This window comes from Dermacentor andersoni, chromosome 2, assembly GCF_023375885.2.
Source record: "Dermacentor andersoni chromosome 2, qqDerAnde1_hic_scaffold, whole genome shotgun sequence".
Classification (NCBI taxonomy): domain Eukaryota; kingdom Metazoa; phylum Arthropoda; class Arachnida; order Ixodida; family Ixodidae; genus Dermacentor; species Dermacentor andersoni.
This window is the reverse complement of record NC_092815.1, coordinates 146,760,755-146,832,843: the sequence shown is the minus strand read 5'-3', so window position 1 is coordinate 146,832,843 and position 72,089 is coordinate 146,760,755. Positions and strand designations below refer to the sequence as shown.

General features: G+C 46.6%; 1 protein-coding gene and 1 non-coding gene across 5 annotated transcripts; one reads left to right on the top strand and one right to left on the bottom strand.

Annotated features, from left to right (window-relative positions):
* The first annotated feature begins 4,078 nt into the window (after positions 1-4,078).
* Positions 4,079-4,219, top strand: LOC126541025 (U4 spliceosomal RNA). Its single transcript, XR_007601608.1, has one exon. It is a non-coding gene; the product is annotated as a U4 spliceosomal RNA (small nuclear RNA).
* A 10,674-nt stretch (positions 4,220-14,893) lies between these two features.
* LOC126540614 (proline-rich protein 5-like) lies at positions 14,894-62,055 on the bottom strand. 4 transcript variants are annotated; one of them, XM_050187451.3, is made up of 10 exons: positions 61,542-62,055; positions 46,329-46,723; positions 31,671-31,757; positions 29,305-29,353; positions 29,180-29,234; positions 27,442-27,533; positions 23,913-23,991; positions 21,063-21,130; positions 18,176-18,341; positions 14,894-15,092 (listed from the first exon to the last, which is right to left on the bottom strand). In XM_050187451.3, exons 2-10 carry the CDS (start codon positions 46,625-46,627, stop codon positions 14,980-14,982), a joined length of 1,008 nt encoding a protein of 335 aa, XP_050043408.1. In that variant the 5' UTR covers positions 46,628-46,723; positions 61,542-62,055; the 3' UTR covers positions 14,894-14,979. The 4 variants fall into 4 exon arrangements, with proteins under 4 accessions (XP_050043408.1, XP_054932128.1, XP_054932129.1 ...); XM_055076153.1 differs by lacking the exon at positions 61,542-62,055 and adding an exon at positions 59,166-59,184; XM_055076154.1 differs by lacking the exons at positions 46,329-46,723; positions 61,542-62,055 and adding an exon at positions 45,414-45,442.
* Positions 62,056-72,089: the final 10,034 nt, after the last annotated feature.

Genomic DNA, 72,089 nt, shown 5'->3' with positions numbered 1-72,089 from the left:
AAAAGGTGATAGAATAAACAAACAACACGTGAGAAAATTTCACTCAATCACTCGATGCTACGCGCTACAACTTTCCATGTCGGTCGCACAATTCACAAACCCTTAAGAACTTGAGAAAAAGCACTTAAGGCCTTGAGTGCCGAAACCCGTCTGTACCCGTGTCCGAGAACGTTTTCCTCTGTCAAGGGGCGATGCTGTGTATTTAACATCATGGAAAGAATGGTCTTGAGACAGGCACGTACCCAGAGAGAGAGAGAGAGAAAATAATGCAGGGAAAGGCAGGGAGGTTAACCAGAGGTAGTTCCGGTTGGCTACCCTGCGCAGGGGGAAGGGTTAAGAGGGATAAAAAGAGAAACAGAGTGGAAGGGGGAGATAGAAAGAAAGGGAGACAAGCACGAACAAAGCGCGTACACTACGGAGCGGTAGGGGGCGGCATTCTTAGAGTCTGTCGTGAAGCCCCGTAGACCGCAAGAACCTTAATAGTGCGAGTAAGGCCTTCAACGCGGATGTTCTTTCTGAGCATTGGCCTAAAACTTTCAGTTCTGAAAGTGGGCGATTGTCCCAGGATTTGTTTTTCCAGAGGGGCACAACCCAAGGTAACTTCTATGGAAATTAGGGGGGGGGGGGGGGTACCTCTACTAGTACAAATGTGAATAACGCCCACCATTAGCCATAAAAACGCTTAAACCCGCAAAAGTGAAATTAAATAAGGTGTATTTTACAGATACGCCTGTGCGATACACTTCTCCTTTACTTGGCAAACAAGGAACTACGCCAAATGGACTTGCGCAGGAAAGAAACACAATGAGAACACTGCCAAGAACAAGTAAAAAATTATGGAGTTTTACGTGCCAAAACCACTTGCTGATTATAAGGCACGCCGTAGTAGAGGACTCCGGAAATTTCGACCACCTGGGGTTCTTTAATGTGCACCTAAATGTAAGTACACGGGTGTTTTCGCATTTCGCCCCCATCGAAATGAGGCCGCCGTGGCCGGGATTCGATCCCGAAACCTCGTGCTCAGCAGCCCAACACCATAGCCACTGAGCAACCGCGGCGGGTGAAAGAACAAGTAAAGAAGCCCAAAGTGTAAAATAAGGATTACGTAAGTAAAATACAACTTAAAGAAAAATTGGCAGTAGCTTAGCTCGGCTATGCCAGGATATACGTAGCGAAAGCAAATGCATAGCATGGTTAGCCTTGGTTAATCTTGATTGCAAGTCCAGGTTAGTCTGGTTGTCTAGCTATGTTGCGGCGTTTAGCCAGTTGTTCGGCGCCCTGTTCGTCTGTTTCCTGGGTGATTCGTTTCCTCTTCATCTCGTTCCGATGTTGATTCCAGGCCTCCTCCTGCTTATCAGAATTGTCGTCGTCCATACTGCCGCCTCAACTGTGGTTGCGGCGCATGCAAACTCGCTTTTTCAATCCTCCGACATGTTATCAAGCATGCGACGCAGCTGGCGAAGCGAGCGGAGGCAGGCTCAACGACGAGGAACGTGACATAAAAATTGTAACAGCGCAAACACATGCAACCACAAAGTGTCAAGGACGAGACACAAGCGCTGACTGTCAACTAAATTTTATTGACGGAAGACGGGTACCTTATGTGAGGGGAGAGGCAGAAGTGAAGGGGGAAGGGAGTGATACAATCGGGGGTAAAGACATTGCGCATCGATGAACGAACGTGTCAGCAGTCAACGGAATCAGGCGCAGAAAAACAAGAAAACGAGAAAAAACGAGAAAAAAACTAGAAAAAGGCGAGGGATACTAACATACAATCAAATCAGCAGTTGCTTCCAAAAATTGAAGCTCTGCAGCAAAAAGCGATACAGAAGGCGTGCTTACGCACTTGCTGCCATATTTCTGTATGTGGAAAGCTTCCAAACTGATGCGTACCGTCGCGTCGGCACTCTAGCCGAGAATCTTTGTCTCTCCCAATCGGGCCTCGCAAACCTGTGCATTGAATTACGTGCGCGACCAAATGTTTTTGTATTACCTCTGGAATAAGTATGCAGAAATATACAACTGGGAAACAATCGCAGTTCTTTTGGATCCCTCGTTTATGCTCTACCAAGTGCCACAACCGACTGGTATTGTTATTTGGGAAGTTACGTAACGATGCGTGGCTGCCAGTCCCGTACAATCGCGTAAGGCGCAGGACGCTGCGATTTTATAGACGTACTACGCCCACCGCGGAAGGTTAGAAAAACACCTACATAAGCAAAGCAGAGAAGTGACTACGTTAGGCGGCTCGAATTATAACCATAGAAGGGTCATTCAGAACGCACGGAACAGTTCTCCACTTCCTTTTCCTGTTTTACTTCTTCTTTAAATAAACAGATGTTGATCCATAAATATTTTCATAAACCGGTTAAATTTGATAGTTTTCGCTTTCCCTTTTTGTTTGGTTGTTGGCTCTCTCCCTTAGTAGATCGCCTAATTTCTCAACTCCTCGCTACTCTAGTTTCCAGTTGGCAATTTTGCACGACAATAGCTATAGAATTAGGGAAAAACCAGACGAGTTAAGGGATGACAGTCAATTTTTCCAATGAGTTTAAGGGTTATTGCAGGGTTCGATGATGGACGCTGTTGCGCATTATAATTTTTCACTTTATCTAACCCATATCCCGGGTATATGGTGCCGAGGATCTGTCAGCGTCGCGGTAAGCCGTTACTCGAGGAAATAATGAAGCAAAAGAAAACGTTCAACGCAATCGGCGTTTTCTCTGGCCACGACTCGTTCCACGTGCATACAGACCAGCTGACCACGAACCGAATCCATTTCCTGGTCCCTGGGTCAAACAGGGTTGAACTAGCGAAGCAACAGCGATGCGCATGACCGTCGAAAACACGGTGACAACTGAATCCATCTCGAGTTAATCGCGCGGGCACCGAATCAATGAGAAAACTGGCCTTCACATCCCAAGAAATGCCGATATAACTACCACCATCTAAAAGGAGTCCAAAAGGCAGCAAAATGTTGACCGCCGAATAGCCCTAAATTATGCGGCTTTACGTGCCAAAACCACTTTCTGATTATGAGCCATGCCGTAGTGGGGGACTCCGGAAATTTCGACCACCTGGGGCTCTTTAACGTGCACCTAAATCTAAGCACACGGGTGTTTTCGCCCCCATCAAAATGCGGCCGCTGTGGCCGGGATTCGATCCCGCGACCTTGTGCTTAGCAGCCCAACACCATAGCCACTAAGCAACCACAGCGGTATCCCGCCGAATAGCTGCCAAGTTTCAACATTGATTTGGCGGCGCTTTAGGAATGTGTGTGAGAAGTGGTGGGCGAGGGCGGGAATGGGGGGGGGAGCCCGGGCCCCCCCCCCCCCCTCTTTGCGTACGTGCCTGTCTTGAGATTAGCATGCTTTCTCCAGAAGTGCGTCCTCTACCCAGACATGCTAACGGACTTTCGCAAATAAATATCCTCCATTGGCAACGGGATTAACTTGGTTACCACCGTCGAACAGGAAAAGAAGCGTAGGCTCAGGAGTGCTTTTTGTGGACGTCAAAAGTGCATATGACGATGAGCCATTATGACGACGCCATTCTCGGTGCACTAAATGAGCTAGGCATTGGAGGCAGAATGTTTCAATGGATCACGACCTACCACCTTACAGGCCGTACCATCTTTATGACAACGATGCATGGGGAGACCGGTGAGCAGCTCAAGTAACCAGCTCCTAAGCATGCAGGGTGCCCCAATGTGCACTTCCCTCCCGCTCCTATGGCGCGGCGTGCGTGGAGGACATCGAGGCACCCTAAAAGCATGCTAAACGCCACGAAAGTGGGGCTTAACAATGGTGGCTTAGCCAAAACATCACGGTGTTTCATAGCATTTTTGTAAGCAACGTAATATTCATGAATAATATAATAAACTTACACTAATGTCATCGCGTAAATAATTTCTTTTAGATAAAAGAAGTAGTTGCACTGACCATACCATCCAGAAAAACACTTCACTCTTTCAGTTGTGCTAGTATTTGCTGAGAAACAGGCAAATATTTTAAACAAGCCCCTCGCCAATGTAACACCGTGTGTTGAAATGGCTTCATGTAGAACCTTTCTTCTAGTCAGCTTTGCGCAGAGGCGGTGTCGTACCCAGTGAAGTGCTGCTGAGGGGCGACTATTGCTAGTTGAAAACTTTTCCCAATACCCCGCCAGGGCGACGTGAAATACCGTCATCCATGGCAATTTTTGGCTGGCCCTACGGGGCTTCTATATGCAATTCGAAAAATAGCTTACTCGAAGTGGATTCATGATGACGCTCTCTAGAGCACGCTACTCTTACCTTCTAACAATAACGTCGCGAGGCCCAACAACGCACACACAAAAAAAAAGCTCCTAGCCTTCCAGTTCGTGAACTAGTGGAAAAGCGAGGCTGTGTTGCGCTGCCGTTGAGCTTCGGCTTCTCGGGCGCGCAGATCGGGGTAGGCCCTGCCGTTTAAGCTTCGCATCTCTGACGTGTAGCTAGGAGTCAGCCTTACGTCGACGAGCCCGTTCACGAGCCAACTTTCGCTGACGCTCGCGATAGCCAGCTTCTTCCTCAGGGGTACGCACTACTCGTGCACTTCCCATAGTTGCAGCTAGCATAGAATGTGCGGAACCATTAATCCAAGGCCCGTGTGTTTGTCGCAAGGCCCACCACTGGAGATGCGGGCGCTCCAATCGTTTTTACGATTGCTTGGGTTGATTTGACGTTTGACATTTTGTGTTTCTTAATGAGATTACCCACACGTTCGGCTGCGACAGAGCGGAGGACGTCAGTGAAGCTATGAAGCTTAGAATGACAGAAAGCTGAGCTAGTTGGTAAGGATTCAGTATGCAAGAAAAGGTGAGGCGTTCGTGTTGTCCACTCCTCTTCCCTTGTGTCCTGTCTGCACGCCTCACCTTTTCTTGCAGTTGATGTCTCGAGTGTGCTCGGTGCCCTAGTTAGCAGCATCCACCCGCCATTGCCACTTCCGATTCTTCTAAATTGCTTCAAAATTCAATATGTCCCTCGCGCAAGACAATGAGTGGCTCATACCACTTAAACAATGGCTCATATCCCCGTAAACGTGGCGTCCCCATTACGACGACAGCCATCAACGAGAGAGAGAGAGAGAAAACTTTATTTGGTCCATTAAGGGTTTAGCGTTCGGTCTTCGTCTTCATCGCTGCAGACGCTTGACCTTCTTAGCAGGGTTGGACCCCTAGTCTAGGGCTCCACTGTACCGCGCTGCTTCGCTTGCGTGCTGCACCATTGCCCTTTGGGCGGCGAGCTCGCAGCTGGTAAACCGGCTCTCCCACTGCTCCGGACTCGGTGTTTTGTGTTGGTGGAATGTGTAGTTACGTTTACACTCCCAGGTTATATGGTAAAGCGTGGGGGTTGCCCCGCACCACGGGCATGCGTTCGTAAATTGTGTAGGATACATCTTGCTTAGTATATGTAAGTTCGAGAAGGTTCCCGTTTGCAGCCTCCGCCAACTAGCTGCTTCTTGCTGTGTTAAGGCTTTGTGTGGCGGGGAGTATCTAATTCTCTTGCCTCTGTGGTAGTTCAGTAACTCTGAATAGCCAATCTCCACGGTGAAGTGCTGTTCCAGGGCGTGTGGCCGCTCGACTCGGTACGTGGTCTCGCGAGCCAAGCTGTCTGCCCTTTCATTTCCTTCTATGCCCGTGTGTGCCGGAATCCAGATTAGTTTTTGGGTTGCGGTGTGTCTGAGGTGTTCTACCTTGCGGAGGATAGCTAAGGCAGCCCTGCAGATTCTACCCTTTGTGTAGTTCCTGCATGTCTCTTTTGAATCCGTTAACATGACCATTGATTTGTCTTTTCGATAGCCCTCAGCCGCTGCCAGCGCAACAGCGACCTCCTCCGCATCCACTATCCTGGCGCTACGTGTAGTTGCGCAGGTGATTAGCTTGCCTGCGTTGTCAACCACTACTGAAGCTGCCTTAATGTAGTTTATGTGTCTATTCCATGGATACAGTGTTGCATCAGTGAAAACCGTGTTTTCTAGTTTGGCTAAATGCCTTTCCGCATAATCTGCCCGCGCCTGCCTTCTGGCCGCGTGGAGATTTGGATTCATGTTTTTCGGAATGGGATTGACCTGCAGGGTCTTACGGATCTCGTCGGGTACATCGGCGGATCGATCGAGATGCCTCCTTGGGTCGCGACCTAACCTTGTCAGGAGCGCTCTTCTCGTAGCCGTGTCTTTGAGTCGGTGAAACTGTGCTCCAAGCTGTGCTTCTGCCAGTTCGGCGAAGGTGTTGCGAATCCCTAGCTGTAGCAGCTTGTCGTTCGGTATCTTTCTTGGTAGGTGGAGTGCCGTCTTGTAGGCGTTCCGTAGGATTGTCTCTGCTTGTTCCGTTTCGCTCTTGATCATGGGGCGGTATGGCAGCGAGTAGATTACCCAACAGCAGCGCCGCGTCGCTGCTGTTGGCGACGTCCCACTGTAACCTAGGCCACCATAGGCCCTTGCGTGCTGGCGCCTCGGCGAACGCTCGGCCCGTCGGCGCGTCCACCGGTTTTCCCGGCAGCGGGATAGACGAAACATCAGACGTTGGCAGTAGTCACTTGGTTTCGCATCTGCCATTTCCTCCTCCGAGAGCGAGTCGCACGTTCGGCTTGCGCGCTTGTCACCTACCTCTGAGCTAGGGGAACTCCGGATCTGCCCGACTCTGCTTCGGGGGATGGAGGCGACCAGTCGAAGATACCATTAAGACAGACTTCAAGCGGCAGCTGGAAAACGGTATCACGTTAAAAGGGGTTTGTGTTTGAGTTTCCGCGTAACATAATTATATTTCCTGGTATATTCAAATTATAATCTGACGCTATCATGACTGTAGGTTGTGCTTAAGTCGTACTGTACGTTTTTTTCTACTTTGTTTACCTTGAGAAATTGAATTAGTTCAGTAATTTCCTTGCGCCACATGGAGCGCCTGCGGGGTTGGGTATGCATGGTTCGAAATTCCTTTGACCAAGCGACGTTCGACGCTGGATGCCATGTTGGGGACGTCCACCTCTCACGCCATGGCACCTACAGCGTTGTGGACTCGCTGGAAGGCCCACGTCTTCGATGTTGTTGTCCCTACGGGGAATGGACCCGAGAGCGTCGTCGACGCGACGGCCTGAATAGTTGGCCTCTCTGAGGTCTACTGCGCTCAGCACATGGCAGGCCTCAACCTCCATGTCACCGTCAAGAGCACGGCTTCCATGAATCGTTGATGCTGGCTGCCTCGTCATCGGTGGCGAGCGTTGTCTTGTCGTTCCCGTCGCCCCGCAGGTCACCAACGTAACCTTCCTCTTTTTGCCGTCCTTCATTCCGAACGAAGTCCTCGTCCAAGCACTATCACCATATGGCAAGGTTCTATATATCAACGCTGGTCTTATGAGCGAACGACCTGGCGTGCTCACGGCACACGCTTCGTTTGAATGGAAATGAGTACCACAGCCCCCGTCCCCATTTATCTGCGATTCTCTGGTCATCGTGTGGCGTTTGACTACCGCGGCTTGCAACGCGTGTGCCTTCGGTGCGGCTCCAGCGACTACTACCGTGCACAGTGCACCGCAGCGTTCTGTGCCCGTTGTTGTATCCATAGAGTTTCCTACAAAAATTACTAGAGGGAACTCTGGCGCTGCAGTCATTGTCCTACCATGGGAATGATGGGAAGTACGTGGATTTGTCTGATCTTCGTGCTTGTGGCTTTGTATATTACGCTATACAAATCTTATCATCGTATATTTCAGCGCAATCTATATTCTTCGAAGTGCAGAAGACGCCGGGAACGCGTACAATTGCTATTAATTGCAACGATTGAGCTTGTCCAGGTGGCCAAATTGAAACGCGCCAAGCGTCTCATGGCACTGGCATGCCCGCGATAAATTCATATTCGCTTCGTGGCTTAATGTTTTCAATATCAGGCTTCTGTGCTAGAGTCCCTGTGTTGGAATCCTCCCGTCGGGCTATTTTAATTATGTTTATTTATTTATTTATTGCGCAATATACTATAGAAAATGACGAGTTTACAAAGTCACAAAGCCGGTTCGAAGCCAAAAGGACGAAGTTTAGGCAAATCCATGTACTTCCCATTATTCCCATGCTAGGACAACCGCTCCCATTGCAGCTCCCGTAGACACTAGCACCAGAGTTCCCTCTAGTAATTCTTGTAGGAAACTCTATGGTTGTATCCATGGCCACGAAAGCGATGGATGTGACTGTCCTTGTCGGCGTTGTGGGGATGGTCGCCCTACGGTCGCGTGCCCTGTGCGGCGTTCATACTCGGACGCTGCTGCTGGAGCCTTTCCCCTCTTACCACCGCCGTCACTGCGGTCGCGACTGCGCGTGACGCCGTAACCAAAGAAATTGAACTGACACTGCGTCAACCAGCGTCGACAAATGAAAGAGAACACGCATGCACCTCGGGAAGTCACAACGCGCATTGTTCGCCGGCCTCCTATACTGAAAAAGAACACCGTGACATGGCGGATCGCAACACGCCATGTTCGCTGACCTTCGAAGCATCGAAGGGCACGCATGCTGTGGCCGAAAGCGCCTCCACTTGGGCTGCTACCATCAGTCCTCCTGACCGCAACAAGGATTTAAACACAGAAAAAACACCTGACCCTGCGATTACTACAGTCGATACACCCACAAAATCTGCTGTGGCTTCATCCGCCTCAATTGCATCGACTACAACGACGCACCCGTTAAATCTCAATGAGCCCCAGGCTGCCAAAGTTGTCGGCGGCGATAAAATCAGTCCCGCCGCCCTACCGCTACTGACATCATCCTCATGAGAAAGCAGCTTCAGCCTCGGAGTTGATAGCAGCATTGGACTCTCGCCAAGCCTGGATGAACTCGACATAGAAATGGCGCCCCATGTGACGTAAAGCGTGCTCATGCGTCAGCCTCTGGCTCGGACCTCTGGCTCGGCCGCTGTAATTCGCCGTGGCGAATTACAGCGGCCCAAAAACCTCGGCCTTCTTCGAGAGCGTCGAAGAACTGATGTGTGTACTGCATAACCCCTAGACTTGTTCCCGGGGCGCCGACTTGAACAACATGACCAGGTCAGGTTGGTGATACTTTTAATTAAATATGGCTGACACCCTAAAAATTATTTTACTTAGCGCACAAGGGCTCCCAAGTCCTGTAAGCAAGCCGAAATTATCAGCGTGGCCCGCGCAAAAAATTGTTGCAAGAAACAGATTTTTTCACCACTGGACATGTTTTTACTTTCAAACGCACTTCTAACCTAGGCTGTTTCTTCTTCTTCGAGGCATCACGCTCTAGTGAAGTTGGTATTATTTTCAACAGAGCTTTCTTGCGAGATCATCATGTCTTTTATTATGGGACAGGGCGGATATTGGCATTTGATAGTATACTGTCTTCATTTAGGTTACGCATTTTGTGCATATAAGGACCCGCGCAGGCCATTAAGTCCAATGATCTTTTCGTGACCTGGACGTGTATTTCCTGGACGGTCGTCCCGTGGAGCTTGTTGGGGATTTTAACTGCGTCTTAGACACGCGAGCAGATGTGCAACGCCTTGGCTAGAATCGCCCTCACTGGAACGCATGGGAGTTGTTTCGCCTTGTCCAGCACTTTTCCTTGCTGGATATAGACTTTTTCACGGTTCTGTATTTGCCTGGACGTGGCGACGCGGCGCGTCGTCAAGCAGGTTAGACCGTGCCTATGTGCTAAGCAATTTAGCTCGGTATGTCACCCGATCTGATGTGATAAGTTTACCTTCATCTCCTGTTTATATTTCCGATCACAGACCAGTTATACTTAAAGTTCGCTTCCCGGCTTCCTCATCAGTAAAAGCTTGGAGTCTAGACATCCGCGTTCTACACGACGCGCGCTCGCGCTCTTGTTTGTCAAGTCCTGCGTGCCGCTGTTTCTGGATCTGACTCGGAGTCAAGGGACGCGCTCAAGGTGCAGTGGCGTTTGCATTGTTCAGTTGAAGGACATGCACTCAGACGACGTTTGTCAAAAGAACTGGCGGATACTGCCACGAAGCTCCGTATTGCCCTGCGGGTCAGCCTACCGACTCCGTTGATTCGGTCTGCTGCTTCGCGATTAAGATGTAATCCGTGTACACACCCTGAAGTCCTGCGCTTTGCAAGAAACTCGCTTTTTAGACAGCCGGATGCATTCGATTCTGCAGCTCCAAGAGCACTTCCTGTTACGTCGCCTCCCACGCGTGATTATTCGCTCTTTGTAACGCATTTTGAAAACATTTCGCGTATGACTACGCAAACAGATCATGGCTCTCGAGGATCTCGTACAATGCTTAGTGGGCTGCCTCAGGTTCCACCTGAGGTAGCTGACGGTCTTTGTGCACGACCATCAGCTGATGAGGTGAAGGCAGCATTATCTTCCATGAAACGTGGCTCGGCCCTAGGGCCGGATGGGTTACCCGTTGAGTTTTATCTAACGTTCTGGGAAGCTATTGGTGCGATTTTCGTATCTGTTATCAGCCGCTGCTTCGACAACTTCGAATTCTCGTCTAGTTTTCGTGACGCCATATTGTGCTGATACCTAAGCACGATCGATCAACAGCTCTTCTAGAGGAATGGAGGCCAATCACGCTTCTCAGAGTTGTCTACAAGATCTTCACAGTTGTTGTCACTCGACCTTTGGCAAGCCTGATGCCTTCATTAATAGGACACCATCAGGCGCGCTAGGTCCCTGGCAGAGAGATACAAAGTCTCTCGTTCGTTACGCATGACATAATCACGTATGCGCTCACAAGGTCAGCAGGAGGTCGGTTGGTTTCACTAATCAAGGAAAGGCATTCGATCGCCTTGAACATAGCTACACGTTCAATGTACTGACCTGGTTCGGCTTTTCATCAAGTTTTATTGAAGTTATTAGGAATGCCTATTCAAATATCCGAAGTACATTATTTCTTGATGGCTGTGAAAGGGGGTTCACCCTTTCCCGTCACTCGTGGTGTTCGTCAGGGTTGCCCTCTGTCACCTGTACTCTTTGTGCTCAGCCTGGAGCCATTTCTGTGCACGGTACCGATATAGCCTTACGTTCGCGGTCTCCCAATGCCTGGTAGCAGTGTTGATGGTGACAGCCTTCGCCGATGACATCAAATTGTACTTTAAGAATGAACATAGCTTATCCCGTAGCCTTCAAATTTTCACTGAGTGCGGAAATATTTAAGGTGCTGCGCCAAATTGTTCAAAATGTCATTATTTGTTCATTGGTTCCCCACATACACGCCTAAGCCCCTTTTCCGTCTTCAAGAGAGCGATTCTATTCGTATTTTAGGCCTTGATTACACCAATGATGGCATATCAGACTGTGTGGCTCTCTATTCTTGGAGAAGTAAGGCGAAATATTCAGGATGTTCAATGGTGTGATTTAACCTTATTAGAAAGAAAGTACTTAGCACAGTCTGTATTTTGTGGACGTGTGTGGTAAGTTTTTCATGTTCTACAGCCATCTTTACGGGTTACTAGGTCATTGCAGTGCCTTCTTGGTGCCTTCTTCTGGTCGGGATGTACAGAACTGGCCTGTCGCGCGGCGCTTGGGCAACCACGCTCTCGCGGTGGGTTCGCGTTCCCATCCGTGTCTATCTACTGCCGGCTGCTTGCTCTGCGATTTCGGCTCCGTCTGTTACAGTATGATCAGTGTCCTGTGCGTGTACCCGCCTGCTATTTCCTTGGCACAAAAATTCGTTACATGCCACCGTGCGAACACTTAAATCGTGGACCACAAGTGTTAAACGCACCTGCATTTTACTGTACGGCCGTGACATTTTATTGCCACGTATAATAGGTATGTCCTGATATAGACGTTGTCGAAAACCGCATTGGGGATACAATGTCAGCTTTTCTGCTTTCTCTAGTTCCACCTAGCGCGCCGCGCACGCTACAATAATGTGTAGTGGGTGCGATAACTGCGTCATTTCTGCCTGGCCACTAGCGCGACTTCACGTGGAGTCTAAGGTCGCAAGTGCTACCAACGCGTGACAGAGTAGAGCGGTCGGGCATAGTGCCATCTTCGCTGTGTCCCAATTGTCCCCTTCAAGAATCGAAGAATCATGTGCAATGCGTCGTTGCTAAGCTATTTTGGAGGACCGTGCATGCTGGTTTCAGTGGCCTTGGAGTTGACCGCTTTATTACAACTGGTCTCCTCTCCAGTGGCCCCTTCGCGCGACCTTTAATTGAAGCGGGGGCCTTTTGTCTGTGGCGCAACCGGTGCGAGGCAGTTGCCGCGGATCATCGTCGCCGTGCTCTGTTTCCACTTGTGGAGAGGCTCTGCATTTAGCAAATGTCATGTCTGTCAGAGGAGTTGTTCGTTCTTGGGGAAGAGGAGTTCATTCGACAGTTGTTATGGCATTTCCTGTCAGTGGCTGATGACGTGTATGGCTTAATTTTCGACCCGCCTGGTTCTTCTAGCGGGACCATCAAAAATATTCACTGAATATGCATGAATGTAGGTGCCCGTGATTTCTGTGTGCTGTCGTACGCATGATCATCTTTGTATATACACATTTAGTAGCATGGCTGCAAAACTATGTATAGTCACATCATCATTACACGTAACCATTGTGCACACTGTATGTATTGAACGTCATTTTATGTAATGTGATAGTTAGTTTATGTGTAACTGTGCGTTTCCGTTTGTCAATGTGGTTATATGTTAGTGAGTGTGCACTCGGACACTTCTTTCAAAACGTGCCATGTATGCAATGCTTCGTACTTTGTATATGTTATCGACCTCTTGGAATTGTGCCGTCATTGTGACTCAGTGTTCGTACCGTCTTTTGTGGAAATAAACTTTTTTCTAAAATTCCGGACGCCGACGGCGGATTTTCGGCGACACAAGGTTATCAATGCTACACGTTGAAAACACGCCAAGCGACTCGACGCGCTCCTTGGCTGCGAGGAGTTCATAACTCGAAGGAACGCTCAGCAGCATTCACTTGGGCACTAATGGTTTTTTTTATTTTATACAGTCATTGTAAACACTCATGGCGTGGCACCACTTCCTACCTATTGGCTGCGCCCTCTCGTGCGGAACTGCGCAAGCTCTAGGCCACACGTTTAGTCAGCCAGATGGCTGTGACGTGACGTGCGCTATGACGCACAAACCAGGCACGTATTTAGTCAACTAGAACCGTGGAGCCGCTGTAGCATCGGGGAAACGGGCTCATGTCGCGCCCCGGGGGTCCATTTTCGATTTCCACCACGGCCGAAATTTACCAAATATTCTTTTCAATGGGGTTAGTTTATTTTGTTTGCAGGAACCTCCCGGAGAAATTCGGCGTCAATTCAAGTATATTTTATGTGGTGTCACTCTTTGCCGTCGACCATTTTTCGTACCGTCAATCCGTCAAGCTGCTGACAACACCGGATTTTAACGTAATGCGACGTGTCATGCTTTCGCATTAAAAATATAGCTAAAGAATGCTACACAAATTCGGAGCATTACCTAATAAATGCGTGAGTATTCCATGGATCGGCTGCTACTTCGCTTTTGTTTGCTTATTTAGCTAGCTTATGAATATCTACCCATTGCTACCAACCATCTGCTATTACACTATTATAATGATTACATGTGATAACTTGAACAATCATGCATTTATATTGCGGATATATCGTATCACGTCAGCCGAAACGCCGTCACAACCGGTTTTTCGTGGCACGAGCATCGAGCGACATTTTTGTTTCTTACGCAGCACTTCCGGTTCATCTGTTGAGACGACCGGGGAGGAAATTCAAGATAAATAAAAAAAATATAGAAAAACAACAGGACAGTACAATATTTATGGATTTCATAATAGATATGATATCGGAGCATAAGCTTAGTTACAAGTTGAGTTACTGAAGTTTCTGAAATAATTCGAAATAATTAAAAATCACTGAGACGACTGGGCACGAGATTCAAAATAAATCACTCTACCCATCGCAGATGGCTCGGGCCGCGCGCATGGTGGCCATTTCCCCCGTAGCGCCCAAAATGCACCTGTTGAGGTGGATACACATTCGGGTTTAGAACAAACAGCTTTTAGGTCCCATAATGGCCGAGCAACAGGCCGAGAGCGCGCTTGTATCTATTTCACCAGTAGGTACCCAGCAGTAGCACCTACCTCCCACAGCCGCGGCGGATGCTCTTCAACGGGACTGTATGTGGTTGGACAACCAGGTGACCAGAGACAACTAGTAAATCCCTATTGGGCCCCCTATTTGAGATGTGAACCCGCATGAGAGCCGAGCACTAGGTCAGGGAACATTTCTACCCATTAAAAAAGAACGTGCGTTTCTCGCGGCACAGGGATTCGAACTCGGCACCTGCCGCATACGAGGCGGATGCTCTACCGCGAGGCGGATCCTGTAACTCCGGCGTGATTGGGTGGCTTGTTGGGCTAGAGAACAGCCTGGCCGCAGCACCCATGGTTACAAAAACCCCCAAGGTTGGCAAAGAAAAGCTGCGCTTTTAACAAGTTAATAAGTGAATTTTTGCGAATTAAAGTATTTTGTAGCTCGCCTTATTAGCGGCAAAGTATTTCCAGCTTTCCTAGGAACTTGCCCTCCAATATGTCACAATTGCGGCGCTCATCTGTTTTATTTTATATACATATTAAATATCTGCATTGACTAAAGAAAGCACCCCGTGTAAGAATGGCCATGCACCACCATCTACGAAATCAAGAAAGCGTCCTTAATCTGTCAATCTCACACGTCGTTAACTATAGCATGTCACCAAATGTTGATCTAACTCGTGTTTCGAAGGGATGCAATCAACAGTCGTAGTGCTAATTACACCGGGCGCTTCACCGAACACAGGCTCATTCGCATTAGTGTATGACGTTGCGTGTTACAGCAGCGCTACAGCCGATGAAGGCCGGCGGCGATGCAACTGCATACCTTAGGTGTGCGAAAACGCTAACGGAAACCTCGCAATAATTTATTAAAGCCCGTGTCTTTTGCATTGACGATGCAGTATATACAAGATAAATGTAAGACATGTGTAACAACTAAAAATCAGGCTGCTTCCGCAGAGCTGTGAGAAAAAGCTCATGCAGTGTTTCGATCTGGCGAGGCTGGGAGCTCATCGGTCGGGACAGCTTCCTTGGTAGCGGTACTCCATCTGCAAGTAAAAAGAAAGATATTGTGCGGAAAGCTTCGACGATGGTTATCATTGGAGCGAATAGCCGACCGCTTGTAAAAAGCCATTCACCTAATTAATGTAGTGATGCGCTTGCATACATATATTTGTTGCCGTCAGAATATTTACTTAGCTATCCTTGGTTGCATCATTGCGCAATTGCGTAGAGAATAGAGCCGTGAACGGCCACATCTGTAGCGGTAGTACAGGTGGCCATACATACGCGTATAAGCCGATTCGTCATACGTGTGTTGTCGGCATAGAGGGCGACTGCCATCCTCCTTTCCGGCAGCCGCTACAGGTGGAGAGGGCGGCGGAAAAGAAAGAGGGTGGCTCTTCCTAAGCGCTCCGCAACAGCATCTAAACTTTCAGATGTCCCGGAACTGCAGCGCGCAAGCACGTGCATCTCACAGAGATAATATAGTTGGCATCCAGTGACGTTCGCGGCCCTGCAGCATTGGTTGCGCGAGAGCACGGGCTTTTTATTGCTGCTTCTTTGTATCTGCGGTGAAAGCTACCAGCCACCGACCATCATGAAAAAGGGGCGAATGGACCAAAGAAAGCCATTCGCTTTGGGCACAGGTACATGAATCCTTCACCAACTTGTTGGGCTCTGACTCTGCGACATGAATAGCTTTACAAGAGCAAAACAAAAAAGAGGACAACTCCCCTATCTGGCGCAATTTACCACTGAAGTAGTATTATGAATCGCGATGTGAACTGTACTTGTTATTCCGTTTATCACAAGAATTTTCTGTCATATCATGCGAAGTACTGGCAAGTCTCCTTTGGGCTAATCGTCTGATTTCTTTCTTCTATAAATATTGCGGCCTGGGGGGGGGCATATAAGAGGCGGTAGTAGAGGAACTGTGTCAAGCCTACGTAGTTTTCACGAGCCATTGCCAAGCCTATGCAAGATAAGCTAAGGCTCCGTTTCTTCTCTATGCGACATGATTCTTGGAGGCGGTAAGTATAACGACAAAGAGTCAAAAGTGTAAGGCTGTTCTTAGAGCATGTAGCTCTTAAGATACACATTTAAAGCAAAGGGGCATTTTGTGGTCGTGCTTTCAGTCAGCCTTAGCGAAGTCATGCGTGCGCGGAGTTCGATCTTCAGCTCACGCGTTTGTGGATCTCGGCATTCTCTTGCAGCATGCTGGTAGCAGTTAGTATGTGATTCCTACAGAGAGAGAGAGTCCGAAACCTGCGCCTAAATAAAACCTAGTTTCTCATCACAGCCAAAAGAAAAAAAGAAGCAGGACGAAATATGTCGTGACACCATTCATTCATACTATTCAGGGACGCTGTAACGTAAAGCTATTCCGATCTGTGTCCACACTATTTCTGCCGCTAGCATTGCACGATTGGTCGCACATTTTTCGGGCCACTCTCACATCGCCTGTGTGTCACGCGAAATCACGAACCGCACACCACGGGCCGCGAATGAAGAACACTTGGAAACTGTCACGACAGAAAAGAACACTTTTACGGTAGATGCCCGTCACAACACTCAGAAGTATCCCTTGCTTTTTTCGACGTCAGAGATTACTGATGCAGTCATTTGGATAGTTTTTAGACACTCCCAGGCAGTGTCTGTCATGGTTTGAGTTGGGCTCATCGCCAGCGGCCGCATTCTTCTTGTTATTGTGACAAAATGCGCAGACGTCCAAACTCGCGCATACTTTTAAAGATATTCTATTGCCTCATTCGCCGCCCCCGTTCCTATTCTACTTCTGCGAGTAGTCTTGGACTTTGCAGCAGGATGGTGTCGGAGCACAAAACTCGAACAGTAAACACCATAGCAGTGCTGTCGCGCTCTCACGCTCGACTACATTCTAGCGGACGATTGGCTGGGCCAAGCGCAGTGGCCGTCTCTATGAAGACTATTATTGAGCAGGATGCCCTCGCTCTTCAACACACTAGCATGGCGACCCTGAAAGCATCGCTGGAGCGAGCCTGGAAATAAATTATCCAGTGAATACTTTGTGGGTTGTGATTGAAGCGTCCCGAAAGCGTTTAAAGACCGTGATCAAGGCCAGGAGCAAGGACATAATAAAACTGTTTTTCTTGTGTTCCTAATATATCACCTAATGCACTATAGAAGATATCCTCCGACTTTTTTATTCTCAGCCAACATATTAGGCATAAACCATGTGACAGTATTTATGGCAGGCCCTTTACTTCCATAGGGCCAGTCTACTTGCTTTTCTCACAATCGGTAAAGTATCTGCTGGTAAGTCGAATTCTAGGAAGTCTTCTACAAGTCGAAGAATGATAACTTTGATGGCATGTTGTCTGTATGCGTAGTGCCCGCCGTGGTGGCGTAGTGGCTTTGACAATGCGCTGCGAAACCACGGTGCGGGTTTAAATCCCGGCCACGGCGGCCGCATTTCGTTAGGAGCGAAATAACAAGATGCCCTTCTACCGTGCATTGGATGCACGTTAAAGAAGCCCAATGTGTCAAAATTAATCCGAAGTCCCCCACTTCGGCATTCTTCATAATCATATCCTGTTTTGGCACGTAATACCACAGAGATAAATAATTTTTTATGCATGATACCTTGTAACAGGCCGGTAGTGCACTTGGTCTCTCGGCGCTCAAATTCCCAGTAGGTAAGCTGTATTTAATAGGATTCTTCTCTGGTCTAAGTAACGTTCTTCGCATTCTACACGCAACCTCAAATCCGACGATATTATATGGACACCCGTTGGAAAATCGAGTGCACTGAGCACAAGAGATCAGTAAAAATGTTGAAGGCATTCCGTAGAACTGGGAATGCTTGTATGACAAGACGGGAGCGTAATATATCGCTTTTTTGCTATCGCGGTGACATTTCTCAGTTTATACACTCTGTTTTATTTAAGGTAACACGTCTAGAAAAGTATGTTCTTCCTCAAATGGCGGTGCGACATTCTTTTGAGAGCGGTGCTGTGTTGCAAGCCTCGTTTCTGTGATAACAGCACAGTGACATTTTTGTGTGTATGTGCATGTGTGCGTGCGTGCGTGCGTGCGTGCGTGCGTGCGCGTAACAAGAAACGTGATAAAGAAACCGTACGCGGAAGCGTACCTGCTGACTTTCTGCGTGCGGCGACTTCAGGCTCTGCAGACTTTACCGTAGGCTCAGGCTTGCCTTCGTAGAAGCCTTGAAATCCCAAGAAGGAATCCAGAAGCCGTGCCAGAAGTACTTCAAGCTTCAGTTTGGTCTTTGTTGGCGGATAACTGTCGCTGACATTCTGCGCGGAAACAGGTATAAAATACAAAACATATATATGTAGTGCCGAAGCATGTTCAAAGATTTCATGATGACCGTTGTCATGCAGCCGTCTGAAGGGATTTGAGCGAAATAAGCTAAACAATAACACTGGCTACATTTCTTTTATTTCATTCAACATTTATTCACTCCTTTCATCTCAATAAGAAATTAGGTGTTGTAGCCTTAGCAGACTAAAATAATTTCACATTCTTGTTCTAAGGGTTGTCGACTTCTTGTTTTCAAACGCAATGTTAGTACTGTCCGCATGGCCACGCCAGCTTCCCCAGACACGGGTCAATCATTTCCTTTCTTTTGCCTCCAGGTATCACAATTCATTGTCTTATCCTTGCCTCCCTCCCCCTTATGTTGCTGCTTAGAATGTACTTATGAAAGGAATTATTTATCAGTTTTAAGGCTATTCGGGCCCATCAAATTTTATGACCAGCTACACACTCAAGTAAGTTCAGTTACTGCAACTACCGGGAATTATGTAGTACGCATAATAGCGAAAATCCGGGGTCTTCGTCACAACCTTGTTCTCGCAGCCGATGTTGTGGTGGTGCATTATTGCCACAAGTACACGCGTATATCTAGCGAAGCCTTCGCCGCGTCATCGCTTTGGCAGGCGGGGCAGACCTTCCACGTCTAGGCACATCACTGGTCTCGACAACAGCAAATGATACAAGTAGGCTACGTGTCACGGAAACGCCACTGCTCACCATGCGGACCACTCGACCAGACTTCTTGCGCCGCTCATGAATCGCCAGACCGTAGCTATGGCTCCTGCTTCAAGACTCTGCTGCATCGCTTTTTACGTTCATTACAAGTTGAAATAAACCAGCATATGTTGCTGTTCTGTGGTGGCATCCGTTGGTTCGTGATTCCACAAAGTCGTTTTGTTGAGCCTTCTGAGTGCTATGAAACGCATATATTTACGTCATATGAAACATGCCGCGGTAACTTAGTGGCGACGGCGTTGCACTGCTGAGTTCGACATCGCGGATTTGATCTTGGCCGCGGGGGTTGTATTTCGATGGAGGCGAAATGCTAAAACGCTCGTGTTCTCAAGTTTAGGTACATATTGCGAAAACTGAGATTTTCTAACGGCTAGATTCTTAATCAGATCGTGGGTTTGACACTTAATACTTCAGGATTTTATTTAGCTAATTTAGTGAGACGGGAACTTCCAGATGAAATATAACACGCCTTGAAAAACATTACACAAGTTCAGCTGATAACGGTGGCAGTGAATCTACCGGAAACACAGCGGATAGTCCCAAACTGCGCGGCGTATCAGGCAATTCATAGCAGAGCGTACCTGAAAAGAAGCTTGTGCTATACCGTTGATTTATCAAAGGTGGGGTCATGTTTGTACGAAACACTGCCGGGACGGTTATGATCCAAGTCGTTTTAACCGTATTCGCATCTTATATGCCGTTTCAGTTCTTTGACTCACCAGCTAAGCACAGAAACCCCACTCGGTATGCTTAATGTTTGTGCCCGAACTCCTTTCACAGAACTTCTAGCGGGGCTAGTTTGTAATTCTAAGCGACTTAGTACGTCGCTTCACAGTAACACTTTTTACAGCTTCACAGTCTTCATCGTACCGTTGCTGCAGTTAACAGCACTTTCCGCAATCGTACTTAGGGTGAACCACATTCGAAGGCGTCCCTTGAAAAATATGCATCAGATCATTGATCCAGCAATACTAAAAGCTGTAAGGTCAGTTTTTATGCTCCATTACTTTCTCTATGTCTGTGTTAGTCAAATATAGTGAGGGCGGGCAGCATATGGCCGCGATGACATCAAATGACATTTCGTGTATCATATTCAGTGTTACACCTGGCGAAGTTAACGAATCGCCCTGAAGTGTGTGTGCCACAGTGCGCATTTCGCGCGAATAAGGTATATAGAGTTCCGAATGAACACGGATGCCCTCTCTTAGACTGAATATAAATAAATAAGGATCGCGGCGCATAACTTGTTGAGCACATAGAACTCCGTTTGTGCATCACACCTACACTCAATCTCATTCCTACATACGTTTAACTTAGTAAGAGGTACATAAGTGCAGAAGCGTTCTATTTACAACATGGAACCTAGGCGGAATGAATTCCCTTGAAAGTCGGCTCTTCCTATGGAAGAAGCTTCTTTCCATTGCTATGGTATATATCACTATTATTCGCGTTCAACATGTTTCACTAAGTAATAATCATAATGATGGTAATTTTATTGCGCATCTTCTATACATCCACATAAATCAGGTCTGTCGGAACACCTTCGGGCTTTAGGGCAGTGCCTGGCAGACAGTCGAAGCCGTGCGAGTTACGCAAATGCTTATTGCTGAACACAAGCAGCTACATGAAACAGGTAATGAACATAGCCTGGTCAAAATCACAAAATATTGCACAGAAATATAAACACAATCAGGTGGAAGCCGAAAAGAGTTAGTGAGCATACGGAAGGGTCAGTGTAAATTGTGTTAAAGTGGTAATGAATCACAGCAAAACTAAACCCATGCAATCATCGTAGGGACCCAACTAATGTATATAACAGGGACAATACGATTACACACGCTATTATCAAAAAGTGGATCATATTGACAAAAACGCTTCACTTAGCGAAACTAATGCGAAAGGACATGAGAGGGTAGTAATGCATTATTTGGTTTCGTTTCTGCTACGACGAGATAAAGGCTTACGTAAAGAATAAGAAGCATGTGCCGGATTCCATCGGGGACGAGGTGGCGAGTGTTCTCGTTGATGAGATCTGCAGAGACAAACCAATCATACAGAGTTTATCTTGCTGGATAGCAAGAGCTGTATAACACTAAGGCAATCTTGTCCTGGTTGCAGTGTCAAGTGATGCAATGTAGTTAACAGGCAACAGCATCCAGGACACTACCGAGTTACGACGGGAATACGCTGGCAGGTGATAAACCTAGTATTTTGTGTGTAAGCAAACTGAGATAATGCCTCCTCACAACTGCCAGTACAAGCGAAATAGAATAAGGTTTGCTCTCTGTACATGAGCTTTATCTATCAACTTCGGTCACTTTAGTAATTCAAGACTAGGTATACTTTATTTCTTGTGAAATTACTTGGGGCGTCATTAAAGTAAATGTACCGGTCCACTTCCACACTGCATAATCAGGTATACCGTACTAAGATAGGCAAGTAACACGAATAAGGCGCTTTTTTATCTGTTTCTTTCTGATGAGGTGTGTTTACAGTCGGCGGAAGGCTGAAGGTAAGTACAACCATATATTTTCTATTTGCACGCAAGATAGCCAACGCCTAAAACGCTGCATCATACCGTGCGTCTTGCGAGAGTCTGTTTATTCACCTGATCGATGGAACTGGCACCAGATTTATAGTCACTACAAATCAAAATGCAAAACTTCCGCATCCCATATGCGCCACAGTCAAAGTCATTTCTCTAAAATGAGCATTTAGAATCAGTCAGCTCTCAAATTATCGCTCAATTTGAACCGCTGCAATATAGCCGCAACATCAGGTGTACATCTTAACCTCAAATTGCGAATATGGCTTAATGAGAGAGCTATCAAATACAAAGAAACATATAAGGTGTAGTTCTTTAGAATTTACGCATTTTTATAAGCTTCCGATGAAATCAACGCAACGCAACCCCTTCAGCACAATTATTCTAAATAGGCGGCATTTCTTACGATATAAATTGTAAATATCATACAGTTAGCGTTATTGGAAAAATTATTTTACATCTTTGTCACACGTCCTACCTCTGCACATTTGAAGCTTGCTTATGCTTGGTGCACATCCCTCGATTAGGAATCCAGAGCATATTATAACTCTACAGTCTTAAATGCCACCCTTAAGATGTGCAAAGCATTTCAAACAGTTTTATAGAGCACTGCATAAGAAAGGCCTTTTAGAAATATACTTTATGCAACACCGCTGCATCTCGTGACACATGTTAAACTTTTTTTCCGAAAGTGGTACGGGTTCAAGACATATACTAATTTAGTTGCGCTGGGTCGTGCATGACTTAAATTTCTTTTTTATCAATCAATGTCCAGAAGGAAATACATTAACCTATACTTTTTTTCATAATTACAGTAACATTTGCGAAAATCGTTACGCAACCACGAAAGGGCCAAACGGTGGCTTTCCTGTTTCTCAGAAGAGCGGCTCATGACCTAACACTTAGAGACTTTGACAAGTGCAAGTGACGCAAGCCGTTCGACAATCTTTGCAGACTTTCACAGCGCCATTTTCGGAAGGTCATGACTGACAGCGGCATCAAAGTTATCATATGAGATGACACTACATGACGAAGAATACACATGGTTTCCGCAATGCTGCGATTGCAGCAACATCACTTGTGGACAACAGTCACCGGGTCATCGCAGATGTACTGCACGTCCACGCGTGATTTCGCGCGATGCGAGAAGAAATAAATAGGCCAAGAAGAATCCAAGCATGGGACTTATGGGTGCATCTTATGGGGAAAGCAATGTACAAGACGTCACAGGGGTGAGCGCTTTGTCAGCGGAACTTATAACTTGCAAGACAGGGCTGGGCATCTAGATACACTCGGTTATGAAGATGTTCACTGTTAGACTGCTCAGACGGAATAACACCCCCATAACGAAAGCACTACTGACATCACATATGGTGTACGAAAGCGTTCTCTTTCGGTCAAACTTGACGTATAGATTTGCATCCAATGATAGGTGTAAGCTGCAGTTTCCGAATGAGCTTTAGTGCAACCCAGTCTAGCAGGAACTTGGGATATGTGCCGCGGTAGCCCAGTCGCTATGGCATTGCACTGCTGAGGTCGCGGTCCTGGTTCAGATCGCGGCCGCAGCGGCCGCGTTTTAGTGGAGGCGAAATGCAAGAAAAGAAAAGCATTCGTGTACTTGTATTTATGTAAGCGGTAAAGAAACACAGGCGGTCAAAATTATTCCTGAGGCTCCCACAAGGCGTACCTCTTATTCAGATGGTGGTTCAAAGAATTCAAATTTGAAGAATTTAAGGAATTTGAATAAATAACTGCCCGCAGCGACGGCTTAGAGGCTATGGTATTGCACTACTAGGCACGAGATCGCGGAATCCTATGCCGGTCGCGGCGACCACATTTCCATGGGGACGAAAGGCAAACACGACAGTGTACCGTGCATGGGGGGCACTGATGGTCAATATCGATCAGGAGTACCCGCTACGGTGTGCCTCATACTCAAATCGTGGTTTTGGCTCGTAAAACCGCAGAATTCAATGCAGATAGATAACTGGGAATTTGCAAGCTTAGCAATGAAGATTTCGGCACAAAGATTTCCAGTCATTCCGGAAGATAAAACACGGAACTGCAGGAAGCTGGCCCATCTTTGCATTTTCTGTACTTTAAATAAAGGCACCTTATTACAATAAGGTTAGCTTCCGAAAAAGAAGAACGCTGTTTTCTTTTTTTGTGTGCGGTTACAAGACAGCGCATGCAATGAGAACGCACGTTCAATGCACGCAACAAGCAGGCTAGGTTATTTAAGATGTGCCCAATAATAGCAGTTACCAACCTTCAAGGTCCAGCTTTGTCACGACTGCGTCCCGGAGCACCACAAGAAAGGCTTGTCTCACGGTTGTTGAGCCCTTACCCTGCATACACACGGTTACGATAGGCGCTAAAATTACCACTTTATCATTTACTGCGCATCATAGGTGCCAATGTACATCATACGCAACTCCCGCCAACACTTTGTCCAATGCCACAATAAAGACGCCAAGAACTCTGCGCTCATTGAGAAAAAAAAAAGTAAACGAGGAGAGAGAGAGTGCGTGGCACTCCAGTGCCTGTTCTGTTGCTTAAAGGGCCCCTGAAACGGTTCGGACATATTTTGTAGACGCGTAGGGTACAGCTTAAGTAGAACATTCACACCACAATTTAAGTGAAGCGTTACGTATTAATGGAGCTACAAGCGATTAGAAGTTACCCTCCTCCCTAGTCATGCTTTTCCTCCTCAACTCGTTCGCCGAGCGATCGGGGCTAAGCTCCGCCTTCACTGGTTTCGCGTCACGATGCGACGTCACATCGTCCACTTCCGGTTGTTTTGGAGCCCGCCCCCGCCCGCGTGAAACCTCTCCGCTAGCTGCTTGGCCGTCGGCCCCAAGCGAGAGCTATCGAAGCAGCGTGCGTTGCGAGCATTCTGTCGTAGCGCCGAACGTGTCTGGTATTCCGGTAACCATAGGCAAGCTGGTCATTTCGGCAAATGACTGGTGGCATAAACTCAAGCTGATGAAGGAACATTAGCGCAGACGTACGTGCGGCCTGATCGGTCTGCACGGTCCAGCCACTTGTTGGCGCAGCGCTTAACCATGCAAACAAAGCGCTAATATTGCTCTAACCAAGTGTAAAACATTTTAAACATTTATAAAAACAAAGTGTTGATGATTACACTCCTGCGAAAAATACCCACCAGCAGCCGAAGAAGAATACACTTCGTTACTGCTACTGTGTATGGTTGAGCTCTGTGCCACCAGGTGGCTGCACCGTGCAGACCATTCGCATTTGCGATTCTGCTCATCCCATGGCTCATCCCGTTACGGCACAGTCAAGCGGCCAGACCCTGTCCCCTTGCGCTTGCATTTGCCCTAATACCGGACTCGCGAAACGCTATTGCGTTAGTAATCTTCCGGTGTAAAGTGACGGCCACAAACGCCCAAACCCTGGCGCCGATCGGATAGCGGCAGTCCGATGCGCAGCAGCCAGCTCGCTCGTATGCTGCCTTGCAGAGGGACACGACGTCGCAGCTTGACATATTGCCAGGCGCTACGTTTGCAGTCCACAAAGCAACAAAGTCGAATCATAGTGCTCGCGAAAAGACTGAGACCGACTCTGACCGCGGAGCTCTCGTCAAAATGGAGTACGTTGTAACACAAGCAGACGACACTTGCTGTGTGCCGGAAGTGCTTAATTGTATTAAAAATCGTTCTTGTGCATTCTCTTTATGTTACTTTCAGCTTATAAAAACAAATGAACTAACATTCCAACTATTACGAAGATCATTTGTTTACCATAAAGTTGGAAAAATTATTGATCACGCGCCCTGGTCAGCCAATCGGATAGCTCGCCCCACAGACGTCATATGGGTGATTTTCGTCATATGGGTAGGGGCGGCTTAAAATTCCGCCGAGCAGCGTGCTCCGATCGGCAGCGATGTGCATTTTTAAAACCTTATAATAAATTACACGCTTTACGCGGAGCACTTAGATGTGTCAATTAATAATCAGAAGGACCTACTCTAACGACTCAGTACGTTTGTAGAAAATGGTCAAAATCGTTTCAGGGTCCCTTTAACTCAACGCTAATACCTGGAAAAATTTTGACAGAACTCTAATGTCACCTCTGGCCACAATTAGACGAAGAGGCTCCCGTACACCATGCAGAACATCTATAATATGGCCGAACGCTAAGAGCATTCAACTCTGTGAACCCTCTTTCTGAGCCTAATGCTTAGCGTTTGACATCGCTTTTCGGAGTATACCCAACATTCTTGCAGACAGTCTCTCTCAGCGTGTCTAACGTAACTGGTGCCGAAGTTTAATACAATGTAAACGCCACATAGCTGTACAGAACCGTGGTAATATTGTTTGTCATCGTTTGGAACAGGTGTATTCTTGTATTCCACCTAATTGCATAATCAGTAATTAATAATTGGGTAACCGATCAGATATTAAATTCAGAGCAATAGTACCAATGAGAAAATTGCGGATCATCATAAAAGATTCGCTATCCGGCTTACTGTTGCTCAATACATGCTAAATAAAAGGTTTTCAATGCCTGAAAGAAAAACCTGCGAAATGAGAAAAAGAGCTGCACGACTAGTCGGGGGGCACTTCCTTTTTTTCGGCACATCGCGAGAGATAGTGCATTTGTGATCTGGCTATAATCACATCTGTGCTCTTATTTTACACTGTTACGTAGACACACGACAAAAAAAGAGCATGTTACTTCAGAAATTCTAGTTTCTGCCAGTTCCTAAACGTGAGCTCCGCAGTGTGTCGCAAGTGGCAATATATAAGTAGTTGCCTTGGCTTTTGAGTTGCAAGCGTCAGGCAGAATTTTACGTTAGGCCGCACCCTGCCAATGCGTGGTTAGTACAAAAGTTGAATCAGCCACTCCCACGCACATAAATTCACCAAGGAGAATACTTCCTCGCAACACCAAAATTTTTCTGTTTTATACTTGCTCGGTTTCTTTTGTAAGATTAAGGTACCCATATGGGCAAGTTGCGCTCGCGAATTCATAGTAGCCTTTGACGCAGCATGCACAATTTTGTTCCCGCTTTTTTTTTTCGTGTTTTCCGTTGAACGCTATAATGGATTGTATACGCATTCGGACAATTTGACAGTTCATCGTGCAGGTTATTTATTATTATCGTGCGACCCTTGACCGCACGGCATGACGGCACATTACAGCGGCGAGCTCCGTTGAGATCTACGGTAGCACACAAACCGGAAGCACACGGAAGCCCACAAACCATCCTTCAGTGCGAATGCCGCATGAGAGTGCACGTCCTGGTTTTGTTATCCAAAAGGCCCCATCATCCACTGCAACAAATTACCAGGCCATGAATCTAGGAGTCGGGAGGAATAGCTTCTGTGGTTTTTTTTTTCTTTCTTTCTTTTTTATGGTGAAGTTCCGCTTCCTTTGTTTTTAATTTTATTTCTGCGGCAAGTGCACTGGATTCAGCAGTATAAAATAAAAGCTGAAAATGCATTGCACGTGACACATCTTAGTCGTACACCTGCCCTCACCAGTGTTTCTCGCAAACAACGCTGCGCAGGCAAATCGGGCTGGGCGTGTGTGCGTGCCTGAAGGGAACAGCGAAGCGCAGGATGCTGACACTGATGTGTACTTCGTGCGCTCGCGTATACCGTGTCCTATCTCACAGCTCTTTAGCGTTAGAAGGCGCCGCAGCGAGATTCCGAGTAGGTTTGATTTCACGGTCTTTACGTTGCCAATTAAATTTGCTAGTCGCGTAAAAGTGGGGGCAGTTTCTCGAGTCTAAGGGACTGACGCGAAAGTGATTGTCGGAAGGTGCGTGCCTTGACGACGTACAAGATCATGTCAAGGGTGGGCAGGACGTGTCGAAACAAGTTTTCCCATTCGGAGGAAAGCACTTCCAGCAGTTTCTCTCCTGCAGCAAATGAGAAACAAATGAAAAAGGATAACACAACGATGTAAACTGCAGCAGATCAAGTAAAAAATTTTACAGCTGTCTCTTCCGCGGCGAAGCAATTTCCTTTCGCCAAAGGTTATACGGGATTACCTAATATATATTGCGGCTTAGGGAATGCACAACATGACCGAGCCTATCATTCCTACTTTCAGCGTGCACTGGTCAAGAAGGTCCTGGCAGCTTATCTATATCGAACCACGTAAATATACGAGATTCCCTGCATGTTTAGGAGAGAGTAGAAGATAGCTCCAGTGAGTCGACCAGCATTGAAAAGATTATCTATATAATAATGCGTCATTCGAGCATGTAAATTAAGAGAAGGAGTAAGCTACGACCAGCAGTAAACTATTAAGGCGCAGTCCCACATGTCATGCGTGGCCTCTCGTTGCTATTCAATGCATAATATATGCGCAAATTGCAAATGGGGACACGAACGCGTAACTTAAGATACAATCAGTTTCTAAAAAGCGAACCATGTGTGTCCTTCGTTGACATGCATGCAACTCTATTCAAGTGCGAGCTAGAAATGAAGTAGGAGCTCCTCGTAGAAATGTTTGAATTCTCCCTTCGTCATGCATCTGCCTCAAAAAGCGAAGAGCTTTTTTTGCACAGACTGCAGGCAGGGAGAATACATTCCCTTATGTCTTACAAATAAACAACCATAGTATAGCTATTATGGTCACTGGCAAGTCTTGTCGCCACTGTAACAAATTAAACAAATGTGTTTGAGTAAGTGAACTCGCGACGAAAAGACTTCGTATATTGAGGTGAAGATGGTCATCATTTCCGTTAAAGGTGTTTCACGTAGTTCGAATGCTCAGTGATTCTAAACGCGTTAATGATAGCACATTTAAGCCTGTCACCCAGATGCTTGCGCCGTCCCAATCTAAGGTGTGTCCAGATGCTTCTGGGGGTCCTGTTGACGTGTTTGTAGACATGCTGATCTTATTAACGTCCATCAAACGTGACATCTGTCGACGCTTGGTCACTGTTAAAGATTTATTTGATACACTATGTTTTAACCTGGCCAGGCCGTTGCTTGTCAAACGTTTGACTACAAGAACCAACCCTGTGGTCTGCCATACAAGATCTTCCAAGGTTTACTGGGAAGACCTGCATCGTCACTAAGTCGAAATCTCATTACACAAATATATTTGCGCAGAGTGGGCAACCGTAACAAAGGCCATAGTGCCAACCATAATATGAACCTCATGGAATGTCGCCTGGAAAGCGCAAGCTGCTCACAGACAATGACTACAGGAGTGCACTCACAGGCACGTCACCAGTGCGCTCCAGAAGCTTAATGTTTCGAAAGGGCCACTGTTCTCACTTTGCATCATGTTGTCGACAAGCGTACGCCTGACAAGTTATCGGCAGGTGAGTGTTATGACAACCGTAAACAAACGGATGCATGTGAACGCTTTCAAAGGGGGCATACATCTCAACAACTTGTACTTCAAAACAACGGAGTAACAACAATCGTACGAAGCGAGTTTGACACCCTGCTGCTGAATTTTTCCCAAACGTGTACTTAATGTGGGAATTCTCATACCTATTACCGGTGGTCTGACTGGCAATCGTGTAGTTCGTGAGCAAAGTCTTACTTGGCACAGCTTGCAGTTTTTGCAGCAAAGCGGTGAGGCAGATTTCAATTTCGCGCTGAAACAGCAAAAGACAACGGCTAAGTGACTGAAATATAGTGCACAAGAATATCGAGTCGCAAATGTACCTTGAATGAGTCGAACAGGAAAGGCCCTGCCTTCGAGCTTCCCAGCGTCCTGTCATTAAAAAGAAGAAAAATTCAAACGACGACTGAAAAGATTCCACACAGCCCTTCTGTCAATTGGTCCGAAAAGCAGGAGAAAACAAGAGGAAGAATAAAATTTTTATGAGAGGAAGGTTGGCAAAATTCTTTTTACTCATTAGCAACGCTCAAGTTATTTGGAATCCCGCATGAAACTTCTACTAAAATAACGAATAACACTTTAAGAACAAAGGCGCACACTTCATTGAATCTCGAACACATGACAAAAACAAAAAAAACTATCCACGGATGTGTATTCCTGAGCTTCTCACCAATTCGGCACGAATGTAGAGGTTAATCTTCATCAGATTTTCTCAAGAACGGCCACTGTCTTTTTCCTTCATAGACATCGGGCCTCAACTTCTTATTGCTTTGCTGTGTCTCTGTCTCCGACTTCAAATGCGCTTCCGACATCGATGTTTTGTAGCAGCAGCACTTGACCATGGGTTTTTATGATTCTCAATCAACCACGGAACGGCTGGCGCTGACAGTACATCTGACACCACCAATGCAACTGTATGCACTTGAATATTGCGCTTTGAGTTTCAACCCACTGTCACAGCCCGTGCAAAAAAAAAAAGAGATTAAGATAGAGAAGCGGTCATAATCAGAACAAGTGTAGTTCACGTGGAAGTACTTCCGAAGTATTTAATATGTGTAATATTGCTGCTGTAGAGAGATTGGTTACTTCAACCACAAACTTTTTTTTTCAAGTCATGCGCATGAACATTTAAATAAATCAAAGCGTAAACTTGTAGCATTTTAGTGGTATATGGTCTATATACAGCGCTCAAAGTACAACCATGTACACACCAGACAGCCTTCGGTTACCTTCTGTGAAAGTGAAAGTGTGTTTAAAAATTTAAGATGTTCATTCACAGAAGACCTTAGGTGCCGCACAGAAGTGCGCTTGCTCTATTGCCACTGCAACCTAATTGAACTCAAGGAACAAGTCAGTGCGACAAGGCAGATGATTTAGTGAACCAGCACTCTTTCGTGCAGCATTTAATGCATTCCTTTGACCGGACCATTTAAACTGCTGTGATTACGCTCTCCATAGAATTCGTGCATATATCCTGATAGTGTCAAGTTACCACTGATCTGTTGGAATCGTTGCACCCTTTGTATCTTTGTGCATACCAACGGATTCTATCAGGTCTTAAAACGCAAATCTGGCGCGCCCTAACTCCGATTAATTCACTAAATTCTACTAAGCTTCTTTTTTTCTTCTTTCATGCACAACTTTACCATAGACGAAGCAGCACACAGATCTAATACCTTTAAAACAAAGTACGCAAAACAGTACAAAAGAAATACCCAAGCCTATAGGTGCCGGACTGTAACGTTCGAGTAATCCGCGGGTTATCAAATGCTGCAGCCATTTATATACGGGCCACTGGTTTTCTCTGCACCCGTGGTGAGGGGCCTCGGTTTGCGCTCCTGGCATTACTCTCACAGGACTCTGAAGGTTCACTGCGCGCCTCAAGTCATGGCTAAATCATAACGTCACCACCTCGTGAGCATGCAGTTTTGAGCACTCATTCCTGCGTGCCCTCGTGACGTTTCTAGAGAAAACTAGCTGCCGTGCGTACCTAGAATACCGAAGAGAGGCGGTAGTAATACTGTCAGCGTCTCTACTCAAGAACTCTGATGCTGTTCTCCCGCTTTCCCCTTGCGTATCATCGATATATATTGCGCTATCTACGTTTAATATGTGCAACTGGTATTTTCTCGGTCGAGAGTGGCAGTAATGCGAATAAAAAGAAAGGGATGGACCATCTCTAAATGTGCGGATGACCGCCATTTTTTCTCAGCCCTGTATTACGGCTTTCGCTTTATCTTGTATTTATTTTTGGCTGGTTGTTTACACCAAAGAAGACACGGCCCTATAACTAGGCACCTTGAATACGCAGGTGCTCAGGCCAGTGGGAGTGCCACCACATGCAACATCAGCTGACATGGGGCACGTATTGAAGAATAACACACAGTTACACACACGCACGCTATCGAGTATTAATGCGATAAGATTGTTTTGACGAACGCCTGGACATTGCGGGTATCCTTGTCCTGAGCGCTTCTAGTGCTCCCAAGAACTGGGCGCCATGTAGCGTCCCGTGACGATGACGTCAGCATCTATTACGTAGGCGTCGTGATTCCAGTGCAATCACATAGCACCTCTTGACACAGTGCATGAAGTCTGTTCAATTTGTATGAGAGGCAGATAACACGGTTGCAGTCAAAGATGTCAGTGACGTTCAAAAGAAGCAATCGGTGCGATCAGTGGCGCATACCGTATTTTCTCGTGCAGTACGGCCATTTCTCCGGGTTCTAAGCGAAAGTCCTTGGTCATGAATAGACTTCGGATTGTGTGTTGCAATCTGTAAAGAAATTCCAGTTAACATTACTACGACAGTGACTGCCACTGCGGGATATATTCCATATCGCCGCAACAATTAATATATATATATATTTGTTTCGAAAACATATGTACAGGCGCCGACAAAAGTGGTATACTCCACGCAGATTGCTACTGCAGCGACGTCGCTCGGCATTTTGGCGAGCCGAAGCACGAAACATCGACGCGAGTCAAGCGACATGCTTGCAGATAATAAAGGGCACCCATTGGCTGTCTGGATTCCAGATGCTGCCTGTAGATGGCGTTGCGATGCAGTTTACCATTGCTCCGTCTCCCGCTGCGTGGAGTACACCACTTTTGTCGGCGCCTATACACTTGACAGCGAAAGCACAGTGAGGAGCAGGCGCTGCAACCAGCCTGACGCAACAGGAAGCCGCCCACTGCTTCCCGCATCCCGAAGCGCCGTCGCGCTACAAGTGTCAAGCAAGGCACTGCAAAATGACGCCGGTCCGCGAATGCCACTCCACGGCATAGTGAGAGAATGGCGGCTAACGTGTGATAATCGGATGACCGGTATGCAACACGAGGTGACTGAAAGAGAAATACGAATTGTTTGACGGAAAAAAACGTACGCAATGAAACTCCTTCAGTAGACGTAAAAGAATGCGAGAGTTACACAAAAGAAAATATCAAGTCTAATATGAAAAGAAAAGTCCAGTATTATTGATAATGCCACGGCCGAATGGCTGGATGAGACAAGCGCTTTCTAATTAAAACAAAGTGTGCCTCAGCTATTTCCCTCATAGGATAACCATTAAGATGCTCAATTATGGAGACCTGTCCAAAGTGAACTTGCCAGACTGTATTTTGTGTAGCAAATAACAATGCGTGGTGTGCTTTCTCCTTCAGCTTTCTCATTGCGGAAGACATCAGATCAACTGTAAGCTAAATTCAATGAATTATCTATCAAAAATGCGTAATGATGTGGAAGCGGCCATGTTCCACAGGGGAATTCGTCAAACTGGGATGCACATCCTCAAATGCCAAAGTTTCAAGAACCTTTCTTTGTCAACAATTTGTCTTCTCATTCAGGTGTAGAGTTCATCCAGTAGAATTATTGACACTGAACTTAAATATTGCCCTCCTTTGTTGCACCAAATTACCTTCCGCTTTCCAACTTGTTCATTATCTAAACAAAATTAAAATGCCCGACTCGCAGAAGCAAGTAATGTGCATTTCAGGAGGAGCGGAAAGCTCGGCTGCTACGCATAACAGAACATTTCATGCGATTGCGAAAAAATGAACACTCATAGGAGCTGCCCGCGCGCGCGGAACAGCACGTTGCATCAGACTTCGTTCCAAAGGCAATAACAAGTGCAATCATGACGAATAAATTAATCAATGCAAACTCATAATAAGCATACATCAAGAATAGCTTCCGCAGAAAGCGAACCTCTAATAGCCCTCATTGATCAACACATCCAGTGCAAGGTTCCTTAACACCTCCTAAAGTGTGGACCTGGAGACCACCTGACAGTCTCTGGACGCCTCACCAGCACGATTTTTTTTTCGCCAATACACCTACTCCGGAACTACACCATGGGTGCTATAACGGGAAGCTATTTCAAACTTTTCTTTTCCAACACTGCAGTCAGCCTTCCGCCACTGGTCAAAATCTTTTTTGAACCACCCCCACTTCGTCTGTCTGCCCCGCGACATCACGAAAACCGCGATAGCTCCCTATCTGATATGCATGACTGAGAAGAACAAAAAAAAAATAGTTATTTATAATTCAACGCCTTTTCACCATCAGCGCTCGGCTATTGTCAAAAGCTTTCGGGCGACACCCACTTCACCTGCCTGTCACGCGACGTCACAAAACCGCGAGAACTCACCACGTCAAAGTGACCTTTACGCGTTAAAGATGCAATAATATTCCGAACAAAACTGAGTTTTCATCGGAATAGCCGCAGACTGCCCCGTTCCGAAAGGAATAAAAGATGGCTGCCGCCGGTGGCTCAGGCACTGACTGCTCGCACCTGCCGGAGAGCATGGGTTTATTTGTATACAATAAAGCTTTTTCCGTGGCCATGTAACGTTTTAGAGCCCTTTCGGCATGTTTGCAACCTCGTTCTGCCAACTATTCTTTGGTGACGATCCGATTTAATAGCATTCTTAACCTTCCACTGCATGCCGTCGCGATTTTCGACCAGCCACCGCAAGATAACTAAGGGAAAAAACCAATCACATGCGCCGGCACCACCCTTTTCATCCGGTTAGCAATTTTCAAGGCACTGGCTCGGCTCCGTCGAATCCCTCTCCACTTGAGCATGCTCCTCGCCTCTTGTCAGCCAATTAGATAAGACAAGCCGCTCAATGTAGGCAACGTTATTCGTTTTTAAAGCAAACAAAAACGACCTCCTCTAAACGAGGAAAGCATTTTGTTGGTCTGTTCAGACAAACCTGCAGGTCACCGCCCGATGCTTGCGTCGGCGGTTACGCAAATTTTACGTCAGGAAATTGGAATAAAAGGTTATTGGAATAGTTTCAGGTTACAGGGCCCCATGTCTGCTAGGTTTCAACCCACAGATCCTGCTTACCTACTTTAAGTGGTTTCGCTGAAAACCAACCCTGTCCACTCCGAGAGCGTACTCAGCAAAGGGTACACGAGCTCTGATTCTCGTGTTCTAAAAAAACACGACTTCTTAACAAATTAAGCATGCACACGTAGTGTCGGGCGTCTGAAGACGCGTATGAACAGAGTTACCTTGATAGCCGAGCACTCACGGTCCCGACACGGGCGTGGTGAGAAGGGCCGCTCATGGGGCGCTCACGTTCTTGTCCGAAAATGAAAGTTACATGCCGCCGCTTCTTTCACCATATTGTGCCGCGCCTGGGAAACTCAGCAGCCCACGTGACCTCCAACACCGAGAACACAGCACGCATCAAGCCTTCTCGGCTAGCCCTCGCAGCAAGTCCTGCGTGCTCTCCCTGGCACTTACAGCAGACCGCGGGACAATGAGCCTGACGCGTGTATCAGCTCGGCTGCGGGACAAACCCTACTCGGCTAGCTGAGCCGCGCGGGCAGTGCAAGCGCCGTCGCACCAACGACACCACAGAGACGGCGGAAACGCGCCTCGTGTGCCTGCACACGAGATTCACATGGTTTCTCTCGTTTTCGCTGTCATTTGTGCACGCAAATTTCTTCGTACGGGAGTTTTATGAAGCGAAGGCGGCTACAGACGATTTTCTTTGTTTAGTTCATGTTCGTAGGCGCAAATTACAAACCTAATACACGGAGTAACATTTCCACAACCCTACAGGGGCATGAACTGTAGACAGTGCCCGCTCTCTCATTTCTCCAATTGCTAGCAAACACATTGCATTGCTAGTGTACAGTGGCAAAACAAAGTAACGTTTCACCATGCACGTCGAAGTTCTTTACCAGTACCGCGCCAGCGTCGACTGGCCGGTGAAGCGACGAGCTCAGCAGCGCATGCGCAAGGCCCGGCACCGCCCCAACCGAGCTTCCCTGCTTATCGGAGAGAGCAAGTGCGCGTGAACAAGGGCGAAATAACAAACTCAAAAGTACAACCGCATGGAAGAACAGATCTAGATGTCCGTGCATTGTGTAGGATCCATCTGTGATTCCGAAAGGACGTGACCTCCAGAAAGGGTAACAAACGCTAGCGTAGCGGCATTCTGTACCTGCCGTAAGTGTGGTGGGGAATACGGCGATCTTACTGCTAAGACAGAAATAATTTGATAACTTTCTCCTACAGTCGGCAGATGATACAAGTAAAGAAATGCTGCACACCAATGCCGGGTGTGAAGAGATCGTCCCACGTACCGTAGTTGGACATTTCTTTCTCGAAATCAGGCTCTCGTATTCCACCACTGAATTCCCTATACATAAGCATGTTCTGGCTTTGTCCCCTCTACACTCTAAAAAAGTTTACACCCTTTGGGGTGTTTATTTGCCGCACAACAATAATCGTCATCTGTATTACCCGCATTTCCTTTCTTTAAAACGCAGCGCTCGTTACTTTCCTGTCGAAAATGCTCTGTCATGCTGATAACGCGCGTGCCGTTTGTGACTTGGAAGTACCGGGCTCGCACCGCTATAGAAAGTAAATGCGGGCAAGACAGATGACGATTAGTGTTGCGTGGCAAATATACACCTCATTGGGTGCAACTGTTTTTAGAGTGTATGCCACATATCTGTAATAAATTCGAGGCCGTCGAGCATATTTTATTGACTGGCAATTCATTTCTTTCCGGCGATTATGTGCTCCTGTAAATTCTTCGAAATCTTTGTCCTTAGGACCCCTGCATTATCCTTCAATCGAAGGAAAGATTTTCCTTTCTTTTTCCCTGATCCCTTTCATTTTATGTTCCCATTTTCCTTTTATACCGGCATCCCACTCTCCCTTTTGATTTAAAACAGCGAACCGAGTTGCACCTAGTTAACCCCACTGAATTTTCTGACATTTCTTTCTGACTCATTGTTTCGTTAAAGATCAAATTGTGCATTCCATTAAGACGGCAAGCTGGGCGAGTTGGTGATGAAACATGTTCCTATGGGTGAGCAGCGTAACCCGGACGAAGGACGAGAGGAAGTACACAACACGAGCGCAGTCTAACAACTGGTTTATTATTTCAAGCAACGGACTATAAGATACAGGAAATGTAAACACGTGTAAAGTGACGTTTACAAGGGTGTTAGCCTATCTTGCCATTCAAGCCAAGATAGGCAAGAAGGCTGGCTTGCGTCAGCCAGCCTTCTATCACTCTGCAGGACAAAGAAACTGATTTTTTGAATGGCAAGATAGGCTAACACCATTGTAAACGTCACTTTACACGTGTTTACATTTTCTGTATATTATAGTGCGTTGCTTGAAATAATAAACCATTTGTTAGTCTGCGCTAGTGTTGTGTACTTCCTCTCGTCCTTCGTCCGGGTTGCGCTGTCCACCCATAGGAACATGTGCATTCGCATTCCATACACAGCTACTTATTCCCAAGAACGGTGCATGCACTCTGTAGACATTAATATCCGGCATCTTCAGGCAGATCACATGAGGCAAGTCCCGCATGTGAGAACGCACGGGTTTATTTATGGATGGGATCCGTGTACATTCGCCCGATGACATGGGACTTGTCCCATGTCATAAATGGGACTTTGCGGGTTTTCGTGCGGCAATGATATTGGACCAAAAGCTATGTCGGAGTCAATCTACTAACGGCTCGTGTTCCGCAAATGCTTTTGAAGCGACTCTTCAATGCGGTCTGGGGGGGTTGAAATTGAATTTCTGCGCCGTTTACATCAGCATGCGAGAGTGCTCTTATCATGCAAGGCTTAGCCCCTTGTACAGGAGTGCAGTCGTGGAGGAGGAGATACGAGTCTTATCACGAGGCACGTGGGCATTATTACATGTTTGCGAAACGATAAGTGCCCCTTTGCCAGCCCAGATGCGAACTGCGTGTTACAACGCGCTGTAGTCAATAAACGCATACTTTTACCTCCCACAATAATCGGCTCTTACGAGTTTATGCACCTCAAGCCCAAGTATAAAAGAAGTATATGAAATATAACTATCTCCATATGTTATATATTGAGATAGTTATATTTCCATAAATTATATCAATAATCTTGTAGGCGTAATTTTTTCGTTTACTTCCCCGAATCGTCTTTATACCATCCCACAATACGAGACGCGTTTCAAACAATTTTAACCAGTCAAAGTGTTATGCCGTATATATTGAAACAGTAATTGATTTCCACGGCTGACAAATGTGGAATTTGCTCATGTAAAACTCTTGCTTGGGCTAGTTGGTTCATGCTTGAATGTGTAAAGAGCAGAGCGCAGATATGAGGACAGAAGCAGAACACAAACGACAAGCGCCGGTCCTGTAGTTTGCGCTATTCTTCTGCCCTGATCTGGGCGCCCTACTCTTTACACATTCCAAAATGTGGAATATGTTACTCTCTGAATTAGCTGCAATAAAGTGATTCGGTGACTAATCTGGCACGTGCCTACAAGGCGAACAACGCTAAACGCGGGACCTAACAATAAGACTGTCAGAGCACTGTCCTGTGTGTTCTTGTTTTGTACTGTTTTCCCTGCACTGCTTCCAATACCTCTTGGGGTTTCAGCCAGCATGAAACTTCAATGTTCAAAAATATATTCTTAACTACAGCCAGCTACTAAATTGCATCGTTATTTCGTTTGGTTCTCTGTCATTTTTTGCTATATGGACATTTATTCGATCGTGTCATTACGTTCCGCTGTTGTTTCCACAGCTGACCAGTATGTATACTTCAATTTTATTGAACCATAAACCTGCGCACATTCCAGGAACTACAAGTTCAATCCCTAAGCATAAAGAAACGAATACAACAAGAGCGGACACTTCCATAGAACCCAGCGGCCCAAATTACTGCAGCGCACCAAGCCGCCGGCGTTAATACCTGAACCACACTTGCGGTTTCGGTTTAGTGCGCGCGCGTTTTGAATGCTAGTTGGTACGCGTCTCACCAGCTGCCAAGTTTCCTTTTTTTTTTGGTTCTACAGCTCGACCGCGCGCGGTATTCGTGCGAAATCGTTTATTAAGTAAAATTGATCGCGAACGATCTTTACAAGCCTCCATCGAATATGTGCCACGTGCAATTTCATAAAGACGCAAGACGCCTTGTTAAATGAGGAAATGTTTATTTTATTCTATATAGAAGCTCGTTGCGGGCTTTTCTGCATTCATCCAACGTTGTGGCACCAGGTAAGCAGCAGCAGTTCCCGTAGGAAGCACCACCAGACGACGTCAGCTGAAAAAATTAAATTACAAGCGCGTGTCATTTAGGTATTAACATGCAAGAATAACGCGTGTAGAGGCGAAGCGTGTGAAAGTGGTGAATGGGTGGCATTACAAAGAAAATCAGTTTGCTTTTACATACATGGCGTATAAAATACCCGACTCATCCTCAAACAATACCGTGCATCACGAAAACATTCTATTTGCAAGCATTCTTTTCTTGCCGGGCCTTATTTCCTGTATTTTAATAGCACGCATACACGGGTTACAGCGCGTTTCCAGAACTTGGCTACAACCGACGCGATAGTACGCTACGAATACACAGAGGTGGCAACAACACAGGGTCTCAACCAGACCATGCAGGACGCTCGCAGAATTCCTTCTACTCGCGCTCAAGACAAATGCTTGGGTGCAAAGCCTGTTTTCAGTCTGCAAAACCTGTTTTCAGTCGTTCAGAAGACAGAATTTTCGAGCTACAAGTTCCTGGCATTTCAGCCCCTTGGTGTTATCTTTTGCGCGTTCTGCTGGCGCAAGCAACACGTTCCCGTGTTATCACTATTAGCAAGTGCTCGTCGCATTTCCGACAAGTGTCAGTACCGAAAGAAAGCTTAAACTGGTTGTGCACGGGGCCATAAAAATTGTCACAAGCTTGTCGCAGTAAGATTCAGTACGTGCCAAACTGTCACCACGGCCGAGCTGCTCTTTGTTGCATCATGACAGGCGCGGCGAACGTGCCTCATAAGTAAAAAAAAAAAAGTACTGAAAATAATTTTCAACAGTGTTGCGCGTCAGAAAAAGCGCCATGAACTTGTCGGTGCATTAAAGCGCGAAACTTAACTGCGCACCACGGCCGAGCTGCTTTTCGCTAATCGCTTCACAGCGCCTGGCGCGCCCACTGCTCTCGAAAATTACGCCAGAAAGTAACGAAATTAATTACAATAATGTTGAAGGTCAGAGAAAGCACCAGAACTCGTCGCAGTAAGGTTCAGTAAATACACGCAAAACTGCGTCAAAACACGCTGTAGGCCTACCATGCCCAAAAACTATCGAAATAGTTTAAAATAATATTGGGGCTCATAGAAAGCATCGCAAACATCTCCCAGTGCGAGTCATCAATGCATATTAACTGCGCCACGACGGGCGCGCTGTTTTTCGTTAACTGCGCCACAAGTCTAGCCTAGGTGGCGTGCCTTAAGCCTAATTCCTTGAAATGCGTCGTAGAGTGTCGAACGAAATTTCTCACCTTGCCGTAGTCCAATAGTGCAGTCGTGCCATGCCGAAGTTCAGAAGGAACGCAAGAATTCGCCGGGAGCCCACCTAATCCGGCTAAATCCAAGAGTAGAAGAACAGGTAGACGGGCGGCCGAACAGGCCAACGCTCAGATGCGCGGCCGGTCTCGCTCGCTTCGGCGGTGTGTCTGACGAATCACGCATGCATCTGGCTCGTCATTCGCCGATTCACTTGTTGCTAGGCAACGTAAGTAAGCCGCAAAGTTTAATTTAATTTATACGCAGACAAGTTGACCTTGCCGGGAAAGAATAAAAAAAAATAAAACAATTTCTGTAGATCGAATTTCTCATTCTTTTTTTTTCGATGCTCGCGACAGCAAACTGTTAGCGTTATTACTATAGTGTGACGTATTTCCTGTTGCCACTTTTCGCCGAGTGTCCCCTCTTATATCTTTTTTTCTCTGTGCCCTAAGGACGTGTCTAGGCCTGTCGTCTAAGTGTACGTCTACGGCGGCAGCGACTGCCGTAGCGCGAGATCACCCAATATCACCGTACATAGCCACCGACGTTCTCAGGACGCAAATTTGGCACGTTGCCCGACTACATTCTCACCATCATGCTTCTTTATCTTATGCATGGCGACACACAAATTTCAATCGTATAACTGTTGCCAATCGTACCTCGTTGCCAAAGAGCTACATGCCGACAGTGACACCATTCTCACCGTTATGTGCCTGCAACAAACCTGAAATACGCCTCAACATCCCAGGAATCACGAATAAAGCTAACTTGCAGTCGTTTGCCCTAAAACAGGCCCCATTAGGTATTTTACATGAGGGGCACAGTGGCCGCGTACATGTTTACACCGATGGGTCAGTCGTACCTACAACTTCAGCTGCCGCGGTGGTGATGCCAGCAAGATCCGTTATAATACCGCTAAAAATGTCACATGTGTGATCAACGGCAGCTGCTGAACTACTAGCCCTCCGCGCAGCTCTTCATTCCCTTCAGGAGGAGCCACCCCATCTATGGACAATCTTCTGTGACTTCAAGGCAATCATTCAGAGTTTACTGTCCGCACTGCATCGCGGATCGCATGAGGAGATCGCCGCAGAGATCACAGAAATCCATCATCGAGTAGTTGACGAAGGGCACGATGTAATATATCAGTGGTTGCCTAGCCACTGTGGCCTGCATGACAATGATCAAGAGCACGCAGATGCCCGATGTGCCCATGACGGCATCAACCGCGTTGCCAGTCCTTTCTCAAGAGCGGACGCCGCGAAAAAGCTTTTTGCGCTTGCTCGGAACCCAACATCGGTTCAATGAAATTCGTCTCATTTCACAAATGGACGCCTTTGTGCCCCGAACTCTAAATTTATAGCTCCGTATTCCGTCCGACCTACTCCAACGTAACTGCACCCTTCTGGTCCACCTGCGGCTTGGATATATATCTTCAAATGCGTGCTCCTTTCTGATCGGAATGGCCAATAGCTCAATGTTATACTTTTGCGGGTGCAGCGAAGCGATCGCGCACCTTCTTTGCAAGTGCCCTCATTTCAACCCGCCAGCAGCAGACAAAGCAAAGGCTCCAACGGCATGAAGACCCCGAAGTCATTTTGTTTGTATCACGCCGTTTTTGTTTTATTGTTTCTTATTGTATTCTGCCGTAGTATTCCCTGCATTACCATTTTGTTTGTATAACATTGTATGAATTGCTGTTCCTTGATAACCACTCCCCTCTAGAGTGCATTTGCGTTTGAGTGTATTTGGAATAAATGAATAATAAATCACGATTGAATGAAGACAGCATAATTACGATACAGTGAAGTACAAGGAATGATGTCGATGGATTGACGACGACGGCATGCCGACAACGTGAAGACGATACTGAAGTAACGACGATGGTGGAAGGACAGCGTGACGACAAAGGCATGACCGCAAATGCACGACGAATAATGCATTGCGACGATGTAGTGACGACAATGGCAAAACAACGGCATGTAGATTATGGGATGACGACCAGTGTGTGATGACAACAGCGTGACGATGAGTGTATCGCCAAACCTGCATAACGGCGATGGCATGACCTGCGATGACGACCTGCATGACGAGGGTCAGATGACGTAGCTATAGTAGCGATGATGGCATGACCACAATGACATCACGACGATGATCTGACGATGAATGCATGATGACGACTGACGAAGGTAGCATGAGAAGAGCGTCATAATCGCGATTAAATGACTACAGTATGGATAAATACAATGACGAAGGATGATTGACGATGATGGAACCACGGAAGCGGTATGACGACAGTGGGAAGTGACGGTAAAACTTTTACTGTCACTTATTGAAGTGACGGTAAAACCACAGCGTGGACGACGACGGCATGATGATGACGGCATCGCGACAGCTGGCTGACAAAGCTGGAATGACGACTATGCAATGAGCATGACGGGATTGCGACTCCGAACAAAGCCCTTATGACCCATAGTATTTGGACCACTGGTTCGGAGTTGAAAGTGTGACTACGACAGCATAACGAGAGTCAGATCACGAAGCTGGAATGTTGACGACTGAACAAACTTGACGGCATCACTATAGCGGTGTGAAAACGAATGCGTGACGACGTTATGACAGAAATGGCGTGACGGCGACGGCATGACGACTGTCGGATTACAAAATGTCATGATGGAGATTCCACGACCAAGACGGCATCACGACCGCGAACCTAATGGTCCCAGCTGTTGGACAACTTGGGCGATTGGGTTCGAGTTGAAACCGTCGTGAATACGGCCTGACGACAGTAAGATAAACAATATGGATTGACGAATACGGACCGACCTAGATGACATCAATAGAGGGGTGTGGCGGCGGATGCATGACGACGATGGCGTCACGACGATAGCGTGATGAGTGTCGGAAGACAAAGCTGCAATGACGATGATGCAACGAGCACGACGGAATCGCAAGGACGACGCCATACTTAGCGGCCCGACCCATTATGCAACTCGAACCACCGGGTCGGAAAGGGGTGACGACGACCCATGACGAGGGTAAGTCCACAAAGATGGGATGATGACTGTGGAGCGACTACGGCGTCATCATCATAGAGGCGTAACAACGGATGTATGGCGACGTTATGGCGATGATGGAGCGACGATGAATACATAAGTGTTGGATTACAATGTAGTATGACGGTGACGCAACGGCCACGATGGCATCACGACCCCGAGCCAATTTCTCCTGGTACCATCTACTAGACAACTAGGCTGGCCTTACGAGAGTCAGATGAGGGCTGGAATGGTGACAATTGAATGACCTCGATGGCATCGCGACCAGAATCACATACATAGCGGCCTAAGCAAGCAGATTAGATAGATAGATAGATAGATAGATAGATAGATAGATAGATAGATAGATAGATAGATAGATAGATAGATAGATAGATAGATAGATAGATAGATAGATAGATAGATAGATAGATAGATAGATAGATAGATAGATAGATAGATAGATTCAAAACGGCTGAAGTAAGCAAAGAATGCTATTTACATTAAAATGTAACGCTTGTACAAAGGCTGCAAACAAAGATAAACTATATACCGGTTGACTTTTTTATCGTGCGTCTTGGCAGAGTCCTTCCATCTTTTTTTTCTGGTCACGAAACTGCCGCCTCAGTTTCATATAGAGCCAGCGCCCGCCGCTAGAGGCGCAACCGTGCATGAGAGGGCATGCGAACGCCGCTACCGCTGTGATTGTGTGTGGGGCAGCCTCGGTATTCTAGCTTTCTCAACTTCCTCAACCATCGCTTTAGTTTAACGTAACTATATTTAGCATTGAATATGCTTAAATTACTGCCTGAGCGTGTCTTCTGCCATGATATGAGCGCCCGGGGCGGAAAAAAGCCGCTCATAACATGGAGCTTGCGGCGGTCTCAGACCAAAAGAAAATTTTTTTTTAAATCTGGTTTTAAGAGCCAGAACCGCGATACGATTATGAGGCACGCCGTAGTGGGGCACTCAGGATTAATTTTGACCACCTGGGATTCTTTAATATGCACCTAAATTTAAATAAATGTAAATAAATGTCTGAATGAGATTTAGGTCGGATTAATGAAAGACAAACCTCGCTACTAAATGTCTTTAAATTTCTCCTAAATTTAAATAAACGGTTGTTTTGCATTTCGCCCCCGTCGGAATGCGTCCGCTGTACACGGCCGGGCGGTCTCGGTCCAGATTTCTTCATCATCGCCGTTCGCCTCAACACTTCGGTGAACTCCTCTTTTTAATATTTGCCTGAAATTAAACGCCGCGCATTCGCAACAAAGCGCCAGTGGTTCCACTTATCACCAGATGCAAACATATGGGCTGTTGCACCCCCGCTTACCCTTAAGTAAGGGCCAACTCTCCGTTGCGCACAGCGCCAGATGGTTCACCAAGCACAGCTGTGCACTTTCTGTTAAACTGTAACAGAGAAGGACTCTGACTGTGGGCAGTATCTTATAAGGAGATAAAAGAATGAAATTGTTATTGCAAAGGGCTGCTACAGTAGAATACTTAATGACAAACAAAAGGAAATGGAGCTGCTCCGTGCGCTTAACATTTCTCTGCAAAGAGATGCCATTTCTGAATGAGATTTAGGTAGGATTAATGCAAGACAAACTTCGCTACTAAATGTCTTCGGTGCGGCTTTAGCAACGGATTAAGGCGAACGTGAACTGTTAGGACCTGCACAGTTGAAACTAGCTGTATTTTAATTAGGCAATTGCCTTAGCAAGCAGTCGTTTGGAAGCGTCAGTAAACCCAGCACATATTCACGCTGCTCGTGGTTTCGACGCAGAAACGACGAGACTAGGTATTTTGGTTCTTAATGCGCAACTATTTGCAATATGTTAAAAGCTTTATAATTCGATTAAGAAAAGAAATAGAACGTGTTGGTGCAAAAACAACAAACAACTTAAGCACGATAATTTTGTCATGTAAAATAAGCGGAGCGAAATACAGACAGCACAGAGGCGTCCGGTCACGAATGGTCCACCATTCACAATGCAAGAAGTTTGTTAAAAGCATGACACTGATATAATAAGCATAAAGAAATAACATCAAACGTCAGAGATATGTATTGGGGGCAGGAAAGAAACACCAGCAAACGAATGGCAATAAAGAATGCATAATCGATTGTTTCTATAAACAAGAAAGTGTAAAGCATTTCATAACGCATGGCAAAACAACTCTCAAACGAACACAAGTAGCCACATCCCAAATACAGCAATTTTTTTCAAATGGCGTGTTAGAGATACCACCATTCTATTTCTTCAGCTGTTACTTGCAACACGTGTTCGGCAACGTTGTCCCACCCCGCCACTTCAACTAAGCAGCCCAGCACTCGAAAAATAGCGCAGCATGCACAGAACGCACCCCGATCACTCAGCTCGCCTCGCACTGCGCACGCGTTTCGGTACGCGAACGATGCCCTCTGTGACACAGTGGCGCCGCGTAGCGGCACCTTTGGGCAGCATATGAACCTCTCCCATAGCGTGACGGCGGAGTTTCGTGACCAGAAAAACATGGAAGGACTCTGGTCTTGGATACAAAGCGCGATACAATTTTAACGCGACAGCATTAAGGACCCACCTGTCACAGAAAATCTGTCGTCGGCGTCCGGCACCGGCGTCCCTCTGAGCGAAAGTTCCCGTATATATTTAGGTATACATATTTGCCATGCCTTGCTATACGACATGCGGTATGTGCGGTTTATATTGCCACAGCATTTTATGACTAAAGTTACTCATACTTTGTCCTAAGTTCTTGAGTAATTCCTCTGAATTTTGAGAATGACTGCCCACAAACAAATGTTTTTTATGTTAAATCTGCTCAGACTGAAATATTTGATGTATGAAAGCATAACAGAAACCTGAAAATTATGTTGTTGTTGTTGTTGTTGTTGTTTATTTATTTTTTGGCGCGGCTGTGCGAACCTTCGCGATCAGCCAAGGGAAGAGGTCTCATTTCTACCAGAAAGTTCACTTTCGTGCATGGCGTTCGCCGCCAGCGTTTTCCGACCAACATTACCGTTATATAAGCTGCAGTTCGTGGAAAGTTTGACAAGCAGTCAAGGGACTCTGGATGCTATCGCGCTTTACTCCTACAGGAGAGGCTTAAGCGTCCTTCAACTTTTTTCTTTTGCTTTTTGAGATAGACGGTCTGGGTTATCCCGTTGTAATATGCTGAATTTGCCTTCATTCATTCTTTTCTACATTTGGGCATGGTCGTGGTTCTTGTTTTATTGCCGCGAGAGAAACGATCGAGCATGCTGAGAATACCTGGCTTTTTCACAAAAGTGTACGCTAACTGATCGATTGAGGAGAGTAACGGATAATATGGTCCAAATATAAGCTGGGTGCCACTGTGCCTTAAGCTTTTATGTACTTTGATGCTTTTTTCTAGAAGTAAACAGGGCACACAGCGCGGCAGCCCGTCAAAGTGTTGCACAGTCAGTTTCCGTGCAACTTTCAATGTGCGAGTCATCTTTCTTGAAGGCTCACTCACCGCAGCCAATCACGATTCTTGGGCAGTACGCCTCCCGAAGCATTCAACGTCGCGTACTTGTTGAGGGATACCTTCGCTTCCTGCGCTGGACCCGGCGCCATAGAAGCGGCAGATGCCAGGCCGCACGAGCTTTGCCTCCTGCCGCCACTGCGCAGTTCTTCGTGTTCAGGAACATCGGTCAGAGCAGCCCTCGACGCGGGAAGGGCGTTCCTGGGACTCCTGTCAGTAACCGGGCCTCCAGGAGGGGTGCTGTGCGTGCGACGATGCGCTCTGAAACTTCGGTTAAGGAGGTGCGACATCACTCCGAGCTCCGCTGGCCGCAAGCCAGAGGTGGCATGAACGCCGGTGTTTCCTTTTCTTCTCTCTGGGAGCGCGAGTATTAGCCGAGAGGCGTGCTGCGAGATAACGCAGAATGCGAGGTGTCATTAGGTTTCGCACTTGAGCAGATTGCGCAGAGATATCTCGAGAGCAATGTAAACTACTACAACGGACGCCTCGTCTTCCTTCGGCGACACGCGCAGTGCGCCTTTGCCGCCTTAAATACATAAAGTGCAGTGCGTGACAAGAGGAAAAGGCGTTGTCAAAACACGCATTCGAGAGCCACTCAGTCTAAGTAAAGTTAGATAATTTAGTTATTATTGCGCTTTTTGTATGTAAAATATCCTCTATATCCATTCTTATTTCACGAGCAGCGTTTTCTGTTTGCGCTTTCTAAAAAGGAATGCTGAATATAATTCAGCAAAACCAACACTGTGTGCGAATAATCAAGGATGCGGACCCTCTTCCGTTGTTGAAATACAAGAGAGAGACAGAGACAAAATGGCAAAAAGGGGAGTAAAGACGGAGGTTAGCCAGTGCAAGTACCACTGGGTACCCTGTGCTAGGAAAAGGGGTAAAGAGAATAAACGGAGAGAGAAGAAAAAAGCTGAGAAAAATTGACACAGTAATGCGATGCTACGCGCTACAAAATTCAAAGATGGTGGCACAATTCACAAGCCCTTAAAAACTTCAGCAAATCCCTTAAGACCTTGAGTGCCGAAACCAGTCTGTACCAATGTCCTGGAACTTTTTCTTCTGTGAAGGGGCGATTGTCCAGTTTTTCGAGCGTGGTCACGAGCACCTCTCTTGGCACATTGTAAAGGGGAGAGTCACAAAGGAAGTGCTCGATCGTCTCCTCGCAGCCGCAGGTGTCGCAAGTAGGGCTGTTGGTCATTCCAATGCCGAAGGAATAGTAGTTTGTGAATGCCACGCCGAGTCACAGGCGGCATGGAAGTGTTGGAACGTGGAGATGGACCATGAAAGTTATGATTTGTGACCAATAAACTCCAGAGCAGCACCGATAGCTGCGAGTTCTGCAGCCATTGATGATGTATATGAGACGTTTTGTATTTGAGGGTGAAAGATTTTGTGGGAATTACTATTGCTTCAGCAGAAGTTTTAGAGGAGACACAACCGTCCGTGTAAACGGGGATGCGTTCTTTGTGCTTGTCATGTAGAAATGGAAGCACGGTTTGTTTGAGGTCGAAAGATGGCATCTCTGTTTTCTTTTTGATGCTGGGAATGACAAGAAGGGCCTGAAGTGGATGCAGGCACCACAGCCGTAGAGATGGTCGTGCTGCAGGCGTAAAATTTGACGGTAAAGTTCTACGGTTGGCTCCTGCTAAACGCTGAACGAGGTCGAGCGGCAGGAAGAGGAGCCAGATGATGCGATGGAAGTCGGGCGAAGTGCCTGATGTGCATCCTTAAAGCGTCGACTTTTTTATACGTATTGATGGGGTGGTCATGCGCGATGGCTATTGTTGCTGCCTTGGATGCACACCTGGAAAAGCCAAGACTAGTTTGCAGAGCTTGAGCTTGCACAGGCTGGAGGGCACGGAGACTGGTCTTACCGGTCCCACCCAGTACAGGTAAGCTATAGCGTAGAAGACCCAGGAACAGTGCGTTATAGAGTTAGAGCATCGCACTCACAGACGCACCCCGTCACTTTTCTGCAAGAAATCTGAGCACGTGGGTTATCGTGACTGGTTTCCTTTTTAGGTAGGAGGCATGAGGACTCCAGGAGGGGCCCGACCTATTACCGCTCCTAAAACGAGATGCGTCTTCTCGCAGGCAATAGGCTGTCCGCTAATTCTGACAGCGTTCGGTCTCATTGCGCTGCGCGTGAAAGCGATCATAGAGCACTTTTCTGAGGACACCTCCAGACCTCGTGCTCGAAGATAAACTGATGTTAGTGTGGCCGCTTCTTGGAGTCTGGCGCACACCTGGAGACGCGTCGGTCCTGCTGACCAAACGCACATATTGTCTGCATATATCGACACATGGACGGATTGCAGAAGGGTATGAACCAAGTCGATGACCACGAGTTTAAAGTGGGGCTCAAGACTCCGCCTTGTGGTATGCAACGGTAGGTGTGTTGTGATAACGCAGCATCCTCTGTTTGCACAAAGAATCACCTGTCCTTCGGGTAGCTGAGCATCCTTCGAAAAACAAGGCCACCCAGGCCGACATCGCCCAAGGCGTTCAGGGTGATTCGATGGGCTACGTTGGCATAAGCGCCTTTAACGTCCAGGAACATCGCCACTGGCAGTCTCCTTAGGCTTTTTTTTTTTCGTGCTGAACAGACGAAACAAGATCTACGACGTGGTCTACAGAACAGCGTCCGCGTGGGACGCCTGCCATAGCGTCAGGGCATATCTTGTAGTGTTCTAGCTACCACTATAGACGTGTCAGCACCATCCTCTCCATCACCTTTCTTAGACAAATTGCCAGAGCAATGGGATGATAAGACGCCACGTCTAGGGGTAATTTACCTGGTTTGAGCGGAGGCACAAGGCGGTAGACTTCCATGTAGCAGGAACCACTCCTTCACACCAGGAATTGTTGTACACGTCTAGAAGTGGATGCCGGGCTATTTGACCGAGGTGGCCAAGAGCTGCGTATGTCACCCCGTCAGGCCCAGGCGATGAGGAACGTTTGCACGCTGCCAACGCCACTTGCAACTCCTCGATGGCAAACAGATTTTCCACACGAGAATCCCGCGAGATTGGAACATCATGGGATCAAGTGCGGGGAACGAGGACGGCAGACCAGCAACCTTCAAACAGAAGTCCTCCGCTACGTCGATCTCTCGGCGACCTTGGCAGAGAGCCAAGCATTTGAAGGGGTGGTGTTGTTGCTGTGATGTTCGAAGACCGCCCACCGTTCCCCATATATGTGGCGTGGGCTTATGCGGATCAAGTGAATCACAGAAAGTCTTCTATCTTAGAGACTGCAGGGAGTTGATCTGACACTGGATCTTCTTCTGTATGCGTCTTGCCTCCCTTAGGTCGTAGATGGACTTGGTGCGCCTGTACTTTCGTTCCGTGCGATAGCGAATTGTCCGAAGCCGCTCCACTTCTGCTTCGAATTCAGAAAATTTAGGAATTCGCCTAGAAACTCTTGTGGCTTCTTGAGCTTCGTCGTTAATTAGCTCCTCGATGTTGCCAGGTAGACAGTGCTGGATCTTTTCACAATTCTGCTCCATGAGCAACGTGTATTGAGACTAGTCTATGCGTTGAAGAACTCTGGTAGAGTATGACTTGCGTATGCCGTTGATCTTAAATTATGTTGAAATGTGGTCACTACCATGCGTTTCGTTGTGCGGAAACCATTTCACACTGGCACTGAGGCATCTTGAAAGAAAAGTTAAGTCCAGGTAGCTGCTGTATATCAATCCCCACATAAAAGTGGGACTGCCATCATTTAAGCAGCAATGGTCCGACGCGAAGAATAGCACACGGCTTCCTCGACAAGCCATCTTTGAGCTACCCATAGCGAAGGATGCGCATTGAAATCGCCGGTAATACTCCATGGTCGAGGTGTCGCTGTTAAAATTGCACTTAGTGTGGCGTTGTCAAATCGATTCGAAGGCGTGCGACGTTCTTGCGTTTTATAGGGAGACATACGTACTGGTTGTCGTCATCAGGTGCTACTGTCTGTAAAACATAAGTGAAATCGCATCTGACGCATACAATAACCTTGCTGCGATCGCTACAGATTGCAGACACGAAAGCTTCATATCCTGACAGGCGGATGGCACTCTCAATGTTTGGCTCACAAGTGATGATGATCGGAATTCTTTTCTTAAAAACACCGGGACGAAAGTCCGAAATACGGGATTTAAGGACTCTGGCATTGCACTGGAAGATAGACTCATTCCTTGAGTTCTTTGAGAAACGAGTGCAGATGAGCAGCCATGGTGCTTCTCAAGACCGAGCAGTGCCGTATTCAGGGCATCCAGTATTTGAAATGCACCTGGAGCCGCCGGTATGCGAATGGCAGTCAGTAGTACTTGTATCGTGTTCATAAAGGCCCTTATTATGGATAAAACTTGTTTGTCCTGGTCTTGTCTGCTGTCAGAAGATGAATCATGATTCGGCGAGCGTGCTACATCTTGTTGCTCCGCTGGTTGGTCTAGCCGTGGCAACGGCGGCCACTCCTCGCAGGAGGCAATGATAGCGGAGACTTTCTGCTTAGGATCCTCGTTGCTACTATTGCTAGTTGTATGTACAAGTCCTTAGCAATAGCGGTGGATTTCCTAGATCTCCGGTGATGTGAACGCTGACGTCGCAATTTAGCGGCAGCCTCCCTGTGCGAGGAAGCATCCTTGACCATTTGCCTCAAGAGTTTGATCTCATTTTTCACATGTGGATAATTCTTCGAAGATGCATCGCGAGAGCCTTGACAATTGGCCAGCTTTTGGTTTTCTGCACGACAGGCGTCGGAGCTGTACGACCCAGAGCATCGTCAGCACACGGCAGCATTTGTGCAAACCGCACTAAGGGGCGCTTCAGTGCCGCGTCAGTGCCGGAAGTGTCACAGAGAATACGCATAAATACAAGTGGTATACGCCGCTATCACTCCTTTCGTCAGGGTTGAGACATTGTTCTCAGCTACGTCGCATATGATGCAACTGCTTCCCACGTCTCTCGCAATTCTTGCTGATAGAGAGTTGCCACGACCTAGCAGTTCCTTACTAATATTTTTTTTTAATATACCTGCTTTGTGCCTAGTCCCTGAATTAATTTCTCGCTCTCTTTATCAGAACACATCGCCTTTCGTTAGAGTTTCTTGTGTTAGCATTTCCCAAACATGCTCCGGCAGTTAAGACACTGACGAGCCTCCTTCTGGTCGATCCTTGAATCGCGATTGCGTGTCACATGTCAACTACCGATGCCTCACAGATAAAGCGCACTCGTGTTTTCCCTGATTACGTTTTAATATGAAAGTGCTCATTTTTTCACAATATCACGGCGTCGATGTTTTTTGTTATCAGTCATGGCATTACATTCTCTTGCTTCGACTTTACGGAAGCATTCAGGAAACTTTTTGACGGAGCCATTCCAGCATTGTAAGTTTACTCCTGCGCTGTCACAACGCCACAGCTGGATTTGTAAACTAACAAGTAAAAAGGTTGGGAAGGAAAGTGGTCATCTGGAATGGTTGAAGGAGTACTGTCATAATTTTCGGCAATTTCTCTTTTTAACAATGTTCGCGATCATGGAACCCTAGAGAACATAAAGGCAAACCCCAGAGCACCCGAAATGATTTACTCTAGTTGTGTTCGTACGACCACTCTCACTTTCATTTCTCAGGAAGTATATGTGTGATGATGCCACGATACAGTATGTGGTCCCGTGTGAGAAAGTTCTTGCGACGTTTTGCCGCTTGCTCAGGCTGGCTCTCTATGCAGCTGCTCACTGTGCGGCCCATTGTAGCAGCGAACTGGACCACCGAGCGAGCCGGAGCGAGTTCAAAAACGGCTAGATGTCCTTTTCCATCTTCCGCGTTAGAACGTCACGACATATAACCTAGAAACCGTAACATAGAAACCGTAACTGGTTGTAGAAATTTACTATAGCAATGTATTTCGGGCGTTCTGAGGCTTGGCAGCCTACTTTCTAGGGTTTCGTGGTCGTGACACCTTATTTAAAAAAAGAAAAAAGAAATTCGGCTGTGTTGGGGTCATAAACATATCGCCCTTGATTGAGAGCAAGCTTATCGTAGCGAAGCTTAAAAGCTGGCGATCCAGGCAAATATTTTGCGAACGCAGTTAGCCTCCTGCTAGTGAGCCTATTGGCTGCGCAGTAGTCATCAGTATCTGAAATTTTGCGACTTCTGAGCCTCGCACGATGTGCCGTCACACACAATCTTTTGCTTTGAAATTTAATATCTCTGAAACTTTTTGCTCATTGTGCCCTATTTTAAGGGTGTGGGTTGGTGCCATAGCTAGCGCCCTGACTTACTACTTGAGCCTGTAGAAACTTTTACTTCTACACAACAGGTGCGCTACACCTCCGATGAGAGAAGCTCTAAATGAGTAATTATGGCCATCTGGTGCGCACCGAGCTATCTGACATGAAAGTCGTACAGTGAGAATTATGAAAGTGATTTTTATGCAATTTTCATGCTATCATTTTAGTGTTCTAAGCACTTCTCGCGTGGGTATGCTTTGGTGCAATTTTTACTTCCCCCCCCCTCCCGAAAGCTGTCGCCGAAAATCAAAACTTCATTTCTGCCCTCCATGCATGTGTGCTGCTTTTGGGCAGATTGGTAAATAATTTAATGCCATCATCGATTAGATCCAGCCTCCTTAAGGGCAAGTGTGTTAGCCATTGGACAAAATAGGCAGGAATAGTGTTGTAAAAACTTTCGCTTTGCTAGTGAGAGGGCGCGGTTGGATACGAAGTGTACCTTCCTTATTTCCCTCTAAGCCTGACTTCGTGAGAGCAGGACAGCGCGGACTTCTATCCATGAGCGATCTCAGCGAGAAATCAGCGTTGTTGGCTGTGAATACCACATTTAAGCTTACGTTAGCACTTTGCGTACACCCCGAATTGTGAGCGACAGCATATAGCAGCCCGCTCACGAGGAGTCACGTTTGATCTAAAAAGCTAAGGATTATTTTCACTGACGGGCATCTGCGAACTCTGCTTAGTATAGACCAGAATATTGTATTGCGCATACTGCACTTAATCTCGGTCCCCGCCGCCACTGGACTGCTGGTTTGATGAGGGAGCAACTGAGGGAAAAGGCACGACAGGGGAACACTGGCGTCAAGCATGAAGTACAGGCTGAGCATTATTCCGGTTGATCGTTTCGCCAGCTCCTGCAGCGCCCTCAAAAGATGGCTGCCCCTCGAAGCACTACAACTTCTTGTATATAACGGCCACCGCTAGAGCACTTGATAAGATTGCACGCTTGTAAATGACACCGCCTGATTATATGGCAATGCAAGGCCAGGTCACCTTATATACTCGTATAGTCATCATGTGCCTATAGATATTAATTTCCGGGCGACGGTACTTCCCCGATCTCCTCAATTATTCCCCCCTCTCCTCATACCGAGGTGGAACAGCGTCTCTATAGGCACCCTACAGATGTAGCCACAGCCCCGACGAGGGCGCCTGTTGCAGGGACGCAAGCACAATTTGAGAGCTGCAGCAGTAGTGGCAGCGTCAATAAACAGAGACCAAACGGGCACTTCACTTGGGTTTTGTTCTGGATCCTTTACACTTAACCTGACAACCGAGCACGTTAATTGCAATGCGTCCGCGTCCAAACCGCAAAACCTACTGCGCTGTAAGCTGCGCAATCTTTCCAGCAATGCTCCTGGCACGAAGCGTATTGCCGGCATGGATATCGGAGAAGCAATGGCCCGAACTCTGGACCCAGCTGGTTCGTCGAAGAAAGTTATCAACATACATGGTACTTTCATTTAATGTATTCTGGTGGCAAGGTGATCGAGTTACCTGCAGTACGTTTCTTTTCCACTCGGTTGCGATTATTTTGTTGAGGAAACCGAGCGTAATGCGTAAGAAGTTGATGAAAGTAATGCGAATTCTAACAGCTCATGAATGCCTCTCGGACGTTAAAAGCACAATTAACGTCAGCAGATTTATTTCCGTGAGAGTCACTTCATGAAGGATGAGCAAGAAGATGTTCCCTCGACCACCTGAACAAGGTCAGTCGTCCGCTTCATCGCTCACTTTTGGACGACGTGCCTTTGGAAGCTCGGACTAGCTCGATTCCTGGGAGAGCTCAACGCCAGAAGCCATAGACTGTGACAGCGAGCACGCCGTAGTCATGGGCCGCCGTATGAAAAAGATGTGCCGTATGTCGACTGAGACGACTTCATCGAATCAGAGTGAGCAGGAATCCTTCCTAGTTTCTTACGTGTCCCCCTTGACGTCACACAGAATGAACTCCCTCAGCAGGGAGTTTCTAACCGAATATTTTGAAAGTGTGGCCCCTGGGCAAATCAACGAGATCAGTATCGACGCTCGCAAGAACATCCTAAAAATAGATGTGAAAAATTTCGCAATACTGGAGAAGTTAAAGACCATTCCATAGTTAAGCGCAATCCCCGTCCACTCCTTTATTACTTACGGGAAGGAGACAACGACTGGTGTGATTTCCGACGTGGAGCTTGACATGAAAGATGCGGACCTCAAGAGTCTTTTGAGGTGCGTATTCTTGTGATCCACCGCTTGGGGAACTCCCGATGTATCAAGTTAATGTTTCCTTCTGCGACATTACCAGCGTCTGTCAAAGTGGGCTACGTGATACACCGTGTACGACCATTCGTTCCGAGGCCTGTTCAGTGCCGGAAATGTCTAAAGACAGGACACGTGAGCGCTGTTTGTAGAAGTAAAGACACCTGCTCGCGTTGCGGTGGAGAGCATAATACTACTGGCTGTGATGCGTCCTCATTTAAATGTCCCAACTGTACTGGCTCTCACAAAGCGACTTCGCAGTAATGCCCGAAGATGAAAGAAGAAGTTCGTATTCTTCGAAAAATGACAAGAGACCAATCTTCACGTAAAGAGGCTGCTCAATCTGTTCGCCAACGTGACCAACGCTCGCGAAAGAAGCGCCACACAGCAATTTCAGAAGAACTACATAGCGGGGCACAGGCGCCACAACCACCTCTGCCTATGCGTGCATCATGGACGGTAACGGTACCTACTGCTAATTTAAAGTCGATGACAGCACGCGACAAACATTCGCCTCCACCGGCTGATACATACACGGAATAGCCCTTGCTGCCCTCTAGGCCCACGGCCATACCAGCGGGCCCTAGTGGTCCTCTGCGCCATGAAGCCAAGAATGATAGGGCCAATGAAGCCCGTGGCACTACGGGCAAGCAAGCAGATGGACACAATGAGAAGGAGAGTGTACAGAAAATTCTGAAGCACCTTGTAGAATCAATTCGCGTGATTCTCGGTGGTCTCCAGAATCCGGCCGCTACAAGCGCCCTCTAGGTGCTCGCCGTGGTGGAACCGCCTATCGCAGCTTTTTACATGCCATAAAACTTTTGTTTTGCACTTGTGCTGCTTACGCAGGGGAGGCCCACACACCATCTTCGTCCTAGCGCCTTTAAGTTCACTTGAATTGGTGGCTACTGACTAGATACGGAACCAGATAGTCACTTCATGAATGAGCTTTCTGAACGTTTGCTATCAGAATGCTGAACTTGCTTTCACCTTTGCGCACCCCTCTTTCTATGTCATCATCATCCCTCATCACACCTTTATGTCCCTGTTCCCCCTCCCCCTGTGCAGAGTAGCAGGCTAGAGAGTGTTAGCTCAGGCCGACCTCTCTGCCTTCATTCAAATAAATTATATCTCTCTCTCTTGTGCCGACGTCTTGCAGGTTGCCGTCCCGTTTCATAAATTCCTGTTTAGAAATCCCACACATTAAGCAGACTTCTAATTCCAAAATATCTGCCCTTCCCCACTCTACCAGCCAGTTACTTGCGCACTTGACCAACTACTGCGTTTTGCAAAGCAGCAGATGTTTTGAGAAGGCTGAGGCAGCGCGTGTCAATGTGACGGATGTATTTTAGTATGATTCACCTCAATCCAAATTGTAATCAAGCCAAGCAACTTGATTGGGCCAAGGCAAACGTTACAGGTATGGTTCTAGTTATCGACGCTTCTGAAAACGCCCTCCTGAACAGAAAATCAACTCAAACGCACGAACTACTTTTTTTGTGTGAACGAGAACTTTGCCTCTTCATTGATTCTGCTTCTTGGCCAATAAAATATTTGAAACTGTGTTTAGTTCTTTTTTTTTATTCGAAATCAGCGCTTCCTAATCGCCTACAGGATCTAGCAATGTGGGGTATTTTGAAAGGTCGTCTGTCTCTGCAAAGAGCTCATTGGGCGATTGCCATTCGGCACACCCCAGACCTGAAGCGCCTGAAAACAGGGTAAACTCATGCTTCCATAAAAAACCGTGGCTAGCCAACAAGCCGTTACTAAATTCTGCCTGTAGTCCGTGAATTCTTCCGAAGCCCGATTTCCTTTCCACGACGAAAGAACATTCCAGGTACGTCGCTGACTTGTGCTCAAGTATGACGTCAGCCTGTTAACGTGCAAAGACACAGCGTGTTTTCACCTCACCGCGACACCAGCGCGGCAGTCGCAGAAGCCTGCATGAATTCTTCGGTTGTTATTAAACCTGTAAACAACAACCCGATGTACATCATGCTGCGGGGAAGCTTCATAATAAATTTCTACCTTAGCACTGCCTGAGCGGAAACAGCGCAAAATAACAGGACGTCATAGAGGGGCAGACAATACACTCCGCTGATTACAGTTTGAAGAACGTGTGTACTAGTTATGTTGTAACCACCTGCAACTACCACCTCCGCAATTCGTAGACGCTGCCTGAGGTATTATGAGCTTTCTCTTCTTGAGGTTAGCGCCACGAAAGAAGGTATCCATGCCGCGCAGTTATAGGAACCATGTCGTTATGATCATGGACAGGCTGTTTAGTTCCATAGCGATAACCGCGCCAGCTCCCCTACCCCCAACCATAGCCTCCGAACTGGGGCGTCGCCCCATCTTGGAGGCCATGCCCCAAGAAACGTCAAAACGGCTGTGCGGCGGCGCTTTTCGATAGCGGACAACGTTATTTAAGATATTGACTCAGCAAAACCCATAGGGAGTGTCCAACTTCCAAAAGGGTTTTGATTCAAATCGGATAGAATCATTATCTGGCCAGCAGTCGAGACATGTACGAGACGATTATTGTATTGGTGAAAAAAACAGCAGAGAAAATACTGACAGAACCGGAGTCATTGCAAGTGTTAATAATGATATATTACAGTGATCGAGGTTCTAAACACGAAAGTTACGTAGAGATCAGATAGGCAAAAGGCTAGAGCGCGATATATGCAGTAAAACCTGGTTGAGTCAAGCAGGCTAGCTATTTGTCCCAGCCCCGTTTGAAAGTAGATACCAGTAAACATCACCATCATCATTGCTATCATCATCATCTGTGGTACCGCCTGGTCATGCGCAGGGTGCCTATAGCTACAGGTGGACCTAGCTGTGCAAAATCTGGAGGTAATTGCTCCAGACGAGCGCCACTTCTTAAATGGTGTAGAGCCTGTACACCATCCCTATAAACGCACGGGGCTGATTATCGGTGATGACTTATTCAAATTGGGGCCCACCATCTGCCGCGCGAGATAGATTCCGAACATGTATGGGTTCTCAGGATACACTTCGAAATATTGCAATCGAGAAGGGCAACGCAGTGGTGGATCTGCCATTTTAATTTGCTCGTTGCTCGCCTGCAAAACGTCGCACTGATCTTTTATTTCGAAATGAGCAATGCGAATCTGTTTGGTTGGAGTTTAAATAGAAAGTGTTCTCGCTAAACAATACTGGTAGAATAGCAGCTTGAATGTATCCTTCTCCGTCATTATCTTTCTCAGTTTATTGTTCTCAGTTAGGAGTACCGTAATGCTTCGTAATTAGTGAAAATGAGAATGTAACATCTATGGGGACATGAATTTTAAATTTCTTCACTTCAATAATCACTCACGCTCGTACCACGTCCAGTGCCTCCTCAGTTATGGTTGCCGCCTCATTAATTAATGCTCCCACTAGGTGTTACACAACGAGCACGAATAGCTTAAGTGATCACATTTTTTTTCTGGTGTGATAACTGGTCACATAGCATGAGTAATTGATATCACGTTTAGTAATCATAATCCCTTATTTCTTTGTCCAGAGTATATCAGATTACAACGTTGCACGACACGTACGGAGTCCTCGTTCAATTCTGCAACGTTTATCGATATGATCCGTGCAACCAATTTGGATGGCGTTCCCCAAAACTGAGAGCTTGGTGAGTTGGTGTGGTTACAACTTCACGACGTAGACAAGACGTAGACAAGACGTAGACAAGACAGACGTAGACAAGAAAGAGAGAAACTACAAACACGGGATCCAGTGTTTGTCGTTTCTCTTTCTTGCCCACGTTTTTTTTTTTTTCGCGCAGTTTTTTGTTAAGTTGGATGGCGTTGTGAGTGAAGACAATGCTGAGATAGCCTTTCAGTCTTTCTCCAAGACAATAACTGATTACATTAAAGAGTGTACATTTAAAACTAAGGTAACTCACTGCTTTCACAAAGCACGAAATTCTTCAATTATTAATGCGCTGATGAGCTTCACTAAGGAGAAAAGTCGACTCCGTAAGAAGCACAATATCTAGACACCTAATGTTGCACTAAAGTATACATTTGAAACATATTCCAACTTGGTTCCTACTATTTTTAAACACGCCAAACGCGATTACCACCAAAGCCAAATCAAGACAAATAGAAATTACATTAAAATAACCCGGAAATAATCAAGAAATCTCTTAACAATAATAGGTCTAAACCATGCTTCAGGGAAACCATTCATAATGACAAGTGTTTTACTGATCAAAATGATATATCGAGTGCATGTAGCGACCACTTTAGGGCTTCACTAAATATTGAACCTGATCCTGTCTTACCTAGCCCTCGACATTGCACCCACTCATTTTGCAGGTATCCTATGTCACCCGAAGAAGTCCATCAAGTCATATCTTCTGTAAAGATAACAGGACAGGGCTTAGACATGATACGCGCCGCAACGGTAAAACTTTTGTAATGTTGCCACCCATTCATTCAAATATAGTAAATAAAATGTTCATGTCCGATATTTTTCCCAGCTGCCTCAAGGTTAGCAAAATAGCTCTAGGTCACAAAAAAGGGACAAAGATTCTATTAACAATTGCCATCCGATCTCATTGCTATCGCTCTTTAGTAATGTTACCGAGAAACTCTTTTATAACCGTTTACCAAAGTACCTCTCTTAATTTAATCTGCTATCTCCCTATCACTATGGTTTTCGCCAAAGCCTTTCTACTGAGCTTGCCCGTCTCTTAGGATAGGAATGAATTATCGCTTGAACAAAAGACAAATAAAGGAGCCGGCATGCTTAGCTTCGATGCACACGCCATTCTGAGTACTGGTAAACACATCAATCAAAGTAAGTAAGCCAAAGCAATAATTTACGATATTTACCCCCTTAGTGTAGTCATAGAACTTCGATCTGGTACGGCAGGCAAGAATCCTACCTTCAATATACGCGTTACATCACTGCGCGCAGCATACCAAACAGGCTCGAGCATAATAGCATGCTGCATTCCCGTACACCGTAGTGTAATATGCAATAAAGACACCGACAAAATGGCGACATCAGTCAAGCACGCTAACAGTGCGTCTGACGCGTTGGTCTTTCACTTGGATCTTAAGCCCAACACTAGGAGGAAGCTGCCAGCGTTCTGGCAAGAGAAATGGAACAAGCAAACTGCGAACAAACTACCTGTCACACAACCTCATCTCCGATCACACATCTTAGAGCGACAAGAAAGATGGCGGACGCCTCCCTGTGCAAGACTATACATTGGCCACACACATGCAACGCACTCATACGTGCTATCTAACGGTGATCCTTGCAAGTGTCATTCGTGCGGAGACGTTAACAATAGCGCACGTACTTATAATAAAATGCAAGGGGTGCGTGACGCAAAGAAGGAAGCACTTCTAATCGGTACATAATCAATAATTGTCATCACATCCTGCCTTTTTGCTTACTGATAAAGAAATGTTTCCTGCTCATACAGTCATCTCCTACCTAAAGATGGAGGTTTCGATAAAATGGTGCCCAGAGTCGAACATACACTGCACAGCCTCCACGTCGAGGCCTCGTTTTGTGATGAGCCTAAGCGAGCCAAGCCCTACTAGCGCTTGCGCTGCAAGTGCTCAACTGCGCACCTTGGCACCTTATACCGTTTGTAGGTACACTAAAGCAGATACGTTTATTGCCCCCCCCCCCCCCCCCCAGTTATGCCCGCTCCCAAGTTTCATTTTCCACTATACCTATTCGCGCTTGTTCTAGTTTTACTGACGAACTTAAGTTATTGTCATTTCTGATCTTAAGCCATGCATGGTACTTCCACCATAAAGCACCCCCGTTGAAATACATGCCCTAAATCACTTTTAATGAATTTAAGGCTGCCATAGCATTTCACGTCATCCCCTTACCATTGTTTGGCGCTCTTTGGCTATACATCGAAATGCGAAAACACCCGTGTGCTTAGATTTAGGTGCACGTTAAAGAACCCCAGGTGGTCAAAATTTCCGGAGTCCTCCACTACGGCGTGCCTCATAATCAGAAAGTGGTTTTGGCACGTAAAACCCCAAATATTATTATTATATTTGACTATACATGGCGCTTGCACTATTAGACCCTCTTTATCGTCATCTGTTCCTTTTCTTCCTGCTTAATAATTAGTTTGCTTTTGGTGCACTATTCTGACAAATAACACAAGAAATGCAATAGTAGCGGCCTGAAGTATAATTAGTGTCTCATTGCGTGTTTCGGAATATCAGCATAGAGGCATTCCTTGAATTTCGCTACAATATTTCAGCCCGTTTATATGCACGTATAAGAGCATTTGTGAGCACGCCTCATAGTAAGGCAGGAAGGCGGGACTTAGCTAAGTGGTCGGCGACACATAATTTTATAAAACACGCGCAAGATCCATCTCAGTGATAGGTCATAGCTCGCCACTTGAAGAGCTCTCGCCGTATATGCTTATTTATCGCTGATAAAATTTTACATGACAGAGCCTGATTCACGCGTGACCTCACAGCAGCGGCAGGACAGCCCACGGTTTCTCTACTAACGAACATCCTAAGTGCTCACAAGAGCGGCAACATTATATAGATACATAAACAAAAAACAGAAACAGATAGTGCTCTTATTCAAGGAGATAAAACTCTATAAATGAACAAAGCTACTATAAACTTACGCTCATTCCGAAAGTAAGTTGCAAACGCACCTTCGAGGCAAAGAGGCATAAACGCAGAACAAACTCAAAGCCGTGTTGCTTTCAGCGGTCCGCTGTCCCTTTGGGACGACGCCGAGCTGCGGTCGCGAAGCCGCCTTATTACCGGGCACGCATAACGCGAGCGGAAACGCTACCGGCCCATCGCTATTTCGTCATAGTCCCTCGGGCTCAGCTTCCGGGGAAGAGGCATACCCGACGCGCGGTCGTCTGGCAACACGAGAGCGGCGTTGAGAGAGCGTTTGCACAGCGTTGCCAACGTGGGAGGACAGCAAAAAGAAAGAAAGAAAACATGGCTGCCAAGTAGACGCGCGGCAACCGCGCGCATTGAGGAAACCACGGCGACGTCGTCATGGGAGGCTTGCGGGGACGCGCCGCCCCCCTTGTCACACGATAGCCCGCTGCCTTCGGCGGCGCGAGACAGCGCGCGTGCGTGTACGTGCGTCTTGGGCACCTGCTGGCAGCAGGATAGCTTGTCTATCACACGCGCGAACAAACCGCTGCCGCCCACGGTGTAAACCGCGTGCACCGGTTTCAAAACGGAGGCGGTCTATCCTCCTTTCTTTTGTTTATTTTTGGCTATCGTCGCTGAATTGGCTAAGTTCCTTCATCGGCCGAAGAATCCGTGACGGTTCCAAGGCCGAGCGCGTGCTGAGCCGGCAGCGGCGTATGCAAGGCGCACGGTGTAAACAACGTCGGCAGAGAGGCGGCGATTTCCTTGTAAGCATCACCGGGAAGCGCGCAGTGAACGGTAGTGTCCTTTTTTGCCCGAGTATACATGCTGAAACCACAGTTTTGACGAACATTAAAGGGTTACAAAGTGAACCCTCGGATCCTTAAGAGGAAGCTTTAGCTCGGGCCCAACTCCGACGCGGCCTATTCAAATACATGTAAAACGCAAAAACGTTTTTCTCAGATAACCCCTGGACCGATTTTAATGAAATTTGTTGCATTTGAGAGAGAACGTTAAATTCTAATGACTGTTTGCAGCGGAATCTCGATCCCGAGCCTGAAGTTTGTCAAAACGATTTTCAAATATTCCACAGTCTGAAAGAAATAGAAGCACGAAGTTTACAAATTCATAGCTCTGCATCAAAAACAGATATCGCGGTTCTGTAAACAGAATACATTAGACCATTAAAGCGGACAAATTCGTTATGTCCTTTTACATCTTACGTGAATTTGTTACGTTGGCTACAAGGGTTCTGCGAAAGCTGTATTTCGATATTACTAACTTTTCTGATATTCATCTGGAACATATCAATTTTGTCTGCTTTGGACGTATATTAGGTCTAATTCACAGAATCGTCTTATCGTTTTTCGTTGTTGAGTTACAGTGTTGCAAACTTGATAGTTTCGTTTTCTGAAAATTTTCAATTTTTGCAAATTTCTAATAAAATACTTACGACCTAACTCAAAAATTCTAAACCAATGTCACCAGATTGCAACAAACGTCGTCAAATTTGGCGCAGTGTTTGCCCAGACGAATGAATTCTCTTTTTACATGTATTTAGATAGGAGCATCCGAGCTAAAGCTTCCTCTTAAGTGTAATTGCACGTGGGTCAGCGTGGGTGTGCTTGTCCAGGCGTACTTTTCATACTGGAAGCATGCCCTGTCCAACTTTTCAAAAGTGCAGTGTTTAAACAATGTCAAGGTAATGCCCACGCATAGTGACGGAAACTGGAGATTATATCTCTTATACCCTGCATTGCAATTTGATATAAACGCCTGCGTCATTGTTTGTAACTGCCGCTTTTAGAGAAACAAGACCGCAAGCCCTTTTAAACAACAGAAAATTCTGGGACGGTGTCCTCGTGCGTCTGCGATGACCAAAGGCCAACAAGGTGCGCATCTTGACGTCCATCAGCTTATATGACTGCCAGTGATTGACTATAACTATGAACGCTTTTGCATGTTCTCTTTTTTTGCGTGCACACTGAGATCGTTTGCTCTCTGCCAATCTTTCACTCATCTTTCCCCCGTTCCCCAGAGCAGGGTAGGCAAGCGGGCTCAGCCTGGTTAACATCCTTGCCTTTGCCGTATAGCTACGCGCTCTTTTTCTTGCGTTCAAATTTCCCTACTATGCCATTAAGATTCTCAACAGCTTGCTTGCCATAAGCTGGTATTTCACGAGACTAGCGAAAACACTTCCATAAAGGTCACGCGCACTCTCGTTCGATTGCATCCGCCAACGAGACCGGGCGCTCCGATGCAAAATGCAAATCGGTAAACGACTGGCGGTGTGCCGGCGCGATACAGATACATACGTGTCACCGATCTTATCTTGCATTCTCAGTTGGCTCCAAGGTTAAATAAGCTGCTCCACGCCCGTTCGAAACGACGCGTGCATGCTTACGCGCTCGGCACGTGTTCCTAATACGTATTCCGCAACGACAGTGAGTCACGCTTCACTTCCGCCATTTCTTGGTCCCTCAGATCAGGGGCGCCCACCACGTGTTAAGAGCGCCCTCTTACATACCACGTGTGCAAGAGAATAGTGCACGAAGTGCCGGCAGATGGCGGTGCATAGTGTTTCTTTTCAAGTTCTTGTTTTCTAGTGTAGTTAGCAGTTCGGAAAAATACAGAAGCCGTCTCTTACGGGGAGCACTTGTATTTCGGTATTATTGCGCAAGCCATAATAATGATTATCCCCCAAACTTGTACTGATTGGAACCACTTGTCCACCTCCATTGTATCTATTACGGACCCCAGGGACTTTAAGGATGCGCTAGAATATGTTACCGAATATTTGCTTTGTGTTCTTTATTTCCTATTTATTGTTCTCAATCCCTTCTCTCACACCCTATGGGCACTGACGGTATTCAAGTGAATAAATAAATAAATATTTACCACGACTTTATTAAATTTCTCAGGTTTGCGAGAGCAAAAATGCCGCGCGCACATTTAGCCCCTTTCCTCCCTAGTATCACGTATTCTCAGCAATGACGTTCCCCAAGGTCAAGCGTATTATTTAGGGGTACGTGCATTATGTTGAAATTTCCAACTTGCTCCGTATCGCATGTAGCGGAGGGCCTCAATGAATTATCACACTCGCAATTTCGAAAATCTCGCGTTTCGTTCGTTTGTTTGCTTGTTATTGTTTTCTTTCAATTTCCACAATACAGTGTTTCGTTCGTTTGCTTATTAGTTCCTCTTTTGTTTGTTTCCATCAGGTTTCTCGAAACTTTCTGGCCAGAGGGCCGGACTGGCCACCCGTGCAGGTGTCGAGGGCCAGACATTAAAAATTCCACAAATTATAGACAAAATAAATGCTTAAACATCAATCACAGTACACGGCGTTAATTGAAAGCTTTATTGCATTTAATTGACGCTCTTCTTACGAATAATTACCCATTTCATATAATAGCGTTAATGTAGTGGCATGACGTCAAAAAAAGCGATATAATTATTTCAATATTTGATTTTCGCTTAGACCGTTAAATATCCATGGGTATATTGATTTGAAATATTAAGAAGTCGTTAAAACGCACAAGCTTGTTCACCTTTCCAGTTAGCACGTAGTCACTTTGCCTTATTCACGGTGTTCTATCAACACGAAGCAGATATGTACAGAACCGTTGCTGGTCTGGGAAACATGTGAGAAATGCCACACATGCCGGAACTCCGGTATTTCTACGAAGTGGTGTTGGGTTTACCGCATAGCGTTTCCGTTTCAGCACTGTGTGCGTATGCCAGATGGTATAGCATTGCCAGGTATAATATAGCGCAGTACGGAGCGCAGAGAGCGCTCATGTTGTCGTGTCTTGCTCACCGTCCTGTGTATAGAGATATTTTGAATATTGAATTCAGGCACCCCGTTTTCTTTTTCTGTTTTTCGTGATAGAAGGCATGCAGCCCTTATTGTTATACGTTGCGGTATGTTATCTTTAAGCAATTATTATTATTGCCGTACTGGATACCTTACTCCTGAGGAAGTCATCATCATCATCATCACCATCAGCCTGATTACGCCCACTGCAGGGCAAAGGCCTCTCCCATACTTCTCCAACTACCCCGGTCATGTACTAATTGTGGCCATGTTGACCCTCCAAACTTCCTAATCTCATCTGCCCACCTAACTTTCTGTCGCCCCCTGCTACGCTTCCCTTGCCTCGGAATCCAGTCCGTAACCCTTAATGACCATCGGTTATCTTCCCTCCTCATTACATGTCCTGACCATGCCCATTTCTTTTTCTTGATTTCAACTAAGATGTCATTAACGCGCGTTTGTTCCCTCACCCAATCTGCTCTTTTCTTATCCCTTAACGTTACACCTATCATTCTTTCCATAGCTCGTTGCGTCGTCCTCAATTTAAGTAGAACCCTTTTCGTAAGCCTCCAGGTTTCTGCCCCGTACGTGAGTACTTTTAAGACACAGCTGTTATACACTTTTCTCTTGAGGGATAATGGCAACCTGCTGTTTATGATCTGCGAATGCCTGCCAAACGCACCCCAGCCCATTCTTCTTCTTCTGATTATTTCACTCTCATGATCCGGATCAGCAGTCACTACCTGTCCTAAGTAGATGTATTCTCTTACCACTTCCAGTGCCTCGCTACCTATCGTAAACTGCTGTTCCCTTCCGAGACTGTTAAACATTACTTTAGTTTTACTAAAGTACTTTACTGAGTACTTACTTTACTTTAGTACTTACTTTACTTTACTTACTTTACTTTAAAAGTACTTTACTTTTACTTTACTTTACTGAGGAAGTAGAGTTACTTCAATATAACTTGAAGTAAACAGTGCTATAAACAGGACGATGCCGAGAGAAGACGAACAGCGGCTCTCACCGCTACCACCGTCTCGGCGCAGTCCTGTTCTGAGCAGGGTGTCGGAACAAATTGTTTTTCGTTCTGGTTTTAGTTTCGTTACTATGAAAAACGTTCCCTTCTCGTTCTGCTCTGGAACGAAAAAAAAAATCCGTAAGGGTTCACAACGGCTTTCACTCATTTGCTCAAGAGAAACACCTCAAATTTCTCAAGCGAAACACCGACAAAAACATAGTATTTATTTTTCTCAATAAGTGAATTCTGAATTCTGACACCATGCTCAGGGCCTTGAGTCAAGGCATTGAAAACTTAAAATAGACAATATTGAGAGTTACTTTAGGATGCGCCAAAAAGCCTGTGCGATCAAGAGGTATTCTTAAATTAGTTCACATTCTTATTAGAATTTCTTGTTACTACTTATTACTTCTTTTCTCCCGCCAAAGCTCGTGGGTTCGAGTGCCTTAGTTGACGCGCCCTTAATTAACTGTGCCTTAATTAACTTCGTCCTAACGCCAAAGGTCGAGCGAGGGTGCGACTCTCGCTAAAGGTCGTGGGTTCGAGTGCCTTAATTAAATGTGCCCTGATGAACTTAGCCTTAACACCAAAGGTCATGGGTTCGATTCCCACTGAAGGAAGTGCGTTTGGGTGCCTGAATTAACTGTATCTTAATTAACTTAGCCTTTTTTTTTCATGATGAGCGGCATCGGAGCCAGCTGTGGAAGAAGAGGACGACGAACGCGCGAGCAGTGGCACGAGCGCGTGTGTGCGCGAGGAGAGCTTACCTAACTTTCTGAACCGCATGCCGCGTTTTCGAGACCATCATGGTATAGCCACTTAAGGCTTTCACCTTAATAATGGAACCTGAGCCCCCCACTCCGACATGAAATCTTACCCTTCCCTCCCCCCCCCCCCTCCACGAAAAAAACTCCTGGCTACACGCCTGCTAAAAAGGACTTCAACTCGGGCACACCGCCCCACCTTCCGGGTGCGTCGACTTCCACAGTAGCATCCAAATTTTCCGCTTTGGGCCTCAAGACCTTTATCGCTTACCCCCAAAAAGCAACATTATTCTGATGAAATCTAGACTTCCGCCGATTCACCCTGCCCTCGACCTCACGGAATCTCCCCAGCACTCAGCGCAAGGTTGAGGCATCGTTACACTTCTTTACGATAATTACATCTTCCGAATAGACCTGCACACATCGCAGTCCTTGCGAAGTTGTTTCCATGCGGTATTAAAAGAGCGCCAGCGCAGAAGCTGCTCCAAACGGGAGGTGGGTGAAGCAAAGGAGGCCCCCCTTGGTATTCATCTTCGTGACCAGATGCGATTCTTCGTCTAAAGCAATTTGGCTGTATGCTTTACGGAGACCGATGGTTGTAAAAAATTGACCGATGGTTACGATACACACTAATGCGAAATTTCAGCACAGCTCTTTACGTGTTTTCACTTCGCAATATATTTGCCGGTGCGGACAATCTGTGTCGTTTGGGACGTTGCAAACGGAGCGAAGTGTGGCGCGAAAGGCAGCGCGTGGGTGGCCCGTGGGTGGCGCGTGGGCGCGATTCACAGCAGCAACCACAGACAAACCTCCGCTCATGGAGCCCTTTGTTACCAGCGCCTTATCGATGGCGTCATCGCTGAGCAGACGACACGCGCTACTATAGCGCCATTTCGCAGCGACCGTCGCCGTAGAAGACGTCTTGCGCGGCACAACGGCTTAGTGATATCCATCTCCTCCGCTTTCCGCTTCCTGGTTCCGCAGCACCTTTCTCCTCCATTTTCTTTCTCCTGCTCTTTTCGCTGTCGCCGTCTTCCATGCCCCGCTGCACTCCACGTTGGTTCCTTTCATCCTTTGCTGTGCTCGTTCTCTCGGTTACGCCGAGGGATGCCGAGTTATTCCAAAACTCAACGCAGGAACGGGCGTCCAAGAGTTGCGCTCTCAAAGTTCGCCACCGTTAAGAGTCGCCATGATGTCCTCTATGCGAGGGCGATGATATTAGATCTTGTGGCATGCTTGGCTGGTTGTAGTTTTTAAATCGCCGCATAAACGAATGCTTCCATTACGCTTTACAACTGCCACCATGGGATCCGCCCACTACGAGTGTGGGACCGGGACGAGAATTCCACCCTCAACTAGGCGATAAATTTCGGCCTCGACTTTAGACCGCAGCGCGCACGGCATCTGCCGTGCCTCGACGAACCGGGTAACAGCATCGTCACGCAAAGGCAGATGGGCAGGCGGCCCCTTTAAGAGCGCTAGCTCTCGTCGAAACACGTCGGAAAACTCTTGTAACTTGTCTTCAACGCCACTGCCAGCTTCACTACTGGTTGCAATCGCACCTTCGTCTGTTGAGCTGAGCACCGGCTCTCCCAGAAGGTCAAGCGCTCCCATGAAATCCCGGCCACACAGGTTCAGCCTGCTACAACCCAGAACAGCCTGTCTTATTCCTCGGGCCAAAGCAAATGCCGAGTTGCAACTGGCCTTGCACTGGCAGTGGCCCAAGGAAGCATGTCAACTTGAGCAGCGATTCTTGCAGTTTGGTCCAGGCATCTTGGTGCTGTAGGTAGGTGGGTCAAGTGATAATAGAAACTGGGGAGGCTGTGTCTAGCTGCATCTGGAATGCTACTTCAGCCCAGTGTAGAAAGCATATTATTGGCTTTAGAGTGTGAATGTTTCCGACAAAATTACCTACAGTTCCAAGGAAGGATAGTCTTTCCGATCCCGGATCGTTGACGTTGCCTGATGACTGATGCACCGGCTTAATTGCAGGGAACTACAGGTTCCCTCGTTCTGTTGTTTGCCCGTATTGGACACATCTTGCCAATATGGCCGTGCTGCTGGCACTGGTAGCCCTTCACCGAGATAAATCGACACGTCCCGGGGTCGTGTCCCATGTTTCGGCATCTGAAGCTGGCTGACCTGGACTCCCGACTTTGACGTGGAGCACACATGTTTCTTAACATGCGTGCACCTTGATCCTCAGGCACCGCCCTCATCGTCTTCACATTATTTTCCGCCATTTCCGCCGCTAGAGCGAGTTCCTCTGCTTCGTTTCTTGCTGAGGATGCCTTTGCTAGCAATTGACGACGTACTGCGTGATCCTGCATGCCACAGACTATCCGGCCCTGGAGCATATTATGTAACGGAGAACTGAAGTTGCTGGTATGCGGTATCTGCCCAATGGCCACAAGTAAATTTGTCACTGGTTCTCCCGGCATCTAATTGCGTAGAAAATTTTGTAGGAGTGGGCTATTTCGTTCTGGCTGGACGAAAAATGCCTTTGCAGTATGTCGAGCGCTTCGTTGTACCTAAGTTCGCTCACTTTCCTTATCGTACAGCGTCCAACAACAATGGCAACGGAGTGGGTGCCCAGCCCTGCTACGAGCAATGCTCGCTTTCTTTTCGTCCTTGACGCCACTCTCTTCGAAGAAAGCTTCTAGTCGGATATGCGGACACTGGTCCGTAGCTTCCTCGAACTGCGGCAGGCTTGTGTTTCCGGCCATGGCTTCCATGGGGTGGTCGATTAGGCTGGTTTATCCCAGCTTCGTCGCCGCTGAAACGACCATGTACTTCCAGAAAACGGGAACCAAAAGCAGAACGTCTATTGCAGATAGCCGTAACATAAAGCACTTGTTCAGGAAAGGGAAGAGCAAGAAGAAGGATGTGGGAAAGACAGCGATAATCGGAACGTGTAGAACGACAAGAGTAGTACATCGGCATGTGCTGTGCATGAAGGTAGAACATCTTCCATCGCAGCTTTTCAAGCTTGGTTTAAATAAACAATCGCAGGCAGGTCGTAACGAGCAATTTATGTGGGAACTCCTTATTCAACTACGTATCTACGATATCGAAAATCGCTCATGGAGGGATAACTAAATTTTTTACGGCATTCCTAATCCTTCTAGCTCAGAAACCACTGCCAACTCAGAAAGATTGATCATGGATCTGTGCCGTGATAGGTTGCTACATTTCTTTGATCAAAAAGAAATATAACATGCACATCGCATCGGTGGTCACTCCCCCAATCACTCTTGCCCCCTCATAGCAAACAATACACTCCATGAAATCCAACTAAACACCCTTTTGAATGGTCGAAAGCTTACGGTCACTGATTACAGCATTAGTGAAGACTTATCATGGCCAGCTCGAAATTGCCGAGAACATCTCACTACGTTCGCAGAAGATAAAGGCGTTCAGTTTTCTTTCCGCTTTTTGACCTTGTTCAGTGGTTCAAAGAGCTACTTTTTTTGATGCCACCTGCAATAATGTCAAAGAGGTAGCACAGCAGTTACATCACCACAAACAGGAAAAGAACAAGACACTGACTTGACTTGCTTCAAAAATAGCGCTTCGCTGTTGACTTTCTTCTTCTTTCTTTACTATACAACAGCGTGCGGGATTTCCTCCCAAAGCGCGAATTGGTGTCTAACACGTTCTTATCAACCGGTAGTGACATAATATTACTAACTCAAACGTGGCTGAGCAGTGACGTTACTGATAGCGAAGTTTCAACAGACCTTCCCTGTTTCTGCCTTATAGGAACGACCGTGCAGGAACCCGTAGTAGTGGTCTACTAGTCGCACTTCGCAAGCAGTTGCCATGCTCACTAATTACCCTTACGTCCAATATTGATTTGTTATGGGTGATAATCCGTACCTTTCCGAAAAAAGTGTTACTTGGTGCCTGTTACAGACCCACCAGTGCCACTTCTTATTTCACCGATAAACTTAACAACGTTATAAGCTAACTGGTAACAGCCCGCCCAGACGCGCAAATTCTGCTCTTCGGTGATTTTAACTTCCCGCAAATGGACCGGTGTAACACAAAATTATTAGCAGTATTCGGACACAGAGAGACCAAGAATTTGGTCGATTTCTGCCTTAACTTTAACCTTTCCCAGCTGGTAACTGAACCGACCAGGATTTCGCAGCAAACTGCTAACGTCCGCAATCTCGTACTATATAATCGACCACCCTGACGGCCTTTCATCCACTTGCTATTTACCCGAGATCAGTGATCATAAAGTCAACCGCGGCCACTTCTTCGCTTGGTTTGTTCGTACGGGATACCTTTAAGAAAAGAATATCTCTATAAAACAAAGGAAATTACGAAGCAATAACTGAAGCTATGAATACATAATTTCCTGTATTTGAAACAACTTTCCAAGGTCATTCCATTAACATCAACTTGAGGCGCTTCAAAAACAAACTGAGTGAACTTACAAACAAATTTGTCCCTAGCGTCACGTCTTGTTCCTCTCAGCAAAAAACAATGGTTCACGAAAGCCCTAAAACACCTACAAAATAAAAAAGCGTCTTTCTCGGGTTGCTAAGCAAAGCGGATGCTCACGCGCCTGGGATAAACATTATGGAGCTGAACATAGCTACACTGACTTACTGCGTGACTGTAAACACTCCTTTTGCCACAATGCTCTATCTAACCTAATAATTAATAATCCTAATAATAATATTAATGTCGACAAAGTCCTCATCAGCGTCTAATATCGAAATACACAAGGCTTCACTTACGTCATGATGGTTCGAATTGGATTATACAATTCTTTAGCAACCGCCCCCAATCTATCATAATAAATAATCAAATATCTAGCCCTGTGTTCGTAATATGAGGCGTCCCTAAAGCATTGTTTCTTGGCCCTCTATTATTTTCGATATGTATTAATTACTTAACGTTCTATTCAGTGGGCTACCGTGGTTCTTTTTCACTACTTTTTAATTATGTTCTATATTTTTCTAACCTCATTGTTTCA

What these genes read in the sequence shown, in the direction of transcription:
- LOC126540614 (XM_050187451.3), bottom strand. Translation starts at nt 46,627, where the DNA reads ATGTCGCACCTCCTTAACCGAAGTTTCAGAGCGCATCGTCGCACGCAC. An exon ending in TCCTGTTCGACTCATTCAAG is followed by an intron (nt 29,235 to 29,304) that starts GTACATTTGCGA and finishes TTGCTGTTTCAG; the next exon opens with CGCGAAATTGAAATCTGCCT. An exon ending in AAAACTGCAAGCTGTGCCAA is followed by an intron (nt 27,534 to 29,179) that starts GTAAGACTTTGC and finishes CATTTGCTGCAG; the next exon opens with GAGAGAAACTGCTGGAAGTG.